At 41.9% G+C, this 72,089-nt stretch overlaps 1 protein-coding gene across 1 annotated transcript; it reads left to right on the top strand.

Moving 5' to 3' along the window:
• Nucleotides 1-41,252: 41,252 nt before the first annotated feature.
• LOC105697453 (homeobox protein B-H1-like) lies at nt 41,253-69,378 on the top strand. The gene is made up of 2 exons (XM_023431977.1): nt 41,253-41,637; nt 69,152-69,378. Exons 1-2 carry the CDS (start codon nt 41,253-41,255, stop codon nt 69,376-69,378), a joined length of 612 nt encoding a protein of 203 aa, XP_023287745.1.
• Nucleotides 69,379-72,089: the final 2,711 nt, after the last annotated feature.

Below are 72,089 nucleotides of genomic sequence, written 5' to 3'. Positions count from 1 at the left end.
TAACCCGAGTGCCTATACTAATATCGTGCCAGGTCCAAAGATAGAACGCGCGTGTACGGATCCGCCCGGAAAAAGGACGACTTCGGACCTCGATGGAGAGGTCGAGGAAGAGGTGCAAGTGCATCCCTTCCGTTCCCCTTGGAGCACTGTCTTCGCTTCCCGGGAAAAAAAAAAAAGAAAAAAAAAAGTGCACTTTCGGAGCGACTCCAGCGAAATGGATGTTAACCACTTTCGCCTCGTGTAGTATAGTCTAAGGCTATTTCGAGACTTATGCGACGAGGTTGAAAAGCGAACAGGATGAGTCGTGACAAATCGATGAGTCTTATGCGAACGGTATATCAGACACATGTATATATGTATATTGAAAACTGCCGGTTTTCCTTGCAGGGATTGAAAGAGGGCGAAATTTTGAATCGAAAGTCTCTTGGCCGTTTTTTTATCTGACCGTTCCTTGAGGAGTTATTGGAAATTCGCGTCGACCAATGGCAGCTCGCCGCCATTGCGCACCTCGGCCACGCACTCCCTCACCGGGCGAGGTTATTAATTAATAACTCGGTAACCGATGGTCCGATGAGAAAGTGGAAAAGGAACTTTCGATTCGAAATTTCGAAACGGTCCGATAGAAAAATCGGCAGTTTTGGAATAGGTAAGCTGTATGGAGGTGTAGGGAATAATTTCAAAATAGGGATTTTTGGTCATGGAGGCAAAACGATCAACTCTGGTGTCTTGATGATTAATAGTTAATAACCAATAATTATTTGAAAGTTTTCTTTTTCTAGTTAATGTATTTTTTGTAGTTTCCTTTTTTAGCGTGTCTTCTTTTGAGGAGGAGCCATAAGGTGTCCATTACCTATACCTCCGCAAAACCCATAGAGCTCCTAAATCTCCTCCACGCTTTATCTCCTGATTTACAGACTCCGTTTTATCTTCTTGCTTTATCGATTTACGCCGCGACGCGGCGGATGGAGCACGAGCTCACCCGACTCTGCGAAACGCTACAAAAAGACATAAATCCCAGGAACAAAAGCGCATTTAGATTTACGAGCCGCTTTTAGTCGCGATCATTCCGACGAAATTACTTTCGATTATGTGGCGCCGTTTACGCCGTCACCTCTCTGCATTTAGTAACTCTTCGTTATAAACAAATCCATCAACGACAGTCACTTCCGGTGGAATTAAAATCCACCTCCAATATATTGAAAAGTAAAAATAACCGGAAAATACGAAACACTATTTCTAATTTCGTGAGTGTAAAATATAGTGACGATTTAACAAGTTATTACATCTTCTAGGACATATGTAAACACGAAAATATTTCTAAAAAATGTGTTTAAAATTCTTTAGAATTTCATGTTTTCAAAATGGCGGATGCACCATATATGTATTCGCTAGGTTATAATCGTCTTTCGGCACACGTGTAAACACGTAAAAACTTTTGAAGAATAATTAGTTTGGTGCTTTTATCCAAAATTCTGTCGATTTAAGAGATTAATGTAAAATTTCTACATGGATTTATTATTTTCTACATTACATAACGCATTGTACTTACCAAATCCCCCTGCAGACGCCATTTTGAAATCGTTAATTTCCTCTTGCGAGATAACTCGGAGCGTCGAAAATAAAATTGGGGAAAAGAAATTTAGGTTTTAGGAGAAATTTGTAGGGTGGTAAAAATGCAACTGGTGGGATATTATTGCACCAGTTGCATTTCGAAAAGACAGGCCCCATATGCGTGAGTGGACACGCTGACAGAGACATTTCATTTGTGAACAGCTGCTCGTATCGCATTAACGCGTATAAATTAGCTACAAGGCCCAATGGAGATAAAGCCCCGTGTCGGACTTTAAAGTATCCACGAGTGCTTTTTGGGGGACACCGTTGCCAGAGGAATGTTTTCGAAATTGAGATATCCGCTCTGGAGTACTAAACGAAATCGTTTCCATTTATAAAGGTCCCGTTGCACTCTCTTGTCGCTCCGAGAAATTATGGCCGCGCCTTTAGACGTTACACTATGTGCTAGACCGTAATATATGGAATGATTCTCCGTTGACACGGCGCAGAAATGATTACACGCATCGGTTTAAGCTATCGTTCAAAAGGCCGAGTCGTAATGGTTTCTCGTGAGAATAATGGTACTAACGCGACATACCGGATGGCCGCCATTTTGTTTCTTAGGAGATAGTAATTCAATTTATCGATACTCCGTTTCCCTAATGGCACGCTGAGAGAAAAAATTCATTGTACCATGTTTAGATATAGATATTTATAGCGATTCATTCAACAGTAAAGTTTAATTTGTGGGAGACTCTGTAAACATGTGACTTATCCTTTTACATGTTCTCGTATGAATCCGATGGAACTACTAAAAAGGAAATCAGGGATGTTAAATTCAAATGCACCTGTATCTTAAGATAACCTACATTTGCAATATGTATAATGATATTTTTATCTACCCATTTGCATTCCGCACTTCCCTAAACATCGAAAATCTTGGCGATAATTCGCCATGCGAGTGGATCTCCATTTTTTAATAACAATTTTCACCGCTGGTGTAATTATGTCGCCAAACGAGAAAAAGGTTTCTAACAAATTTTCACCCTCGTCCAACTTGGCGACAATTCACCATGCGAGTGGATCTCCATTTTTTAATAACAATTTTCACCGCTGATGTAATTATGTCACCAAACGAGAAAAAGGTTTCTCAAAAATTTTCACCCGCGTCCCACGTGGCGACAACTCGCCATGCGAGTGGATCTTCATTTTTTAATAACAATTTTCACCGCCGATGAAATTATGTCGCCAAACGAGAAAAAGGTTTCTCAAAAATTTTCACCCTCGTCCCACTTGGCGGCAACTCGCCATGCGAGTGGACCTTCATTTTTTAATAACAATTTCCACCGCCAATGTAATTATATCGCGAAATAAGAAAAATGTTTCTCAAGAATGTATAAAATTGAAAGTTTGCAATCTGAAGGCGCGTTTCCACCCTCGTCCGACTTGGCGACAACTCGCCATGCGAGTGGACCTTAATTTTTTAATAACAATTTTCACCGCCTATGTAATTATATCGTGAAACAAGAAAAATGTTTCTCAACAATTTTCACCCTCGTCCCACTTGGCGACAACTCGCCATGCGAGTGGACCTTAATTTTTTAATAACAATTTTCACCGCCTATGTAATTATATCGCGAAACAAGAAAAAAGTTTCTCAAGAATGTATAAAATTGAAAGTTTGCAATCTGAAGGCGCGTTTTCACCCTCGTCCAACTTGGCGACAACTCGCCATGCGAGTGGATCTTGAACGGGTTACGAAGCGCGAGCGGTGTTTAATAAAAATAATGATAATATGAGCATTTCTTATCGCGGTAATGAGAGTCGGGACTGGGCTATCTACCCGGCGCATGTCCGTGATAACCAGGATGCATCAATCATTCCCCCCCCTCGCCGTCCCGCCACGGCCGGACTCTCTTCTCCGGTAATAAAGACGAAACTTTACGGTACCGTCCTTCGGAGTTGTCGCCGGTCCGGCAGGGCACAGGTTCCACTTCTCGCCGAACTTTCGAGGAGCGCTGTATGCGATAAGTGACACATTGTCCACGTCAAGAAATATCTATAAGAATGCAAATCCCCGCAAAGAAAATGAATTCATTCAGCGAGTATTTCTTCGAATAATTTCGAAGAAATATTTCGTTAATTCAAAGGATTTCACTCAAATCAATTGTCATAATTGCGAAGAAACGTTGCATTAAGTTTATTCGAGTTCATTTGCGTACTTGATAATTTCAATAGAATCAAAGAAACATTTTGTTAATTCAAAGAATACTGATTTGACTGGGGAAAAAAAAAACTGGAATAAATTGGATGCAACGTTTCTTTGGAATTATGACAATTTATTTCAACTTATTTGAGTGAAATTATTCTTCGAATTAACGATATGATCCTTCGTCACCGTTAAAAGTAATATTTCTATGGTTGCAGGAATTTGAATTCTCAGGGCGGCTTTTGGAAAATTGTTCGGTTATTCTCGTATCCCGGTTTCATGCTCGAATCCAAGGCTTCGGTTAATTTCCCGGCGTTATCACAGCCGTGGAATAATGCCCTGCAAAACCAGGATGTTAAAGGAGATTACGACGGTCACGCTCCTGCCGGGGAATATTTAAAGTATCGCGCCCCTCGGCGCGTCGGAATCATTACCGCAACAATGAAGTCGCCACTTAGGAGAGATGATCTTTCCTTCGCAAAGCGGTCGACACGGTGCCGAGAGTAGCTTCCAGAAAATCGGAAAAGGATCGCCGCATATCCGGTGCGAAAAAGCGAGCGGAAATAATGATTTTGCCGAGTGGCAAGCTCGCGCGAGTGCGCGCGCAGACGTCCCTTTCCCTCTTTCCCTCTTTTAACCTCACTTTCAGCGCGAACTCTCGCGCGTGTCCACCGGCCGTGGACGGCCGCGATAATTGAGTCGGCAATGCGTATAAACCACAACATGGCGGCCGGACAGATAATTAAATAACAATTACGCTCAGGTGGGCCGCGCGACGCGACGCGCGTTCCACTCTAGTCGAGGTTTCGGCCGCGCCCGTCGAAGGGCGCCACCAGCGGCGCCAATGTGGAAATAAATATATTCTTGTATATGAGAAAATAAATATATGTGGAAATAGATAAATTTTCGCCATAACATACTATTATATTACCTTAAGGTGAAGTGAAACATCCTTCAAATCAGTCGATTCGAATACAACTCTTCTTTTTAAGGGTATTAGACCAAACTGTCCAAAACTTTGACACATCATTCCTGATCATCTAAGAATTGTCCTGACACATTCAAAATTTGGATTTTTCAAAAAAATTGTTTAACTCAGTCCAGACCAGAACCAAAATAGCGTCGAGCTCTCATATTTCGATCAATATACAATTATCGAAGGCTCTGATATGAGAATCGAAAGGGTCAGGACAATTTTACGACAATTTAGAACACTCTGGTAATCGATAAACTCGCATTTGAACGTGATAAAGGCAAAAAAGTGTTGTATGCGCTTCTTTGCTAAAACGATGGTAATACGAGGTCTCGAAGTGAAAATTTAATTCACCTGGAAATCACAGGTGGCGCAGGGGGTTCCTCCGCAGTCAATTAGGGCCCCAGAAGGCACGAATCCAGAGGATTTCTGGAGTTTTACATCGATTTCTTTATAATTATTGTACGAAAACGACAGGTGGAGTATGCCATTTGGTACAATACCCAATATAATTCGACCCAGCTGTTAATATAAAAACGAACGTCAGCAACGTAGGCATTTAGAAAAATCTTCTTTATCAACGTGGATCAAGTTCCTCGTCCTTCACCTTAAGGTGAAGTGAAATAAACGTGGAGTATGCCATTGTACCAAATGGCATACTCCACCTGTCGTTTTCGTACAATAATTATAAAAAAATCGAAGTAAAACTCCAGAAATCCTCTGGATTCATGCTTTCTGGGGCCCTAATTGACTGCGGAGGGACCCCCTGCGCCATCTGTGATTTCCAGGTCAATTAAATTCTCACTTCGAGACCTCGTATTACCATCGTTTTAGCAAAGAAGCGCATACAACGCTTTTTTGCCTTTATCCCGTTCAAATGCGAGTTTATTGATTACCAGAGTTCTCTAAATTGTCGGAAAATTGTCCCGACCCTTTCGATTCTCATATCAGAGCCTTCGATGATTGTATATTGATCGAAATATCAGAGCTCGACGCCATTTTGGTTCTGGTCTGGACTGAGTTTAACAATTTTTTTGAAAAATCCAAATTTTGAATGTGTCAGGACAATTCTTAGATGATCAGGAGTGATGTGTCAAAGTTTCGGACAGTTTGGTCTAATACCCTTAAAAAAAAGTGTTGTATTCGAATCGACTGATTTGAAGGGGGTTTCACTTCACCTTAATAGTGTACTGGAAGACCTCGGTAGCCAAGCAGGGCTTCTCCATACCTTTATTGACGAGTTCGAGAGGGAATGAAATGATTTTAAAAATTTCTAGAGCAAGTGAAGGGTAATAATAATTTTTCCTGGTAATCGTTGCTTCGTCAACCACGCGTTTACACGGTTTCTTTGCTCTGCGAGTCTCGCTTGAGAAAACCGCAATCGGCCGGCATATGGCGGACATGACCGAAACGGCGATTCATCCCGGATCTTTCATTTCTGACGACGCCCCTGCATTTTTCCTCCACTCGCATACTACTTCCGCAGCCGGTCGTCCGCGAAAACGCACCCCTTGGTTTTTTTCTCTTTACACTTTGCGCCCGTTTCCACGGTAAAACGGAAGTAAGGGCGACGCGTGGCGTCGCTCGAGTTACTTTTATAGCGGAGGACTGCGCCGCGCTTGAGAAATGTTTCGCGTTGGAATTGTTGCCGTTGTCAGTTTTCCACCCCAAACCTCGACTTACTTCCGCCGTCAATGCGAAAAGAAAGAAGGGCGGAATGCGAGAAGAAAGAGCTGCGAAATTGTAAAAACCGCGTTGTGCTGTAAAATATATAACGTGATATTAAGGCTAGGTGAAATAATTTGGCCTCGAATTATATATGAAACTTTTCTAGTACCAGTACGTCGCATCGTTTGGAGCTTTACCACGTGAATGGAGGTCCTAACACCCATGATATTTCAATATCTCTTATTGTTTATAGATATTTTCCAAACTTTTTTATAAAAAATAACAATTCATGGTGGTCGAGACCTTTCTTCTCGTCTCCATATATTCACGTGCTGAAGTTCCAAACGATTCGGTGCACCGAGGGTGGAGAAAAGTTTTAGAAAAGCTTTCTCATAACGAGAGATTAAAAATATAATTTTCTCAATTAAAAAAAGTTAAGGGGTGAGCCTTCGGGGGTAGTTGCCCCGGCCAATATTTTTTTTCGGGAAAATCCAAGGACACGTCGTATTTCCTTCGTGTTCATACACAACATAAATTTTTCTCAAATTTTTAGACTTGAATTTGACCCTTGAGTCCTGACCCTCGTGAAATTTAATTTTCTATAAAAAGTGTTGAGAATGTCTATAAACGAATTAAAAAAAAACATTGAAATTTCATGAGCGTCAGAACTTTTCTTATAGCCTCTATATTCACAGTGTCGAGTTTAAAATGATTCGGTACACCCAGTTTGGAGGAAAGTTTCATAAAGGAGACCTCTTTGACGTCACTTTCACGTCACCTTAATTTAGTCAGAAATTAACTTACGATTGTGTTAGTTTTTTTATGTATTAATAGTATTCGTTGTCTCTCTGTGGTTGCGAGTCCGTGAAAATAGGAAAATGGGATATCTAGTCGATGATCGGGTCGTATCGGCAATCGCCGAAATACCTGCGATTAGTATACGAGAAAAGTCTATTTCCGTCAGACTCACCTGACCATCTGTCGGCCCATCTTTCTTCGTGACGGGTCGTTGTCGACGAGATCGCTCGGGCCATTTTGTGGAAGCCGACGTATCGTTTCCGCCCTGCAGGGGCGCCGCTCTTCGAGGCACCACATTGAGATCGTAATTGTGAACGAATTCACTCTCTCCCTTTAGTCACTACCGAAAATGGGCTACCGAAATGCCCGCCCGAATCCCACGATCCACATTCCGGGGCGCCAAATTAGACTTTTCCGTGGATAGCTTTTTTTCCGCCATTGCGGGTCCCACTGGCCTCCCGGAAAGGACGGGTGGTCATGAAACTGCGAAAGTGACCGATAATTGAGCCGCTCAGTGCACACATCGACTAACTCCACTTTTTGAAAAATCTTAAATTTAGGTGTCAAAGCACTTGGTATAGTCATAACTTTTTATATTTATAATATCTTTCCTGATTAATAGAGATTAACACCATTAAACGGCAACATTTTTTTTGGCATTGAATAATAAGTAATTTATTTCAGAAGCCATTTTGATTAACTCCGTACTCTAATGTAAATCGTAGACGAATACCTGGCAGTATAGTATTATTGGATTATCTGTTGCGGCCGTACATCGACGCTTTTTTTTTTTAAACAGCCGAAGATGCTTTCCCCCTTTCAACAATATGAGTAATAAAATCGCATCAGCAAGCAGATAGAAAGAAGCGCAATGCAGACGGTAGTTAGTATAACGGTGATCTCTCACGCTGAATGTTACCGTATACTTCACCAATATTACACGGACTACATATTTTTTGCTCTTTTCAACATTACTCCCTGATTGTTTTTAAAGAACTAAATATTATACCGTTATAATCAAGATGAGTGAAACTAATAACAATGTGGATGTGGAAAGCAGTGATGATTCTTCAATACGATTTATCAGCAGAAAGTCTGGGGCAAGAAGACGTTTATCGTGTTTCTCGGATTCATCCGATTGCAACGGTACAAATTCCCCAACCAACACATCGATTGGGAGGAAAAGAAGTCGTAATCCTGATAAATGGGCACGAAATTTACAAAAGCATAACGGAACAAAAGGTTTGGCATACAGGAATAGGGGAGTTCATGAGCAGTGCGTTATTCTTTAGGGTCTCCACTCTTTTTTGGCTATTCTTTCTTATTAATTTTATATACCGTTAGATGAAAACTATAACTGTATTTATGTATTCTACATTATATATTTGAAGTTATATTGTAATAGGAATTTTAAAAAAGAATCTACATTACTTCATCGCATTTCTTAACTTTTTGTTTTATGGAGTTAATCAATATGTGCACTGAGCGGCTCAATTGTTCCACCGAGTGTCGTAAATCCACCCCCGGACATATAAATACTTAAAAGTTATATACACCAAGAGAAAAAAATTCCTGGAACCAAAGAGATATTTTTTGCACCGTGCCAAAGAAATTGTATGTTAACTCAGAAGAGTAATTATGGAAAGAAACTGGGATTAATTGGATGCAACGTAATTTTGACAATTGGTTAGAATTTATTTCAGTCAAATTATTGGTTCATTGGAATGTTTTTTATTTTTTTTTTCTGGAAGAAGGAAAAGCGAAGATTCTTTGGATTTTCTCTCGCCTCAAGAGAACCGTGAGAAACCATTTTGGGTGCGAAAATCAATTACGAGTATAATGGGATAAGATGTTGAAGGAACAATTGGCAAGGAATCGTTACCGCGGCCATTGTGTTCTTTCACCGAGGTCGTAATAGGGCCCACCAGGGCAGAGAAAGGAGGAGAAGAGAGGGAACTGGGCTGAAGAGAGACGGAGAGAAAAACAATGTCTCTGAAAATTGGAGAGAGAGAAAATCCTCGACAGGTTAGGTTCGTCAGAGCCAATTATTTGGGGGCCCATTCATCGGGTATCCGAAAGTCGGGAGAAGTCCCAGTGCCTCGGGGCCTTACCACGAAATCTCTTTTTAATGATCACGATCGCGGGTAGGCCCTTCCCGAAATCTCCACATCCGGTGGCCGACTCGAAATTGGATGACAGCTCGAGAAAATCGGCATCCGGCGGCATCAAGGGCAATTTTCGATCCGGAAAACTCAAAAAGTCCCCATCCGACGCCATTTTTTAAGTACGATAAAGCGCGCGATAAGACATCTCGTATTTATTCCTGAAATCATGGACATTACTGAAAATCACTCTCACAGTTTTAAGGCCGAACGTCATTTTTCTTACCGAGTTGCATTGTTGTTTTTTCATATCAAACGAGAGGCTATATCACTTTGAAATCAGTGAAAACGATTTCCTTCTTTGAAAGCCAACTGCCTTTGATTCCACATGGATTTCATATGGGAATGACACTTTCACTAACACCTTAAAGTGATGTGAAAGTGGCGTCGAAGAGGATTTGTTCATAAAACTTTTCTCTCAACTCGGTTTACCGAATAGTTTTAAATTTTACAACGTGTATAAGGAAGGTCCTGAAACTCATGAAATTTCAATTCTTTTCAAATTTGTCTATAGGTATTTTAAAAATAGTTTGTAAAAAATGAAATTTCCCGAGTTTTTGGACCTACCTTAGTGTCTCTATATTCACGTTTGAAAGTATGAAACGATTTGAGACACCCAGTTCGTAGAAAAGTTTTATGAACGATTGAGCTTTCGGATGCCACTTTCACATCCCCTTAAGGACGAAAACATTGCAAATGATAATAGAAACTATGAAATGGACATTGTTTTTATATGTTTAGAAGATCCGAGGAAATTAAAGATGGCCGCCACTTTCACATCCCCTTAAGGATGAAAACATTGCAAATGATAAGAGAAACTATGAAATGGTCATTGTTTTTGTGTGTTTAGAAGATCCGAGGAAATCAAAGATGCCACTTCACATCCCCTTAAGTACGAAAACATTGCAAATGATAATAGAAACTATGAAATGGTCATTGTTTTTATGTGTTTAGAAGATCCAAGGAAATCAAAGATGCCACTTCACATCCCCTAAAGTACGAAAACATTGCAAATGATAATAGAAACTATGAAATGGTCATTGTTTTTATGTGTTTAGAAGATCCAAGGAAATCAAAGATGCCACTTCACATCCCCTAAAGTACGAAAACATTGCAAATGATAATAGAAACTATGAAATGGTCATTGTTTTTATGTGTTTAGAAGATCCAAGGAAATCAAAGATGCCACTTCACATCCCTTTAAGGACGAAAACATTGCAAATGATAAGAGAAACTATGAAATGGACATTGTTTCTATATGTTCAGAAGATCCAAGGAAATCAAAGATGGCCGCCACTTTCACATCCCCTTAAGGACGAAAACATTGCAAATGATAGTAGAAACTATGAAATGGACATTGTTTTTATGTGTTTAGAGGATCCGAGGAAATCAAAGATGCCACTTCACATCCCCTTAAGGACGAAAACATTGCAAATGATAGTAGAAACTATGAAATGAACATTGTTTTTATGTGTTTAGAGGATCCGAGGAAATCAAAGATGCCACTTCACATCCCCTTCAGGACGAAAATATTGCAAATGATAAAAGAAACTATGAAATGGTCATTGTTTTTGTGTGTTTAGAAGTTCCGAAGAAATCAAAGATGGCCGCCGCAGGTCCCTTCCTTTTCAGCTTCACCCTGCTCTACGTCTCTTTCTTTGCACATTCACGGGAATCTAGACTTTCTTTGTGGACATCTCTCGGAACTTTGGGGATCCTTTCAGGCAACATCGCTGGGGCGATTCTCGCCCACGTCGTTCTGCTTTTCCGGGCAGATATTGTGGTTAACCTGTGCTTTCGACCAATAAATTAACACCGTCTGTCGGCTCGGCCATTACGGCCGAGTTTCGCTCTTACCAGTTTCCTACGATTGACGCCGAGTCGGAGCCATTAGCCGCGAGTGAGGTCCAAATTTCTAAATGGGCCCCCTAAATTTCTGTTTTCTAGCAATAAAGCTTAATCACGGAGATGATGAACATGAAAAATAGTGGATATCCAAAATATTCCCTACTGCACTCATTAAGGTGATATGAAAGGGTCTTCCACACCTATTTCAAACCGTCAAAATGTTCATAAGACTTTTCTCCAAACGTATTATGGAGGCCTTAAGGAAGAACGCGATACTCATGAAATTTCATTTTTCAAAAATAAATACGTGTGCTCGGTGCTAGTCAGGAATAAATAAAAAAGAATTCTTTTTAAAAGAAATTTCACGACCAACGCGTTCTTCCTTAAGGCGATGCGAAAGTGGCGTCAAGGAGGTCTCGTTTATGAAACTTTTCTCCGAACTAGGGATATCGAATCGTTTCAAACTTTACAATGTGAATATGGAGGCTGTAAAGAAGATCCTGACGCCCATAAATTTTCAATTTTTTAAAAATTACTTTATAGATATTTTTAAACATTTTTGTAAAAAATAAAATTTCATGAGCAGTGCGTTATTCTTTAGGGTCTCCATAATCACGTGTTAAAGTTTCAGATAATTCGGTGCACCCAGTTTGGAATTAAATTTTATAAATATTTTGACGTTTCTATATGTATGGAATGTCTCTTTAACAACCCCTTAACCCTTTAATTCGAAACCACTCCAGCGGAACAGGTACTATTTCTGTGAAAAGTTCCCAAACATGAAGAAAAACATATCCGTATGTATTTTAGGAATTTGTCACTCACGTGCCATCCATTCGTACACGAGTCGAAATGCTTCAACGCTAATGAGATTTTTCTCTAAATTTAGCCGGCTGGCTCGAGAGGAAGGAAACTGAAACGCCGTTTCTCCTGCATTCTGATAACCGTAACAATATAGATGTTACGGTGAAACACCGAAATCTGGAGAATGTCGACTTTCACCGGTGAATGTCAACATTCACATAGTCGCTTAGTGTATGTCCGAAATACTTGCTAAATACCCTTATTTCTGACTTACACCGGTAAATGTTGACATTCACCGGTGTGTGATTGTCGACACACACTGGAGAGGGTCCGAATGTACAACAATGTAATGAAATATTCGATCTTTCACCGACGTACTTGGTATCTGTTGACATTCACCGGTGAATGTCGACATTCTCCAATTTCGGTCATTCACCGTAACATAGATACGCAGTGACGTCTTCGCGCGTTCCTAACCTCAAAAAAGCGGAGGGCGGATTCGCAGCATGCCGATTCCTGGAGGAGGGAAAAGGAGGAAGTGGAGGAGAGAAGGAGAGGGAGAACACAGGGGGTGTCAAATCGAATTACCAGGGCACGATCGCGTTAACAAATCCTTGCGGAGTCGGCGTTAATGAACGTCGCCGGAAGTGGCGGGTCGCAGCTTCCGGTCCGCTTGGGGGCTGGCAACTCCGGTTACGAAGGGGACAGAATGCGTGTCCGCGATAAAATCACCTAATTGTTACGCTAAGCGTATGTGAATGGCCACCGTATGTAGCGGTTTTCATATTACGCCGGCGAGATCGAGTCCGGGTAGTTAAGGTGGAAACCTACGCGCCCGGGAACACGCACCGGCTTAAACGCTACCGAGAACAGTCACTTCCGGTCATGTGTGGGAATCGGACCGTTGGTAACGCGGATCCGACCGTGAAGCGTCCGGCCGGTCTCGTGATTCTGAAATCCCCGCGAGAGATGGAACGGCCATTCCATGGTTCCCTGGTTCCATGATTCCCTGGTTCCGTGATTCCATGATTCCATAATTCCATGATTCCGTGATTCCATGACTTCCCCTTAATGGCGACACCTGCCTTACGCGACCATTGGTTAACCTCAAACTGAACTGACAATTCTTTTTACTATTTTTCGCTCTTTTATATGTAACCGATTTCATTTTATCGCAGAATTATTTTGGCGCATGCATATTTTTTTATCAACCAATTATTTTTTCTCACTGCGTAATTCCATGACTTCCCCTTAACGGCGACACCTGCCCTACACGACCATTGGTTAACCTCAAACTGAACTGACAATTCTTTTTACTATTTCTCGTTCTTTTATATGTATCCGATTTCATTTCATCGCAGAATTATTTTGGTGCATGCATATTTTTTTTATCAACCAATTATTTTGGCGCATGCATATTTTTTTTATCAACCAATTATTTTGGCGCATGCATATTTTTTTTATCAACCAATTATTTGGCGCATGCATATTTTTTTTATGAATCAATTATTTTTTCTCACTGCATGATTCCATGACTTCCCCTTAACGGCGACACCTGCCCTACACGACCATTGGTTAACCTCAAACTGAACTGACACTTCTTTTTACTATTTATCGCTCTTATATATGCATCCTATTTCATTTCATCGCAGAATTATTTTGGTGCATGCATATCTTTTTTTTATCAATCAATTATTTTTTCTCACTGCATGATTGCATGACTTCCCCCTAACGGCGATAACACGTGCCCTGGATGACCATTGGTTAACCTCAAACTGAACTGACAATTCTTTTTACTATTTTTCGCTCTTTTATATGTAACCAATTTAATTTCATCGCAGAATTATTTTGGCGCATGCATATTTTTGTTTTTATCAATCAACTATTTTTTTCTCACTGCGTAATTCCATGACTTCCCCTTAACGGCGACACCTGCCCTACGCGACCATTGGTTAACCTCAAACTGAACTAACAATTCTTTTTACTATTTTTCGTTCTTTTATATGCAATCGATTTAATTTCATCGCAGAATTATTTGGCGCATGCATATTTTTTTTTATCAACCAATTATTTTTTTTCACTGCATAATACCATGACTTCCCCCTAACGGCGATAACACGTGCCCTGGATGACCATCGGTTAACGTCAAACTGAACTGACAATTCTTTTTACTATTTTTCGCTCTTTTATATGTAATCGATTTAATTTCATCGCGGAATTATTTTGGCGCATGCATATTTTTTTATCAGCCAATTATTTTTTCTCACTGCGTAATTCCATGACTTTCCCCTAACGGCGATAACACATGTCCTGGATGACCACCGATTAACCTCAAACTGAACTGACAATTCTTTGTACTATTTCTGGCTCTTTTGTATGTATTCGATTTCAACGAATTTCGTTTACCCGATTTGACATTTCTTTGTACGCATTTCATCGCAGAATTATTTTGGCGCATGCATATTTTTTTTATCAACCAACAATTTTTTCTCACTGCATGCTTCCATGACTTCCCCCAAACGGCGACACCATGAAGCATCGGTTAACCCCAAACAAAACTAATCATTCTTTTTATTATTTCTGGCTATTTTATATGTATCGGTCCGATTTGAAAGATATATAACCTTAAACAGTGAACCGATCATGACCATGACCGAAAGTAAAATATTATCTAATATTGGGCCGAAGTCTGAGATATCATTGTAGGTCATCGTGGCCAAGATGGAGCAGTCAACGCCCGACTACCGTGCATCGCCGGCCTCTCGAGGAAGTCGTTTCCACATCGAGACCAGTTGTGCCAACCGATCCGACTTGGACCACGAGTGGACACCAATGACCGCTAACCGGTCGCGGAGATGGCGAAATAAATCACTCGGCGGCGGGGGTTGGCAAGAAGGGACAAAGAGATGGGAGGAAAAGCAGGACGTCGTTCTCTGGGGAACATAATTAGAAGTTGTACCTCCTTCAGGGGACCGATAAGGCGTCGGGCTCTTCGCGGTCATTATTTCCGTGTTTAGATAACCGAGAGTCGACTCGGGCCCGCGGAATGCCACGAAAATATTTTGGCCGTCGAAGACGAGCACTGGGAAAGCATAGCCACGGCCAAGACCTCCCTGCAATCCAAGAATCGAACGGCGGGCGTCAGCCGCACAATTCCTGGAAATATCACATTTATTGACTACATTGCCGGGGTTTTATCACTGCCAGATTAATTTCTATCCTTCTTCGGGGTAGTTTCAGAGCGAATAGAGAGAGGTGAAGGATGAAATTGGGCCTTATTTCTCGGAAAGGAGATTTTTCAAGTTACGGGGCATCGAAGGCAGAGATGGACTGGTTCTATCCGATCTCGTCGCGTCGTAATCGGACCGGGCCCGGTCGATTCCTTCCGTCTGACCCAATGGTTGGGCCTCGTGTCCGAATGCCTCGACCCGACATACCGATGCACTCCGCCAATAAATGAAGCTCGTAATTTATAGATAATGGCAGTTCGATCGTGATTCCGTGCCTCCTTTTCCCGGGAGCGGGGGGAGCATGGGCCCCTCCTGCACCCACAAGGGGGGCCCTAGGGCCCAAGGGTTCCCACGAGGCCGCGGTCGTTATAAAAATTAAACGGCGTTCATACGATTGATTATTGCAATTACGTATCATTGGTCGGGGCCCCTTCGCTCTGGGATCTATGGCCCCGAACGCGGGCCCAAACGCGCATTAGAAGGCCTAATAAGTCGGTTTTCGGAGATAATCCGACGGGTGTGTCATTTCTCGTAATTTCATGGGCGACCGCCACGAAATGCCGCGCAGGAGTCGGGCCCCGAAGATTACACTCATTCAGAGATCTCTACTCTCTCCTTTCGCCTCTATCCAACTTTTTTCTCTCCATTCAGGCCCCGCGTTTCTTTTCCGAGGCCGGGGCCCAAGGCTTTTTCGAGTTTCTTCCCGTTCATTCAGTACTCGAGATAGAGAGGAAGATAGAGGTTAGGAAAAAGGAGAAGTGGGCCCCTTAAGACCGGCCCGATTCGAGGGGCCCACTGTGTCCAACATCGGGCCCGACGTTTGTCGAATTTGACTAATCCAGTATCCGTATCGGTCCAAACTACTTATACCCTAAAGAAAGCTATAAAAATCTCTGAGTGACGTTTGAGCCGCTCAGTGCACACATCGACTAACTCCACTTTTTGAAAAATCTTAAATTTAGGTGTCAAAGCACTTGGTATAGTCATAACTTTTTATATTTATAATATCTTTCCTGATTAATAGAGATTAACAGCATTAAACGACAACATTTTTTTGGGCATTGAATAATAAGTAATTTATTTCAGAAGCCATTTTGATTAACTCCATTCTCTAATGTAAATCGTAGACGAATACCTGGCAGTATAGTATTATTGGATTATCTGTTGCGGCCGTACATCGACGCTTTTTTTTTTTAAACAGCCGAAGATGCTTTCCCCCTTTCAACAATATGAGTAATACAATCGCATCAGCAAACAGATAGAAAGAAGCGCAATGCAGACGGTAGTTAGTATAACGGTGATCTCTCACCCTGAATGTTACCGTATACTTCACCAATATTACACGGACTACATATTTTTTGGTCTTTTCAACATTACTCCCTGATTGTTTTTAAAGAACTAAATATTATATCGTTATAATCATGATGAGTGAAACTAATAACAATGTGGATGTGGAAAGCAGTGATGATTGTTCAATACGATTTATCAGCAGAAAGTCTGGTGCAAGAAGACGTTTATCGTGTTTCTCGGATTCATCCGATTGCAACGGTACAAAATCCTCAACAAACACATCGATTGGGAGGAAAAGAAGTCGTAATCCTGATAAATGGGCACGAAATTTACAAAAGCATAACGGAACAAAAGGTTTGGCATACAGGAATAGGGGAGGAAATTTAATACTTGCAAAAACATTTGTCGATATAAAATGCTGACGATTATTTTTTGTCTATTCTTTCTTATTAACTTTATATACCGTTAGATGAAAACTATAATTGTATTTATGTATTCTACATTATATATTTGAAGTTATATTATAATAGGAATTTTAAAAAAGAATCTACATTACTTCATCGCATTTCTCAACTTTTTGTTTTATGGAGTTAATCAATGTGTGCACTGAGCGGCTCATTTATCGCAGCAAAGAACGAGTTATCATTAACGATCATTAATTCTCCACGGTAGGTATTAAAAATCGTTATACAAATCTCAATAAATATTAAATTAATTTGGATATATGCTATTTCAGTAATGAAAAGAAACATTAAAAGACTGAATGACATTTAACACAGCGGAAAACGAGTTATCATTAAGGGGATCTGAAAGTGGCATCCGAAAGGTCAATCGTCCACGAAACTTTTTTACAAACTGGGTGTACGGAATCGTTTCAAACTTTATAACGTGGATGTGAAGGCCCTAAGGTATGTCCCGAGACCAATGAAATCGCATTTTGTACCAAAAATGTAGAAAACATCTGTAAACAAATTTAAAAAAAATTGAACTTTTATGGACGTCAAAACCTTCTTTGCAGCTTTCATATTCACATTGTCAAGTTTGAAACGATACGGCACACTCAGTTCGGAGAAAAGTTTCATAAACGAGATCTCCACGGCACTTTCATATCACCTTAATGATAATTAATTCCCCGCAGTAGATATCAAAAATAATCGAAGAAATCTCGATAAGTAAGTTTTAAATTAACGTGGATATATACTATATTAGCAAAATACGTTTAGGTACGTGGGAGCAATTTAAGAAAGGGGGAAATAATTTTTTATTTCGTCTTCTCGATGGAGGGACGCCAACGAGGAAGACGTTGAATTCCAAGATGGCGGCGCCCCTCGCCGGCGCCAGGCGAAGTTAACCGGCGATCGACCAGAGATCGGGTTAACAAATTGGTCCTCGTTCCGTTTAAAGGCCCGTAAACCGTTGCCTACACCCACGTTTGGGGTCTCGGGGCCTGATCGACGAGCAGGGAGACCGTAAGAGAGAGAAAGAGAGAAACTCCGACGTGGACCACGTGCGGTAGATAAATCGAAACCGTACGCAAACTACGGCGCATCCCATGTGCGTCGAACAAGTTTCGAGAACCGAAACGAGTGCCGACGCGATAACGATCGGCCGTATCGCCTCGAAACTGCCACATTATTGTCGAGACTTTTTTAACATATTTTAATAATTACCGCAACTCGTACCCGCTCAATTTTTTATATTTACTGGCGTAAACCCTTCATACACATCGGTAGTAGGTAGTAAGTTCCCATGTTATGATAGAACCCATTTTTGCTTTCTTTTTATTTCTTTTTCATGTGGTTGATTACTAAGAATTAAATATTTATCAAATCGAAGTGCCGAGTTTTAGCGTTAAGGCGAAATGAAACACGGCGAGGAACTTGATCAACGTCGATAAAGAAGATTTTTCTAAATGCCTACGTTGCCGACGTTCGTTTTTATATTGACAGCTGGGTCGAACTATATTGTGTATCGTACCAAATGGCATACTCCACCTGTCATTTTCGTACAATAATTATAAAGAAATCGATGTAAAACTCCAGAAATCCTCTGGATTCATGCCTTCTGGAGCCCTAATTGACTGCGGAGGGACCCCCTGCGCCATCTGTAATTTCCAGGTCAATTAAATTTGCACTCCGAGACCTCGTATTCCCATCGTTTTAGCAAAGAAGCGCATACAACACTTTTTTTGCCTTTATCCCATTCAAATGCGAGTTTATTGATTACCAGAGTGTTCTAAATTGTCGTAAAATTGTCCTGACCCTTTCGATTCTCATATCAGAGCCTTCGATAATTGTATATTGATCGAAATATGAGAGCTCGACGCCATTTTGGTTCTGGTCTGGGCAGAGTTCACAAATTTTGTTAAAAAATCCAAATTTTGAATGTGTCAGGACAATTCTTAGATGATCAGAAGTGATGTGTCAAAGTTTCGGACAGTTTGGTCTAATACCCTTAAAAAAAAGTGTTGTATTCGAATCGACTGATTTGAAGGGGGTTTCACTTCACCTTAAGGTGGTGTGAAAGTGGCGTCAAAGAGGTATCGTTTACGAAACTTTTCTCTGAACTGGGTGTACCGAATCGTTTCAAACTTGACAATGTGAATATGGAGGCTATATCAATTTTAGGATAATTTGTTTATTGCTATTTTCAACAATTTGAACGACAAACGAGATTCCGCGAGTTTCAGGACCTAGCTTAGGGTCTTCTTATTCATGTGGTAAAATTTGAAAGAAATTCCCACACCCCTTAATGCCGATCTCAATTAATTTTAATATTAATTAATTAATTTAATATTATTAAGTTTAATATGATATTCTTGAAGCCGGAAGGCTTTTCTCTATCTTTTCTCCTCGTTTCAGTTTCGTCTCGTTAAACTTCGGGAAATTGTTCGATCGTGTTGCAACCGTTATCTCGTTGGCACGATATCTCGACCGATCGGATCCGATGTCCGATTATTGGCCAATCGAGGAGGGCCCGTTTGGTCGAGCCTTCGATACCGCTCTCGGTCGATCCACGTTAAAGCTTCGATCACTTCTCGATCTCTCGAGACGGACGTGGAAGCGAGGAGAAAGGAATGTTCCTATACACCTCGTAACTTTACACGGGCTACGAATTTCTGCCCGTGGTGATGGTAATAACAGAGCGAGAAAGCAACGAACCGAGTCAACCGATCGACGCCATTAAAAAAATTGCGCAGCGAGCAAAAAATAAGCGGTATTCTACGTAATCGAGGTCAAAACGATAATCAGAGTCGACAAGTCGGAGGAAATCATTTCATTTAATTATTAAACGAGGAATTTCCTCTTACTATTTTTTTTTCGCCTCGTTCATTCCACCGTGGGTCCGCTGACGTGAATTCACGTCTTTTCAAATTCTATTCCTGACTGCCACTGACGTAAATTCACGTCATTTTAAATTCTATTCCTGATTGCCACTGACGTGAATCACGTCCATGACGATACACGATACAAGTTTGCGGCAACCAGTTTCAGAATTTCATTATTTTCCCCGGTACTCAGTATTTGAAGCGGAAAAAATTTGCCGGTCGCGAATGTGTTAAGGTGACGTGAAAGTGACGTCAAAGAGGTATGAAACTTTTCGTTTATGACGTTTATGAAACTTTTCTCCGAACTGCTTGTACCGAATCGTCTCAAACCTGACAATGTGAACATGGAGACTATAAAGAAGGTCCTTTAACCCATGAAATATCAATTTCAAGTTAATTTGTTCATAACTATTTTGAATAATTTTAATAACAAATGAAATTTCGGGAATTTCAGGACCTAGCTTAGGGTTTTCTTATTCATGTGGTAAAATGTGAAAGATATCGGTACACTCAATTCGGGGAAAAGTTTCATGAACGATTGACTCCTAAGGTGCCACTTTCACATCCCCTTAAGGCGGTACGAGAGGGTCATTCTGTATATTAAAACGTTAAAATATATATATATTTTCACGTTTCTCCAAACTGGATGCTTGTACTCTCCATATACACGTAGTAAAGTTTGAAACGATACCGTCCCCCCATTTCGTATAAAAGTATGACGAACGACCAGCCCTGGAATTCCGCTTTCGCGTCCCCTTAAGGGTGGTTCCGCAGTTCCCGGTATTTTCTCTGGACGTTACCTACCCCTCCTAGTCTCGTTAAGCCGCGGAAAATTGGCAGGTTGCGCGTTACAACGTGTTACAACCCCGGCACGATAACTCGAACGATCGAGCTTGATTTCCGTTTATTAGCCAATCGAGGGCCCTGGTCCGGTCGGCCTCTCGCTCTCCATCATTCTCCATTAAAGCTCGAATCTCTTCTCGATCTCGACTCGTCTCGAGGGGGGGCGGCAGGGGGAGGGCCGATACGCCTCGTAACGCGAAACGGGCTACGAATTTGCCGGCCGGTAATAACGGAGCGAGTTCGTGCGCTCGACCGACGCGCCGGTTGGCCGTCGAGTCCGCCGCCGGGGAGGAGAGCGATTCGAATTAAATGCCGCGGAAGGAAAAAACGATAGCGTAATGACAGCCGAGGCTCCTCGGCGGAGGTACCTCCGCGGGCCGCCAGAGGGGGGGCGCCGCGTGATCGCCGCCCGACCAATGGCGGCGCTCAGCGGCCATCATGGTCCAGCCCGAGACGTGCAATCACGCCATCTCCCGGGGGACGAGCCCCCGTCTTCGCGACTCCCCCTGACCGATTTATGCACCGACCGCCGGTGGAGACGGTCGCGGGCTACCGGCGAGATAGGTTAGGTCACTTCGAGAGGACTGGGGGTCATTCGGCGCATATTTTAACCTGATGGGTCTTTCTGGACGTTGATTTAACTTTTGGATTTTTTTTTTACAGGAAAGGAGGGTTGGGTAGGTATGACACGTCGTGTAATATACGTGGTTTTCTATGCGTATATTATAACGAATAATACCGGAGGGGACGGTCGCAGGATATCGGCGAGATAGGTTAGGTCACTTCGAGAGGACTCGGGGTCATTCGGCGCATATTTTAACCTGACGTCTGGACGTTGATTTAACTTTTGGATTTTTTTGACAGTAAAGGAGGGTTGGGTAGGTATAATACGTCATGTAATATACGTGGTTTTCTTTGCGTATGTTACAACGAATAATATCGGTGGAGACGGTCGCGGGATATCGGCGAGATAGGTTAGGTCACTTCGAGAGGACTCGGGGTCATCGGCATATATTTTGACCTGACGGGTCTTTCTGGACGTTGATTTAATTTAAAAATTTTTTTGATAGTGAAGGCATCTTTTTAGGACACTAAGTTAGGATAAGGTTCTTTTGCGCATTCACACTGAGTGCATTCAGAGGAGACAACCGTTGAGTGATCGGTTAGCGCTCATCTGCTGAATGGGTACGTTTACTCAACATGTTTACTGATCAGATCATTCTGATCGCCGCTTCAGCAGAAAATCGCAACATGTTCCCACCTCATCGGAAACTGCTTTTCTCTTCTGAATGCACTCATTAGCTCCATGGCTTATCCATCACTTACAAGTTCCTTATTAGTACCGAGATTTGCCATCAGTGGCGCTGGCATGCCCTCTATTAGGCGTGTTAACGGTAAAGATTTATAGGTTAGAAGAATTCTTCACAATCGGCCTCTTCATTTCTTCCAGGGCATAAAATTGTAAATGTTATTAAAGTACCACCATTCCCTGAAGTTACTGGCTTTTTATTGATGTAACGCGTTTACGTAACGCACTGGTGTTTACACGGTGGGATAAGTAATTTAAACCGTTTCTAAATATCTGGCCGATCGCTATCGGCGGCTTCTTCGCGGGGCCTTAATTTTCGTTTAATGAGAAAAAGGAATCGTTAACGGGATGAGTTTGCTCGCGTTCGAGCGCACCGTAACATTGTTGCGCAAAGGGAACCCGGATAATGGTCGCTTTCACGTACTGTAGCTCCGCACCGAGTCGGCCGAACGTGTGTAATGTAACAACGAGTGCGCGTCTTATCCGAGAGTCATCGTCGGTAAGCAGCGGACTTCATAACGCTAATTACTAACGGCAGGGATTGTCAGCCTCGATAACCGAACGGCGATACCGTTACGAGGAAAACGCGAGTTTCAGCCCCGGCGGAATTGATTATCGTAATCGCACTTGATTAATGGATAATGGGAAAATAAATGGCCGCGAGTACAAAAAGGATTTATCGGATAATCGGGAAAACCTCGCACGTTCTCCCTTTCAGATCCCACGGTTGATCGGCGACCTTGTTGATCTTTTCCCGAAAAAAAAGTTCATACAAGTGAACAATTCACTTCCTGTTTTCACTTCCCTCTTAAGGTGATGTCAAAGTGGCACAGAAGAATCTTATGAAATTTCTCCGAACTGGATGTACCGAATCGCTTCAAACTTTACAACGTGAGCATGAAGGTTGTAAGGAAGGTCCTGACACCCATAAAATTTCAATTATTCAAAAATTTGTTTATAAATATTGTCACTTTTTTTTTAATAAAAAAAAATTAGTGTCAGGACCTTCCTTACAACCTTCATATTCACATTGTAAAGTTTGAAAGGATTCGATGCACCCAGTTCGGAGAAATATTTCATAAACTATCTGATACCACTTTGACGTCCCCTTAAGGTGAAGTGAAACATCCTTCAAATCCGTCGATTCGAATACAACACTTTTTTTTAAGGGTATTAGGCCATACTGTCCGAAACTTTGACACATCACTCCTGATCATCTAAGAATTGTCCTGGCACATTCAAAATTTGGATTTTTCAAAAAAATTGTTTAACTCAGTCCAGACCAGAACCAAAATGGCGTCGAGCTCTCATATTTAGATCAATATACAATTATCGAAGGCTCTGATATGAGAATTGAAAGGGTCAGGACAATTTTACGACAATTTAGAACACTCTGGTAATCGATAAACTCGCATTTGAACGGGATAAAGACAAAAAAAGTGTTGTATGCGCTTCTTTGCTAAAACGATGGTAATACGAGGTGTCGGAATGAAAATTTAATTGACCTGGAAATCACAGATGGCGCAGGGGGTCCCTCTGCAGTCAATTAGGGCCCCAGAAAGCATGAATCCAGAGGATTTCTGGAGTTTTACTTCGATTTCTTTATAATTATTGTACGAAAACGACAGGTGGAGTATGCCATTTGGTACAATACACAATATAATTCGACCCAGCTGTTAATATAAAAACGAACGTCGGCAACGTAGGCATTTAGAAAAATCTTCTTTATCGACGTTGATCAAGTTCCTCGACGTGTTTCACTTCACCTTAAAGCCACGTGAAAGAGACGCCAGTTGTAACGAAAAACAAAAACAAAAAAAAATGAAAACTATTTAAAAACAAATTTCTAGGAAGAGACATTTTTCATGGGCGTCGTAAGCTCCCACGGGGCCTCGATATTCACGTGGAAAATTTTCAAACAATTCGGTGCACCCAGTGATGGGAAAGGTTTGAAAAACAATCGATTATTATGCCGCCACTTAACCACCTTAAAGGTCGATCAATGGGGGCCCAATCGAGGCGGATTGAGATTGAGAACCTCTAATTATGAGGCGGTATAAGTTTTTGTTTTAACGATAACACTTAAGTCTATGTAATTGCATCCTGTCCTTAAGCTTCCCGCGCGGTCTTGCGCTCACCTCGCCCCCTCCCTTAATGCATCCACGTGCACTAAGCGCATCGCGTACCCACACGGCGTTTCCCTATCGTCGGTGCATCTCTAGGGGATTTCACTAGACGCTCGTGTGAAACCGCGAGTCCGAGCGCGGATAATGGCGGCCTCTGGGCGGAGGCGGGGGTTTTAAGCCGGCGCTTAATAACTCGTTAATTATCGTTTTAGGAAATCCGTGAGCGCGCCGCGTCCAATTACGCGTTTACGTAAGACCGCGTTCATTTCTCCGGCGGTCGCGGTAATTGGTTTAATTGCCGGCGGCTTCTCGAGATCGGCCGAGAAATCGACGGCGACGCTGCCGACCTCTCGCGGTGGCGTCGTGTAACTACTCGACAGATTTCAATTCCGATTCCCGCGAACTTCGCTCGGCGACAATCACAAGCCTCGTGGGGAATAATGACAATAAAGGGATAATAAAGGAACGGTTTCCTGTCGTGATGACAAAAGAAGGGGATACACCGTTAACAAAGAGATACCGTCATTTTATCCGAACCAAAAAAACAAACGGTTACTTTTATTCTTTCGATTACGAATAACAATTGTTCCGTAAAATTTTATTCGTATATATACATGACACTTTTATAACACCTTCATGCTCGCCGTGTATACTTTTGATAAGTCATAGCTGTGGGAGGTTATGCGAAGTGGCGTGGAGAGAAACTCGAAGTTTAATTTAAAATCGATACCAGTGCTTGCCGAAGTTCACGGGAAACGTTTTTGCCTGTTTAGAGAGATCGATCCTCGATTCACGCGATCCTCGTTGTCGTATCAACGGAGAAAGAAGCACGCGACCACGAAGAGCTGTTTATCGGCCAAGGAGAATGGCCGCCTAATTGTCCTCGTAATTTTCGCGAATTCGTGCTCCTTGCTCTGTGGCACGAGATTTAACGTTAAATATCTCTACATCGAGGGGCTACAAAAGTCACATACATACCAAATAGTGAAAATATTTATGACACTTTTCTCCAAACTAGGGGCACCGAATTGTTTGAAACTGTAATACGTGATTATGAAATTCCTAATTACGGTCTTAGCACATTCGCGACCGCTGACGTGAATTCACGTCATTTTAAAGTCTACTCCTGACTGCCACTGACGTGAATTCACGTCATTTTAAATTCTATTCCTTATTACCACTGACGTGAATTCACGTCATTTTAAATTCTATTCTTGACTGCCACTGACGTGAATCACGTCATTTTAAATTCTACTTCTGATTGCCACTGACGTGAATTCACGTTATTTTAAATTCTTTTCCTGATTGCCACTGACGTGAATTCACGTCATTTTAAATTCTATTCCTGACTGCCACTGACGTAAATTCACGTCATTTTAAATTCTACTTCTGATTGCCACTGACGTGAATTCACGTTATTTTAAATTCTATTCCTGATTGCCACCGACGTGAATTCACGTCATTTTAAAATTCTATTCCTGACTGCCACTGACGTGAATTCACGTCATTTTAAATTCTACTTCTGACTGCCACTGACGTGAATCACGTCATTTTAAATTCTAGTCCTGATTGCCGCTAACGTGAATCACGTCCATAACGATACACGATACAAGTTTGCGGCAACCAGTTTCAGAATTTCATTATTTTCGCCCGTACTCAGTATTTGAGACGGAAAAAATTTGCCGGCCGCGAATGTATTAACACTCAGGAAATTTCACTTTTCGACGAAAATTTATTTTCTGGATCCTTGTCCGGAAATAAATACAATTCTTTTCGAAATATGAAATCTCACGAGGGTCAAGATCTTTATCAGGGCCACGTATTAAGGATTCGAATTATTCGGTGCACCCAGTTTGGAGAAAAGTTATATAAATATTTTAACTTTCCAATATACATATGTGACACTTTTATAACACCTTAAGTGAACAAATGGCACTCCACTTTGAAACGATACGAGTTCCCTGCCAAAGCTTGATGACACTCGTGGCTGCACGGTTGACCGAATCAACCTTGGAAGCGAAACACGCGATAGTCTTGTTAAAAAAATAATTATCCATTGAGTAATTTCCCAGGTAATGAGTTTCACGTAGAAAAAAAAAAAATGAAAAAAAGGAAACGAAACGATTATCCGCCAAACTTGACGCCGAAATAGTCCCTTTTATTTGCGCCATTGACAACAGTCAACGTATTTAATTTTCAATGATCTCTGACTCACTGAAACCTGAACGAGATATCTCGCGATCCGCTACTACCGGGTCGCGAGATATCTCGTCAAAAGCGTTAATCGGCCAGTATTGGGTCGCGAGATATCTCGTCAAAAGCGTTGATCGGCTACTACCGGGTCGCGAGATATCTCGTCAAAAGCGTTAATCGGCCAGTATTGGGTCGCGAGATATCTCGTCAAAAGCGTTGATCGGCCAATATCGAATCGCGAGATATCTCGTCAAAAGCGTTGATCAGCCAGTATCGGGTTGCGAGATATCTCGTCAAAAGCGTTAATCGGCCAGTATCGGGTCGCGAGATATCTCGTTAAAAGCGTTGATCGGCCAGTATCGGGTCGCGAGATATCTCGTCAAAAGCGTTGATCGGCCAGTATCGGGTCGCGAGGTATCTCGTCCAAGGTAACGAAAGGGTTAAACGGCGGCGAGGTCGCTCGGAAGGAAACTCACGAGTCTGTATTAGTCCGGCCATTTTTTATCCGGTTCGGATTTCGAAAAATTTTACTTTGAGTATAAGTACCCCACCAAATCGGGCTCCGATAATTCAAAGCCAAAGAACCCGAGCCTTGTCGAATTTCGTTTCCATTCGGGAAAATCCCGAACAGCTTTGAGTGAGACATTGAACAAAGAAGAAGTCGTCGAAAAATAAGCCGTAGTTTCGAGCCTCACCCCAAAGGACCCCCAAGAATGCTGTTAACTAAACGGCGGCGAGGTCGCTCGGAAGGAAACTCACCAGCCGTATTAGTCCGGCCATTTTTTATCCCCTAGATAGAAATCTCTCTCGTTAATGCCCGTTGCGCTTACAAGGGGACCTTGTGCGCACATTTGACGGGACAGAAGGCATTCGAGGAACGTGATAACGAAAGTTGGAGTCTTTGGACGATGGCACTTGGGCCGAGTTCGACCCTGGAGGAGCGTACACGCGATCTTCTTGTTAGTGGCGTTACATGCCGTTAAAATCGACGTAATGCCACGTCGCCGACGGCGGAGGGTGTGTTCTGGAAAATGAAGCGAGCGGCGGGGTGCGTGCCCCGATATATCTCAATACATTAATCTAGGGTACTCGTGAAACGAGATCGGGATCGGACAGGGATCGCCGCCGCTGCGGAGGCTCGCGTTTCAAAAGTAAAGCCGAGGAAATCATTCCGAAACTGGGCTGAGGTAATTTCTTCATGAAAATTAATCCCCGTGTCCGTTAAGGCGGGACGGTAATTGTCCCCGGTTTTTCGGGAGGACGCGATATCGCCATCTGCATCTCTCGTGGTGGAGCTTGGCGGCGGCCATGACAGTTTCTGAGTATATCGATAATTTCACTGCTATGTCAGCCGAATATCGGCAACATGTTAACATATTCGCGAGCGGTAAATTTTTTCCCTTTCAAATACCGTGTACCGGCGAAAATAATGAAATTCTGAAACTGGTTGCCGCAAACTTGTATCGTGTATCGTTATGGACGTGATTCACGTCAGTGGCAATCAGGAATAGAATTTAAAATGACGTGAATTCACGTCGGTGGCAATCAGGAATAGAATTTAAAATGACGTGAATTCACGTCGGTGGCAGTCAGGAGTAGAATTTAAAATGACGTGAATTCACGTCAGTGGCAATCAGGAATAGAATTTACAATGACGTAAATTCACGTCAGTGGCAGTCAGGAAATAGAATTTAAAATGACCTGAATTCACGTCAGTGGCAGTTAGGAGTAGAATTTAAAATGACGTGAAGTAACGTCAGTGGCAATCAGGAATAGAATTTAAAATTACGTGAATTCACGTCAGTGGCAATCAGGAATAGAATGTAAAATTACGTGAATTCACGTCAGTGGTCGCGAATGTGTTAAAGATGGTTTAACGTCTTATCAAAATATTAAAATCTTTGTAATAGATTTCTTCAACCTGGATGCATCGAAGCATTTGTAACTTCAACGCGTGATTATGGAGTCCCTTCGTTTAAAAAACAACACGTGTTTTTGGTTCTAGATTGAGGTAAATAAAAAAAAACGTTGCATCCAGTTTATTCGAGTTTATTTAAGTGAAATAATTATTCTTTGAATTAACAAAATATTTCTTCGGTTCAATGTTGTACTTGATACATAAAATGGCCGGAAATACATATGTAGCTTATAGGTTTTTAGTAATCTTTGCAACGAGGCAAGTTGCACCATGATAAGGACGCGATCGCGTAATCGCGTAATCGCGTTAAGGTTCCACTTTCCGGGAGGTTCTTGGAGTTTAGGCGTTCCTCGGTTCCCGTTCCAAGTTCGCATCTTCCCTCAAGTTTGTCCATAATTCGCCATTTGAAACGCACACACTGGCTCGTTTCCCCGTTCCTCCTCGTCTCTCTCTCTTCGCCTTCGCGACGTCGTCGCTCTCCACGGCGGACTCATTAGCATAGAAACAGCGGTAAACTCGAGTCTAGCTTACCGAGCTAACAGCGTGTAAAATAACCGCTAAGTTGTCAAGACAATGCTTGCTAACGTTGCGACACTAAAGTCCAAAGTAGCGCCAGAGGCTAAGTCCCTCCGCGAACTACTTCCTCTTGGCCGCCATTGTTTTCCTCAGCGAATGAAACGCCAAGGACTTCCGGTCCACACGCACACCCCGATGACGTCGTCAACCCGATTCGATACTCAAATAAACTCTAATAAATTCTCACAATTCCGAGAATACTTTGCATCCAATTTATTCGAGTTTGTTCGGATTAAATAATTATCCTTTGAATGAACAACATATTTCTTTGGGGCGGTTCAAATAAATAGCTCTTTGATTCGACACATTTTTTTTTTTCTAGGCGCATCCTCGAGTGATTTCAGTATCTCCTTTTCAAAATGGCGGCCCCAGAAACAGAGGTAGATGTAAAAGGCAACATCTGAAATTATAATTGGCATGAAATCCCTCGCTGATCTGCAACGAATTTGCAGGAACTTTCGAGTTCTTTTCTCGAATGTCTGAAATTTTCTTCGGTAGGAACTTTTGTAACACTATCAAAAATTAAGATTGGCATAAAATATAGAAATTCCTCGCCGATTCGCAACGAATTCTCGGGAATTTCGATTTCATTTTCGAAACTCCGAAATTTTCATCCGTAGGAATTTTTGTAAGACTATCTAAAATTAAAATCGGCATAAAATATAGAAATTCCTCGTCGATTCGCAACGACTTTGCCGGAACATTCGGTTTCATTTTTTCTAAACTCCGAAATTTTCTTCGGCAAGAACTTTTGTAAGACTGTCTAAAATTAAAATCGGCATAAAATATAGAAATTCCTCGCCGATTCGCAACGAATTCGCGGGAATTTCGATGTCATTTTCGAAACCCCGAAATTTTCATCAGCAGGAACTTTTGTAACACTATCTAAAATTAAGATCGGCATGAAATCTCGAAATCCCTCGCCGATTCGCAACGAATTTGCAGGAGCATTCGATTTGCAAAGGCCCGAAGGCGTCGTTTCGGCTACAAGATTCCGGAGCCTAATGGCGGATTCCGTCGAGTAAGACCAAGTACCGGGATGCAGATTCGGTCCGTGGAAAGCTTAGAGTCGTGACATTGATTCGAGGAGCCCGAGGCCGTGCACTTCACAATTTAGATGGCGTGTAACTCTCGTATAACCGGTGCCGCAAGGAGAGAGCACGCCGGGCGCCATTGCCAGATATACATGCAAATTGCCGGCTTCCCAGAGGAGGGAATCGACGGGGAGGGGAATCCGTGGATTCTCCGGCGTCGTTTCGAATAACCGTTTCGCATAAGCGTGGCCCCGCGATAGGAGGGTTCGGCGGATCGAAGGAAATTGTATAATGCACCGGGAAGCGCTCCGAGAACGTGGAGGCGCGGTGCCAAACGTCGCCACTCGAGACTCTCCCGAGGGACGTCGAACTTGCCAGAAATCCTACATTTTTTCATACCGAGGGATCGCAAATTACCCGACAGGGAGGCTGGATACCCTTGAAAGTAAGACGTGACAAAATTTAAAAGAGGGACGCGAAAAAAAATATTCCATTTTGTATTTCTCACTTTTTTATTGGCTTTTTCTCGAGGAAGAATTCAATAATTGTTTAAGGTGAAGTGAAACACGTCGAGGAACTTGATCAACGTCGATAAAGAAGATTTTTCTAAATGCCTACGTTGCCGACGTTCGTTTTTATATTGACGGCTGGGTCGAATTATATTGGATATTGTACCAAATGGTGTACACCATATGTCGTTTCCGTACAATAATTATAAAGAAATCAAAGTAAAACTCCAGAAATTCTCTAGATTCATGCTTTCTGGGGCCCTAATTGACTGCAATGGGACCCCCTGCGCCATCTGTGATTTCCAGGTCAATTAAATTTTCACTCCAAGACCTCGTATTACCATCGTTTTGGCATAGAAGCACATACAACACTTTTTTTGCCTTTATCCCGTTCAAATGCGAGTTTATCGATTACCAGAGTGTTCTAAATTCTCGTAAAATTGTCCTGACCCTTTCCATTCTCATATCGGAGCCTTCGATAATTGTATGTCGATCGAAATATGAGAGCTCGACGCCATTTTCGTTCTGGTCTGGGCTGAGTATAAAAATGTTGTTAAAAAATCCAAATTTTGAATGTGTCAGAACAATTCTTAGATGATCAGGAGTGATGTGCCAAAGTTTCGGACAGTTCGGTCTAATACCCGTGAAAAAATGTGTTGTATTCGAATCGACTGATTTCACTTTACCTTAAGGTGGCTGAGCGTATCCAAGCTGTATCAAAATATCGGTTTCATATTCAGTTGAGAAAATTTGGGATTTCTTCTCGAGCAACGAAATGCAAATTATGCGACGGGGAGGCTGAATGCACCTGAAAGTACAACGTAGATTTGGAAGAGGGGCGGGAGATAAAATAATTCCTGAGAACCTGGAAAAAAAAAGACTACTCGCCTCGTCGTCCTTCGACTATTTTTTAATCCACAAACTCCCTTGATTTCCCCTCAAGAGAAGAATTTCAAATTGCTGAAGAGGAAGCCGGATGCACTCGAGGGTGCAAACGTAAGAAAGAACGCAGACGCAGGGGTAGGGGGACACTCCAAGAGATCGGGTTACATCTAAGAGCCTCCATTACGAACAATTTGCATTGATAGCGAGCAAGAGGCTTAAGGTCGATCTAAAAGCCACCTTAAGATCTTGGCTTACGCCCCGCGAAATGCTCCAGTAGGAATCCGATTTAGATAAGTGGAAGCACGTTTTAATGCGAAGTGGCCGCCGCCATCTTGACGCGTCTTTCGGCGATTCAAATTTTTACTCACGTGTCGAAACTTTAAATGATTCGGTGCACCCAGTTTGGTGAAAAGCTTTATAAATATTTTTTACGTCTTATACATATATTTATAAAGCTTTTCACCAAACTGGGTGCACCGAATCATTAGAAATTTCGGCACGTGAGTGAAAATTTGAATCGCCGAAAGACGCGTCAAGATGGCGGCGGCCGCTTTGCATTGAAACGCGCTTCCACTTATCTAAATCGAGTGTATATACATATATATAGAATAATTCTTTCGTAACACCTTAATTATTCGGTACTCCGCGTTTACCGTGACTGTCAGGACTCGAGAGAGGTTATGTTAATTCCCACCGCGAGTTTTGTCGACCTAATTCCTGGGTTATTGTAGCAGCGCTCGATTATCTTGGCCGGCGGCTCTCTTCGGGGCAATTAAGATAATATTTGCATTCGAGTTGTGATTTCCTGCAGGTGTTTTAACATAACACGCCAGAGGGCAGGGATGCAGGGGTGGGTTCGTTAGGTGTACGGCGTTACACGAGTGGCGTGTATGACACATCGAGCACAAGGGGCCGAACGAGGGGCGAGAATTAGCGCGGAGGGGTTGGTGGCCCGCCATTAGATCTTTCTCATGCTGATAACACTGTATAATGGACTTAATCGCTTTGCGCCCCGGCCCTTGGCTAAATTTTCGTTATTTTTCATGGGTCCCTGCCCCGCCCTATCTTCACTCTACGATCGCTCTTTCCTTTCGAAATCGCCGTTTCTCTCGTCCACTCGTTTTGTCCACTTCCTCGTCAAAATGGAGGGCGACGCGTTAAGGTGTTACGAAAGGGTCATTCTGTGCGGATCGAAATGTCGAAATAAGAAATTTCCTCCAAACGGGGTGCACCGATCATTTGAAACCTTAATACGCGATTATGGAGGCCCCAAGGAAGAACGCGATGGTCATGACGTTTCAATTTTTTGTTTAAATTTGTTAGAGACGCTTTCAAAATTTGTGTAAAAAATAAAATTTCATGGGGGCCGGGACATTTTTTATGGTCTCCATATTCGCGTTGTGAAGCTTGAAATGATTCGGTACCCTCAGTTCGGGGAAAAGTTTGAAAAAGGGAACACTTTCGTATCACCTTAAGGGGATGTGAAAGTGGTATCCGAAAGCTCAATCGTTCATGAAACTTTTTTGCGAACTGGAAGTACCGAGTAGTTTCAACCTTTACAACGTGAACATGGAGACTATGAGGAAGGTCTTGACGCGCATGGAATTTAATTTTTTAAATAAAATTTTGAAAATATCAATAAAGAAATTATTAAAAAATTGAAATTTCATGGGTGTCGGGACCTTTCTTATAGCCTCCATGTTCACATTGTCGAGTTTGAAACTATTCGGTACACTCAATTCGGAGAAATGTTTCATAAACGAGACTCCTTTGACGGCACTTTCACATCCCCTTAAGGTGACGCGTTAAGGCTGGACTAAACGATACAATTCCTAAACTTGACGTTTCGCTCTCCATAGGTGGCTTGAGCCATGAATCGAGGTTATTATTAATTTACTACCATTTGCAACTTGCATTTAATTTAATTATTCCTTGTAATGTAAACGAAGATTGTCATTACGTTTGATCGGGGAAGGATTAATAACTCGGATTTAGTCTTAAGGGGTGAAGGGTATTTGTATTTAATTACAAAGTTAATGTCCGAGTATGCTTTGTAAGTTGTCTCAACACTCTTTATGTCCCGCTTCCTGCGGGAAGAGACCGTGAATCCTAGACAGGAATTACGTCCAGTGTTTTCTGTATCTCGTCTTTTCTTGGTCTCTGCCTCCTCCCAGCTAATGTTTCCAGTGAACGCACTGTCGACCCTGAGTAACTTCGGCTGTAAGCATTCGTTTTATAATTGCTCTCTCTCCCTCTCCGGATCTCCTCTCTTTCTCCTTCATTTCCATATTAATACGCTTCCGTGATATATGTATCTATTGTCTTCGAGGGATTATGCCCTGGAAACGTAACGAGCCCCGGACCCGTCCACGCGTTTACCCATCCGTATTCTCGTTCCCTTCCTTTTCAGAATTAACATCGATTTTAAACAATTTCGAACGCAAACGCGACGCTCCCTTTACTCGGATAAAAATCCAGCGTCTCTAATCTCTGTATATAGACATGTATATGCCCGCAGAAAAACATTTTATTGAATAAATAAAATTTTTTTCGTTTCACGCATTTACCCATCCGTATTCTCGTTCCCTTCCTTTCCAGAATTAACATCGATTTTAAACAATTTCGAACGCAAACGCGACGCTCCCTTTACTCGGATAAAAATCCAGCGTCTCTAATCTCTGCATATAGACATGTATATGCCCGCAGAAAAACATTTTACTGAATAAATAACATTTTTTTCGTTTCACGCGTTTACCCATCCGTATTCTCGTTCCCTTTCTTTCCAGAATTAACATCGATTTTAAACAATTTTGAGGCTTCCTTTCCTCAGATAAAAATCCAGCGTCTCTAATCTCTGCATATAGATATGTATATGCCCGCAGAAAAACATTTTACTGAATAAATAACATTTTTTTCGTTACACGCGTTTACCCATCCGTATTCTCGTTCCCTTCCTTTCCAGAATTAACATCGATTTTAAACAATTTCGAACGCAAACGCGACGCTCCCTTTACTCGGATAAAAATCCAGCGTCTCTAATCTCTGCATATAGATATGTATATGCCCGCAGAAAAACATTTTACTGAATAAATAACATTTTTTTCGTTTCACGCGTTTACCAATCCGTATTCTCGTTCCCTTCCTTTCCAGAATTAACATTGATTTTAAACAATTTCGAACGAAATCGCGACGTTCCCTTTCCTCGGATAAAAATTCAGCGTCTCTAATCTCTGCATATAGACGTGTATATACATGTAAAAAATATTCGATTGAGTAAAAAAATTTTGTTTCGGTTGAACCATAGAATATGGTAATTTTATATACAACCAGATATTTAGGGCACAATATGTGCATCGAATAATTTGAAACTTTACCACGTAATTACTTAGGTCCTAATAAAGATTTCGAAACTCAGGAAATTTCATTTTTCGAAAAAAAATGCCTTTTCTGGTACTTGTCCGAGATAAATGCCAATCTTTTTTCTTCCTAAAAATGAAATTTCACGAGCATCGCGCTCTTCCTTAGAGCCTCCATAATCTTGTGATAAAGTTCCAAATAATTCGGTATGCCCAATTTGAAGAAAAGTTTTACAAATATCTTGACTTTTTAGTATGTATAGGTATACCACACTTTCATAACACCTTAACGAGGTCGAGAACGAACCTTGGCTTTTTTCCATGGCGCGCCCAATTCCCGCAACGCGCCCATGAAAATGCATTATGAACTTAACGAGCACTTAGCATAACAAACGGAAGATCGGATCGGGTTGCCGAGGCCGTCGGTTCACCCTTAGTTCGGATCGCGAGCATTACGGGCATTACGAGAATTACGCGCGTTACGGGTGCTCGCGCGCTCGACAATGCTCGACCGCGCTCGGCCGTGCTCGCCCATGCTCGGCTAGACTCGGCCCTACTCGGCTCGACTTCGTTGATGCGCATGCGAGTCCGCTCTCGACTTATGGAGTTTAGCCGTTAACTTAACCGGCGTTTACCTTAATCTAAGATCGGCGCAGCCTACCCGTACGCCACGGTAATGTATGGCCGTATGAATATGCATCGCGGGTGCAGGGTGCGCGCGCACCTCGCTCGCTTCTGCGCAGAAGTACAACATAGGTGCCGCGATTCGAACGAGGGATCGAGCATGGGAGAAAAAAAATGGGATTAAATGGTGAAACGTTCCCGTACGATCTGCGAATGTCATATTCGAGGACTATCGATTTTTGCAAATATGCCCTGAGAAGAGAAAAAATTCTTGACTTAAACAAATATGCATTGCGACATTAAAATTCTGCGATCTAATATGTCCTTAGAAATGTCAGATTGAGTAAGCCCAAGAATTTTTCGCGATGAAGGATCCACGCGATTGGGAGAAGCGATATCGTTATCGGTATCAGGAGCGACATGTGTGCCAGACTTGGCCGAAAAACCAACCGGAAGTGGACAACACCGCACCGGTTGCTTCCTTGGAAGCTCGTTAAAACACTCGGGACCTTAAGGTGATATGAAAGGGACATTCCATACATATCAGAAAATGAAAATGTTAATAATAGTTTTCTCCAAGTTCAGTGCACCGAATAATTTCAAACTTTAACATCTGATTATCTAAGTCTAAACAAAGGTCTTGAAGCTTACGAAATTTTATTTTCAGAAGAAGAATTTTTTTTATCCCTCGTCCGGAATAAAGAATTTTTCTCTATTAACGAAATTTCCCGAGTTTAAAGACCTTCGTTAGGACTTTCATAATCACTGTGTTAACGTTTCACGTTATTCGGTTCACTTAGTTTGGAGAAAAATTTCATAAACATTTTGACTGTATATAGAATGACCCTTTCATATCACCTTAAATACTATTTAAACGTACTTGATAGCTCTACCTGGGCATCTGTTTCGAGTAGAAGTTTGAGCAATTCTTTTGCCTCGCCTTTGAACATTTTGCGCGTTCTCCGACATGCACGCGCGAAAACACGAGTCGACGCGCATGCGCGCGGCGCGTATAATGCCGCTTGGTACTTGTCGGCGATCGCGTCACGCTTCGAGAAGTGCGCATTACAGGCTCTGTTAGTCTCTTCTTCCTTTTTTCCATCATGCGCCTAACTACTGCGTAGCCATATCTGTGCTTTGTCGGAATGCTCGTCGCTCCCTCTTGCGACTTTACAGAAAATCCACGAGTCTCCGGTTTCACGAAGCTTTAAACTGTATTAATAATTCCGCCCAATATAATAAATATTGGTAAATATAATCGCAAGAAAGACACTTTCCCAGTTTCTATTTGTAACGCATACGGTAATTAAAAGGCTACTTATTTCTTCATTTTCGTCGACATCAATATGGCCGCCATTACGTGTCGTTTCAGATAAACTTTGTTATTAAAGCCGGCACTATTAAAAATTAAAATCAGTTTACGTGTAACGCGTGAAACAGGGTACCATCATTTATTTACCTTTTCCTCCCAGTTAAACTGTGTTATAATTAAAAGATTACCTTCGTTTCATTTTTTGGAGCTCAGCGAGGAACGAATACTCCTTATCGCACCCTTGCAATCGCGCATCGACACTGCGCAACGTATGTGGCGCATGCGCAGCATATGGGCCGCGATTTACGTACGTGCGTGTGTACACGTAATCGCGTTTAGTGAGTACACGCCAACTGCAAGTCCCCCAAAATAAAATGACGCCAACAGTAATTTCCGTAATTCTTTCGTTCTTCTGAATCAATGAGGGTTGCGACGTATGATTCAATTGTTCCATTAGAAATGTATTTAACCTCGAAATATGTATTCCGTCACAAATTTGTTAACGGCATTCTAACCTCAAATTACGTAATTTCGTATTAAATTCCTACATTGATACACATGCTTCGTCTGAATTCGTATTAAATTCGTATTGTATAATTTTTATTTTCACGTACAATTCATATACACATGCTTTGTCTGAATTCGTATTAAATTCGTATTGTATAATTTTATTTTCACGTACAATTGATATACACATGCTTCGTCCGAATTCGTATTAAATTCGTATTGTATAATTTTTATTTTCACGTACAATTGATATACACATGCTTCGTCTGAATTCGTATTAAACTCGTATTGTATAATTTTTTACAATTGATATACACATGCTTCGTCCGAATTCGTATTAAATTCGTATTGTATAATTTTTATTTTCACGTACAATTGATATACACATGCTTCGTCTGAATTCGTATTAAACTCGTATTGTATAATTTTTATTTTCACATACAATTGATATAGACATGCTTCGCCTGAATTCGTATTAAATGCGTATTGTATAATTTTATTTTCACGTACAATTGATATACACATGCTTCGCCCGAATTCCTATTAAATTCGTATTGTATAATTATTATTTTCATGTACAATTGATATTCACATGCTTCGTCTGAATTCGTATTAAATTTGTATTGTATAATTTTTATTTTCACGTACAATTGATATACACATGCTTCGTCTGAATTCGTATTAAATTCGTATTGTATAATTTTTATTTTCACGTACAATTCATATACACATGCTTCGTCTGAATTCTTATTAAATTCGTATTTTATAATTTTTATTTTCACGTATAATTGATATACACATGCTTCGTATGAATTTGTATTAAATGCGTATTGTATCATTTTTATTTTCACGTACAATTGATATACACATGCTTCGTCTGAATTCATATTAAATTCGTATTGTTTAATTTTTATTTTCACGTATAATTGATATACACATGTTGATGGAGTATTTCTTTTCCAGATGGTTCCAACATGGCTGAACAGTTTTTAACAATGGGTCAACCTAATGAAGTATCCCGTTAGAAGAGGCCACTGATGCGACCGGTAACAAGATTAATGTACGCGATCGGTCACATGTGTTAATAGCAAGTATGTTCGACTGTTAATCGAGAGAGTCATTAAATTGTTAAATGTCAGTTTAATCGTTTACACCATGTTACAGGATTGACACGGTAATACGGTTCAACGAAGGTAGGTGGAGAAATAATCAAAAATAGGCGCTGCCGGGCATTTAATTACCCTATTTAAGTTTTGTAACCGGGAGATTATAAAACGAGTCATTATGAAATCCAAAACGGAAAGCGGCGGAACGGCCGCAGGTGTCGCGTGTTTACCTGCGGTTTTCTTTTTTCTTTTCTTTTTTATATTCGCGACGCGGATGATAAATGACTCCAAGCCTCTGAATATTACGATCTAAATTGCAGTCGAAGCGAAAGGATAACTGATTTGCTTTCTTCTCAGCCGGGCCATTGTTCATTTTTTAAAGTCTATCTTTACTGGGAATTAGAAATCGCTCTTACAATGTCTGGCGACGTGAGTTATGTTTCACACGAGAAATAATCTAACGGCGACGAAGCATGGTTAGTAATAAAACTTACGATCTTAAACATGATACCCAGTTGTTGCTTTGCTACTTTTTCAATTGAAATTTAACATTATATCGTATGCGATGGACTTTAAGAATGGCCGATTTACGAACGGTCGCCAAGGATTAATTAATTCCTAGGTACGGGACCTATAAAGGAGGGTAACCAAACGAATATTTACTTATTGCTAATTTCATTACCATTATCAAATTTGACGTTTCGAATCAAAGAAACATTTCATTGAATAGTGCCGCAGAAATGTTGCCTCCAGTTTATCCCAGTTTATTTAAGCCGCATAAATATTCTTTGAACTAACAAAACGTTTTGTTGATACTATTAAAAAAAAAATACTTCTCAGGTTCAATGAAATTTTTTTCACGGAGCACAGATGAAATTTCTCACACAATTAATTACGTACGATTACCATTATCAAACTTTACGTTTCAACTATTAAAAAAAAGAAATAAATAAAAAAGAAAATACTTCTCTGGTTCAATGAAATTTTTTTCACGGAGCACAGATGAAATTTCTCACACATAATTAATTACGTACGATTAACCGGTTTCCTTGGTATAGAGCCACGATAAAAGCATATAAAAAGAGTCGTGGATAGCGAAAGAGGTCGTGCCAGGGGGTGATAAAAGTCGCGCGAAAGCGGCCCAAATGGGACAATGCGGGGTAGCGCAGCAGAGGCGAAATCCGGAGACAGAAAAAGCGCAGCCCGGGCCGCGTAAGTAGAACTGAAACTCCCCCGAAATCAGTTGATTCGAGTAACACACTTTTTTTTTTAAGAGTATTATACCAAACTGTCCGAAACTTTGACACATGACTCGTGATCATCTAAGAATTGTCCTGACATTAAAAATTTGGATTTTTGGAAAAGGTTTTTTAACTTAGCCCAGACCAGAACCAAAATGGCGTCGAGGCAATTATTGAAGGAACTAAATGAGAAACGAAAGTATCAGGACAATAGTACGATGATTTATAACATGCTGATAATCGAGAAACTCGTATTTGAACGGAATAAAGGCAAAAAAGTGTCTTATACGGTTCTATGCTAAAACGATGGCAATACAAGGTCTCGGAGTGAAAATTAAGTCGACAGGAAAATCACAGATGGCGCAGGGGGTCCCTCTGCAGTCAATTAGGGCCTCGGAAACCACGAATCCAAGGGATTTCTGGAGTTTCGCTTCGATTTCTTTACAATTATTGTACGAAACGACAGATGGAGTATGGCATTTAGTACAATACTGAATATAATTCGACCCAGCTGTCGATATTAAAATGAACGTCGGGAATGTAGGTATTTAGAAAAACCATTTTTACCGACGTCGATCAAGTTCCTCGACGCGTTTCGGCTCACTTTAAGTCCGCGGACGCGTCGGGTCGGGGTAGAGTCGGCGTCACGGAGCAGCGCCGCCGATTCGTTAATTCCGAGGGTGGCGCCCCCACCAGGTCGGATCTTCGGTTCCCCCCCTGAACCTCGCGGCGGAGCGCCGAAGGCGCCCCCACCCCGGCCGGTCACTATACGAAAGATATTAACTACAATTTTATATCGAATTACCGCTGGAAACACATTTCAAATTACTTGGGCGTGGAGGGGCGAGGGGAAGGGGGCGAGCGCGCGGCGATGGGTCGAGATTGGTCGACCCCTTATCGAGGCGCGCGCCGACTGGTCGGCCGGCGCGCCGAGAGGGGAGCGCGGTGGGCGTGGCCTCGCGCGGAGATGGCCGCCCAGGGACCCCGCTCGGGAGCCTGCCTCCAGTGTGGATCGGGCGAGGGAACTCGGTGCACCACGAGCCCGCATGCCCCGCTCGGAGACCGGCCAGAACGGGCGACGCCACGAGGCACCCGACGCAGCGAGCAGGTAGTCGAGGGAACTGGACCAGGATTTCGGAGGACGTCGAGGATTCCGGGTGGACCTGTCGGGTGGACTCGGGGTTCCGATCGGTCACCGGAGTTCCTAGCGACGGTCCGCGCGGCGGTCGGAGTGGGACAGTGGAAGAGTGGACGGAGTGACGTGGACGGAATATCGAGGATCGTACCGCGGAACCTGTTTTCGTCCGCCGAAAGTTCGGGATCGTCGTGATCGTCGACTACCCAGGAGGAAGAACCATTTCCGGAGGGATTCCAAAGAACATGGATTTTAAATCACCGTGGGAGACGACTCGTCTCGAGTAAGGTCGAAATTCGCGGATCATCGGGTCGAACGCGCGGACAGTGCGGACCAGAGGGGGCTCTCGTCAGGGCGCTGGAAATTGATAACTAGGAAGGACGAAAGGCGAAGCAGTCGCCGTGGTAATTACGGGGGAGAGTCGACGAGGACCCGGAGCCGTAATTGCGCTCCGAGCGGCCTCGGAGGCTCGGGCTCCCGAGGGATTTGGTTTGAATGTCGTTGACCCAGGGGTCGAGAAATCGCTCCGGTGGTCTTGGGCGACCCGGGTCACGAGGTGCTCTAGCTTGTCGCCCTACGTAGGGGTCGCTCCCGTCGGTGGGACCGGACGGGGCCGTCGCCCTGGTCGGCAAGATTCTGTCCCCCAGGTACCGCGTCAGTCCTGGGGTGGCGACAGAGGCCCCTGCAGGCGCTAGAAGCCCGGAACCACCAGCCGTGATGACGGTCCACCACCAGAACCACCACGTGGCCGCACTGAGCGGCGTCACCGTGCCGGGGAACGGGCTCAACCTTAGCAGGATGTCCGGCCTGGAGGCCCAGAGGGCCCTCGAGACCCTCGACCGCAACGGCCTGGACTCCAGGAACAACAACCTGGACCGCGTGGCCGACGCCTCCACCACCGTGCCCCAGAGGTCCCGATTCATGATCACCGACATCCTCGCCGGCGCCTCCAGCCCTGCCGGGCTGCAGACCCAGGAACCCCCCGGGAGCCCGCCCTCCGCCCCCAGGGATCTCAGCGTCAGGAACCAGGCCAGGTCCTCCCTCGGGAACGGCAACCTCGACGAGGACAGCCACCACGACGCCGTCTCCGTGCCTTCGAACGGTGAGCGCCCTTTCCTTGAAACGCGTTTTCCCGACTCATCACCTTAACGCTTAACTCTTACATATCACCTTTTAATCCTTTCGCAGTTGGAAAGAATGACGCAAAAATCATTTGGACCCCGAAGTGCGATCGGGATTAAAACGGGTGTAATGAGATAATGTGGACGCCAACAGCAGCGAAAGGGTTAAGGCGATACAAAAGTGGCGTCAAAGAGGTCTCGTTGGGGAAACTTTTTTCCGAACTGAGTGCACCGAATCGTTTCAAACTTTACAACGAGAATATGGAGGCTATAAGGAAGGTCCTGACCCTCATGAAATTTCGACTTTTTATTTTTAGAAAATTGTTTACAGACTGTTTAGAAATTTTTTCAGAAGAAATGAAATTTCGTGGGGGTCAGGACCTTCCTTATGGTCTAAATTCTCACGTGATGATGTTTGAAAGGATTCGGTACGTCTAGTTCGAGGAAATGTTTCACGATTGACCCTTCGGATGGCACTTTTGTATCACCTTAAGTTTGGAGGGATCTCGATGATTGGGTTGCATCGGAGTCTCGATGGGATAAGGGGAAGGGCGAGACAGGAATAGGTGGGCAAGAGGTTGAGTTCGAGGGCAATCTCCTTCATTTATTTTCCAAACCTTTCTCGATCGAGTCTCCGTGGAAAGACCTGATACCCTAACCTGTAAACGCGTTCTTGTAGACTTATGGTATTTCTCCGGGGCTTTCGACCCCGATTTTACCTGCCCACTAATCAAGATGTCCAGGTCGAACGCCCGCGGGTCCGGCCGTACTTGTTCTCCGGTAGCCGATTTAGTCACCTACGAGTTTATCCGTCGAAGAGTAGTCGGATCTATTCGTTCTTTATCTGGATTTCCTCGTTCCACCTCCTCGATTCGTCATCCTCTCGGCGCCGTCAGGTGTTCGACCTTGATTTGTTGCTGATCAATTTAAGGTGATAAGAAAGTGGCTTATGACTTTCAGGACCACCCATTCGATTCATCGTCTTGTTTAGGCGGTCGACCCCGACTCGTTGCTGATCAATTTATGATCGGATCTGGTACGTCCTGATATACTCGTCGATCAACAAAATATTTTTTTTCATCTCAGTAGAGTTTCACTTTTATAATTTTGCGCAATTTAGGTTCTTTCGATCACCTACTCGATTCATCGCCTTGTTTAAGCGATCGGCCCCGACTCGTTGCTGATCAATTTATGAACGGATCTGGTACACCCTGATATACTCGTCGATCAACAAAATATTTTTTTGGGTTCAATATTTTTTTTCATCTCAGTAGAATTTCACTTTTATAATTTTGCGTAATTTAGGTTCTTTCGATCACCTACTCGATTCATCGCCTTGTTTAGGTGATCGACCCCGACTCGTTGCTGATCAATTTATGAACGGATCTGGTACACCCTGATATACTCGTCGATCAACAAAATATTTTTTTGGGTTCAATATTTTTTTTCATCTCAGTAGAGTTTCACTTTTAAAATTTTCGGTAGTTTGGGTCCTTTCGATCATCTACTCGATTCATCGCCTTGTTTAGGTGATCAACCTCGACTCGTTACTGATCAATTTATGAACTGATCTGGTACATCCTGATATACTCGTCGATCAACAAAATATTTCTTCGGTTCAATGATTTCTTGTTCTCGGTAGAATTTAACTTTTACAGTTTTGGGTAGTTTGGGTCCTTTCGATTACCTACTCGATTCATCGACTTGTTTAGGCGATCGACCCCGACTCGTTGCTGATCAATTTATGAATGGACCTGGTACATCCTGATATACTAGTCGATCAACAATATATATTTTTGGGTTCAATGATTTTTTTCACCTCGGTAGAATTTAACTATTACAGTTTTGGACAGTTTGGGTCGTTTCGATCACTTAATTTGCGATTCATCGTCTTGTTTAGGCGATCGACCCCGACTAGTTGCTGATCTATTTATGAACTGATCTGGTGAATCCACAGATACTCGTCGACCCAGGCGAACTTAAAGGTATAGAGGATGTTTATCACCAGACTAGGACCGGATGTTCGGGTTGGTCCGAGCTCGGACCCGGTCCCTGATCCTTTCCGGATAAACGCCCGAAGGTTCCTGTTCGACAACGTTTAGGGTTTTTAATGGCGCCAAATTGGGAGCCCGCCGCTCCGGGACGCTTTAATTATGTCCCCTTCCAAGCCTCCTCTTATTTGTTTCATTCATCTCTACCTGGGTGTCGCGACTGGCCCAGGGCGTCTGCGTTTCGTAAGAGGGCACCCTGCCTTCTTCGTTTCCGTTAATTAAGCGGGACCTCGGGCAGTCGGACCTTTACCTTTGATGTCCCGCCAAGAAGTGTCCCACTTTTGCTGGGCCTCCGATCGCTCCCCGTGATCGGAACAGGAAGTCCAGAGGGGAAGGACTCGCAGGTGCCCAAAATATTTATCAAACTTTTCTCCAAACTGGGTGCACCAGATCAGTCTGAATACTTGAGTCTTTATTTAATTTGTAGAAAATTCGAGTCTTTTGGAATTACTTCGTTTGTTATTCGTTGATATTTAGCGTAGTTAATATTCGACTTTTGTCATTCACGTATTGTGCCGATCAGAGACTATTTTATTGCGCTTTTCTCGATTATCACGCGCGTCAGTCTGAAAACTTGAGTCTTTAGTCAATTTGTTGAAATTTTGGGTCTTTACTTAATTTATGGAAAATTTGAGTCTTTACTTAATTTGTGGAAAATTTGAGTCTGTACATAATTTGTGGAAAATTTCATTCTTGACTTAATTTGTAGAAAATTTGAGTCTTTACTTAATTTATGGAAAATTTGAGTCCACTTAATTTGTAGAAAATTTGAGTCTTTACGTAATTTGTAGAAAATTTCATTCTTTACGTAATTTGTAGAAAATTTCATTCTTTACTTAATTTGTAGAAAATTTGAGTCTTTACTTAATTTGTTGAAATTTTGTGCCTTCTTAATTTGTGAAAAAATTGAGTATTTCGGAATGACCTCGTTTGTTCTTCGTTGATATTTAGCGTAGTCAATATTCAATTTTCGTCATTCACCTATCGTGCCGCCCAGATACCATTTTATTGCGTTTTTCTCGATTATCACGCACGTCGGTCTGAAAACTTGTCTTTAATCAATTTGTTAAAATTTTGGGTCTTTACTTAATTTATGGAAAATTTGAGTCTACTTAATTTGTAAAAAATTTGAGTCTTTACATAATTTGTAGAAAATTTCATTCTTTACTTAATTTGTTGAAATTTTGAGTCTACTTAATTTGTGGAAAATTTGAGTCTCGGAATGACCTCGTTTGTTCTTCGTTAATATTAAGCGTAATTAATATTCAACTTTCGTCATTCATCTATAGTGCAGCCCACGGATAGTTTCCTTTGCGTTTCTCTCGTTCATCTCGCGGTATCTCCGTGGGTACCGAGTCAATGCCTCGGATTGCGTAGGTAAGGCACGTTGGTGTAAATTGGACAAAAGGCTTAGCGGCAGTGGATTCTCGTAAATCCTCCTCGGCCGGCTAAACGGTATCCCATGTCTCGATGTATGCGGCAGAACCGCTCGTTGAAATTAACCACGGCCATTACTAATCTTAAAGGCTCGGTGCGCGGCATGGCAGTTCCCGCGGTGGGCGAGCGTAGGAAGACAAACGGCCGTTAAGACCCCTCATTGCAACTTGAACCTGGAACCAAATTCCCGCTTGAGTTACACTTTGGCATTATCGACTCCTCCCGCGGGAACGATTCAAATTCGGAACCAAACTCCCCGAGTCAAAACTATCGATCTCGGTTGGACCTCTAAATTTTCTACCGCAAGAAAAAAAAAAGAAAATTCATTGAATTCAAGAGTTATTCCAAGAAATATTTCTAAAAATTGATCGAACTCGAGACACGTTCAAAAGAATATATATAACAAAAAAAAATAACCTGAGAAAAAAAAGCATTGAATCCACGAGATATTCCAAGACTGACATTATCGACTCCTCCCGAGGGAACGATTCAAATTCGAAACCAAACTCCCCGAGTCAAAACCATCGATCTCGGTTGGACCTCTAAATTTTCTACCCTGAGAAAAAAAAAAAGTTCATTGAATCCAAGAGATATTCCAAGAAATATTTCTAAAAATTGATCGAACCCGAGAAACGTTCAAAGAAATATATATATAAAAAAAAATTCATTAAACCCAAGAAACGTTAAAAAAAATATTCCGTTAATTCTAAGAATTGACTCAAATATATTACCATAATTTCGAATAAACGTTGCATCCAATTTATTCGAGTCAGGCAATTATTCAATATCTCTTTGGGTCAATGGAATTTTTTTTTCTTAATATACGTATATGTATATTTGCAATGACCCTTTCATAACACCTTAATGGAATCCCAAGGAGGTCGCTCGCACACTTCTTGGGGACAAAAAATGAGACACGTTACGTTGCGGGTACGAAAAAGGAAAAATGTCGCGGTATGTCATGTCACCTATCTTGATTCAGTATCTTGCGCTTGCAAAACCGAGAACATTAAGAAACGGCGTGTCGCCCGGTGTGCACCTTTTTGCCCTGCTTTGCCAGGACAAAACTCTTACATTATTGGTAGCCTGCAGATTAGCCGACAATTATTACGAAGGTTTCGCCACATCCGCGTTTCCTTAGAGCAAGTGGACGTTTTAAGGTGAAGTGAAACACGTCGAGGAACTTGATCGACGTCGATAAAGAAGATTTTTCTAAATGCCTACGTTGCCGACGTTCGTTTTTATATTAACAGCTGAGTCGAATTATATTGTGTATTGTACCAAATGGCATACTCCACCTGTCGTTTTCGTACAATAATTATAAAGAAATCGATGTAAAACTCCAGAAATCCTCTGGATTCATGCCTTCTGGGGCCCTAATTGACTGCGGAGGGACCCCCTGCGCCATCTGTGATTTCCAGGTCAATTAAATTTTCACTCCGAGACCTCGTATTACCATAATTTTAGCACAGAAGCGTATACAACACTTTTTTTGCCCTTATCCCTTTCAAATGCGAGTTTATCGATTATCAGAATGTTCTAAATTGTCGTAAAATTGTCCTGACCCTTTCGATTCTCATATCAGAGCCTTCGATAATTGTATATTGATCGAAATATGAGAGCTCGACGCCATTTTGGTTCTGGTCTGGACTGAGTTCAAAAGTTTTTTTGAAAAATCCAAATTTTGAACGTGTCAGGACAATTCTTAGATGATCAGGAGTGATGTGTCAAAGTTTCGGACAGTTTGGTCTAATACCCTTAAAAAAAAGTGTTGTTTCGAATTGACTGATTTGAAGGATGTTTCACTTCACCTTAAACGCTGCGGATTTTTACTTCCACCTGGTTTGAACTTGTGACTCGGTCTGGGGCCTGCGATTACCCTCTTTGCGAGATTTGCGCGAGTTAGAGACTCCGAATTACAGTAATGTGTTTAACATTCAATCTATAAATATGGTTGAGTAAAGTGAGCATCTTTGTATTGATTACTTGTAAAATCGAGACTTTCCGTATCCCTTTAAACTCTTTCTTAAGTTATAAGATTTAAAATTTTTATCCAAACTGGGTGTATCGAATCGTTTCAAAGTCTACAAACTGTGAAGACTGTAAGGGTGGTGCTACATCCATGAAATTTCAATTTTTTTTAAATTTGTTTTTAGACGTTTAAACAATTTTCGTATAAAAGATGAAATTTCATGGGTGTCGGGACCTTCTTTACACCCTTCGTGTTCACGTTGTAAAGTTTAAAGCAATTCGGTACACCCAGTTCGGAGAAAAGTTTCACGGAGTGACCTCTCAGAGGCCATTTTCATCCTACCTTAAGGGGATGTGAAAGTGACATCCGAAAGCTCAATCGCTTATGAAACTTTTCTATGAACTGGGTGTACCGAGTAGTTTCAAATTTTACAACCTGAACATGAAGGCTATAATTAAAGTCCTGATACTCATGAAATTTAATTTTTTATAACAAATGAAACAAAAAAATTAAAATTTTATAGGTGTCAGGACCTTTCTTACAGCCTCAGCATTCACATTGCCAAGTTTGAAATGATTCGATAGACCCAGTTTGACGAAAAGTTTCATAAATGAAACCTCTTTGACGGCGTTATCACATCACCTTAAGTAAACGATAAATGATGCGCCTCATTAAAGTTGCAGAAAGGGTTGGCTAAAGTGTGAGTTATTGTATTAGTACCTAGTTCGTTGGGTAGGGGGTCCTAACCAAGAGTTCTAGAATTTTCTAACCTCAAAGTCGTCTTCCGCTCGTAACCTCATACGTGACTCGAAGCGTTTACTCGTAACGCCCGTTTGCGCGCTCCGTGACTCGTCGCTGGTCATGGGATTAGCTCGTTACGTAACCGATACTTAGCGAAGTTTCCCGGAAAAAAACAAAGAAAAAAGAGAAGCCCAACTTACACGATAGGGCTATCACTATTTTTTCCCGCCTAATTACACGCCACGAACCTCCGCCTCGACGTTATCACCGGTAGCCTAAGCGCGCCTCTAATCGTCGGCTCGTACTTCGCTGTCCGCTAGAGAATTAACGAGTCGCGATTAGGCCGAGTAATGAGAAAATAATTACCCTCGTCGGCGGTCCGATCGTCCAGAAAAATCACCGCCGTTTTCGGCCATGGCGTAACTTCAACCGCGCCGAACGACTCCGTGACCCTAGCCATCGGATCCATCCAAATAACCGACATCCATCTTCTACGGACCCGATGAGGTCAATCCTACGATTAATCTATCCACTGCAGACTCGACAACACCAATATTTTTGTGTATCGGTCTCTCGTTAACGCATTGTGCTCCGTCGAAGTAATAACCCTCTTTTCATGTCCCGACGCTACCCCGAGAAAGACAAAAAAATTGTAATTGAACCAAAGAAACATTTCATCGAAAGGTATCAAAGAATGGCTGGGTAAACCTTGTTTTTCTCTTTGAACAGTTGGTTTTTGTAAAAAAAACCGAACGACTCCGTGACCCTAGCCATCGGATCCATCCAAATAACCGACATCCATCTTCTACGGACCCGATGAGGTCAATCCTACGATTAATCTATCCACTGCAGACTCGACAACACCAATATTTTTGTGTATCGGTCTCTCGTTAACTCATTGTGCTCCGTCGAAGTAATAACCCTCTTTTCATGTCCCGACGCTACCCCGAGAAAGAAAAAAAAAATTGTAATTGAACCAAAGAAACATTTCATCGAAAGGTATCAAAGAATGGCCGTGTAAACCTTGTTTTTCTCTTTGAACAGTTTTGGTTTTCGTAATAAAAAAAAAATGCCACATATAAAACTCAACTTGGCACACACGTCTACATTATGGAAACATTCCAATAAGCCTGTTAATTTTGTTAGTGCCTCAAACTGGATTCCAGGTTAACACGCCTAAAAGAATATATCTTGCGTTTCCTATTGTTAAATAGATATCGAGAACCATTTTATCCAGCTCTGTTGTGACTTTGGCATATAATATTCATAGCAAGATTTTTATTTTTTATTTTTTTTTCGTATCGAATTCGGCGTAAATGGACCACTCGGCATTATTGATTCGCCGTTTCCAAGTCTTCCGGATTTTTGTTCCCCTTTTCGCTACCTCGATCGGACGGTTCTCGATACCCTCGTTACTGTAAGAAAAGGTGATCGCTTTGCGATGGCTCCTTCTCACCCTCGTCCCGGCAACGGGTCAAAAAGCGTGAAAAACCCTGCTCGAACCGTGAATGCCGTGTCGCAGCGAGCGCGTGTTCGAATCGAACGATGAAGCGTAATCCGCTTAGCGGAGCGGCCGCCATTGTTGCAGTCCGGGCGAGAGGCCTTCTTTCTGGCTTGCGAACCTTCGCCGATATCTCTCTCTCTCCCTTCGCCTGCCCAACTGACTTCGGGACTAATCCGAGAACCGGAAATGATTGGCAACCGTTTAGACGTCCTAGGGATTAGAGGTATACCCCTTATGGGGGGCCATGGGGAACGACTACCGCCGTCGTCGTTGACGAGACGATCCGAAGGATGCGGATTTGTCGATTTTCGGGAGCTGTCGATGGATCCGATTTTAAAGTTAGTCCCAATGTCGAGGATTTCCCGTGTTCGACGAAGAATTGTCCCCGGGGACGCTGGGAAATATCACTCGACTGGTGGTCCCATTTATACCGAGGTCAAGTTCTCTCTTGTTACTTTAATCCCAAATATATTCATCCATAAGTTCCTCTTATTCGAGAAATAAATATTTCTGGAATTAAAGCGCCGAACTTTGGGGTTAAGTATTCCCTGCCGTTCGCGCATGCTTTTAAATGTATTTGGCGCGAAACTCTGCCGAGTTTCCTGCTGTGGTAGGGTTTTCCCTCTTTTTTTTTTCTTAACGCACGGGTGAAAATTTCCTGGGTGACATGATGCAATTTTTCTGACACTTGCGTGGGATATCTTGTCGATCGGATGGTCATTTTTCTTCACTTTCTTCACTCTTCACTCCATAAGTTCTTCTTATTCGAGAAATAAATATTTCTGGAATTGAAGCGCCGAACTTTGGGGTTAAGTATTCCCTGCCGTTCGCGCATGCTTTTAAATGTATTTGGCGCGAAACTCTGCCGAGTTTCCTGCTGTGGTAGGGTTTTCCCTCTTTTTTTTTTCTTAACGCACGGGTGAAAATTTCCTAGGTGACATGATGCAATTTTTCTGCCACTTGCGTGGGATATCTTGTCGATCGGATGGGCATTTTTCTTCACTTTTTCAATTTGATATATGCCTCGACAAATCTTCCTCAAGGTGGATTCACCTTCCTTTGATGACAGTTCTTGTTTGAACGGATCTCGTCGGGCCGGATAACGATAACGAGGACTTGCGGGATCGTGGGTGTACATATCGCGTGTCTAAAGTTTCGCTTACACCACATACGTTGACCAATGTTTCCTTTTCTTTTTTCTTCCTTCTTTCTTCTTTTTCTGAACGTCGAGTCAGGGCTCGAGCGAACGCACCGTCATTATTGCTCAACGGTGTTTGCCGACATTTATTAGCCATTACTACCGTTTACATTTACACTTTGTCCGCCGTCAAGTCGGTACACGTGGAGGTGTTATACCGCAGAAAAAAAAATTCCCCAAGATGTTCCGCTTACTTTTTTTCTATTGCAAAAGTCAAAGAGTTTAAAAGAGTTCCCGTGAGAGTGCGAAACGTTAAGTGAGTTCAATTATTCGTGAATCCTCCCGTAATCGGGAAAGCCGATGGCAGATATTCCCTGAAAAGATAATTTTGTTGGCCGCGTCCCACGCTGAATGTTTAATCGATAACCCGGAATATATGCACGTTCATTTGTGTATTCTATTTGAAATCGCTATTAAACGCCTCAATCGAAGTCATTAACGGACTACGTCGACCCGTCAAAAATGATCCTTTCTGTGGTCTGCCACTTTACACGGCCAGTAAATGAATTTCAAGCTCGAGCAACTCTTGTTTAATGGGAATTTTACATCCTCGGTTCATTTCATACACCGCCGAAAGCAACAACAATTTTACATTCGCATTAACTTACCTCTTCCGCCGTACTATTAATACCAGAAACAACGATAACCACTTTATTAAAAAAATTCTTCCCAACTGTACTAATTAATTGGCCCCTACAAATTAATTCACCCTTTGGCCAACCGGGATAAATAAATATCCAATTGTGTTTATTCTAATCACCATATATTTCCAGCCTATAAATAAATCTCTCGTTGCTATCGGCGCGAGATAACACCTCGCTTCGTATCTCCAAGAATTACAATTATCTTGAATAAAGACAGCATTTCCTCCCGCGCAATTAATCCTTACCTCGTTAATAACAATCTCGACAATTTCACTCGGAAGCGAGGCAATCACCTGAAAAATGTTAATCGCGAGTCCCTGATAGCATCGCAGGAGCGAAACCGTGACCAACGGAGGATGCTTGAAAAATCCATGAAAATCTGCTCACGCATGTAGATAAAGAAAAATTTGATTCATTTAAAGTAATATCAAAGGATCATTCTATACATATATAACGTTAAAATAATTATGAAGCTTCTCTCTAAACTGGGCGTACAGAATCATTTGAAACTTTCAGCACGTGATTATGGAGGCCCTAAGGAAGAACGCGGCGCTCGTGAAATTTCATTTTTCACAAAAAAAAAAATGTGCTTTTTCCGAATGTACAACAATATAATGAAATATTCGACCTTTCACCGACGTATTTCGTATCTGTTGACATTCACCGATGAAAGTCGACATTCTCCAATTTCGGTCATTCACGGTAACATATATACAATGACCCTTTCACATCACCTCAACATTTGAAGCGATCAACCACGCGTTATCAACCAAAGAATATAGTCATCTCGACGAAATATTTGGTGGTCCACGATCATACTCCATGGCTGAACCAAAAAAAAAAAAAGATTCTATTTATTCAACCAGATAGTTTTCTGCGTTCGCGGACAATGGGTGCGTTCTCCCTTTTACGCGAAAAAAAAATGTGATTTTAGTACTAGTCTAGGGTAAATAAAAAAAATTTTTTTTTTAAATGAAGTTTTGTGAGCACCACTTTCTTTCTTAGAGCCTCGATAATTAGATGCCGACATTTCCATCCGTTCGTTGCATCCCATTGTGAGAAAAGTTATATAAATATTTTTGTGCTCTATGTATATAGAATGATCCTTTCACATTATCTTAACATTTGACGCGATCAACTACGCGTTATCAACCAAAGAATATAGTCATCTCGACGAAATATTTGGTGGTCCACGATCATACTCCATGACTGAACCAAAAAAAAAAAAGATTCTATTTATTCAACCAGATAGTTTTCTGCGTTCGCGGACAATGGGTCCGTTCTCCCTTTTACGAGAAATTAGCGGTCTTCTCCTGGGAAATGTCAGAAGCGCGCACGTGTATTACTCCAAGCGGGCCTCGTCGGGTTTCATACGGTTGGTTTTTCAACACCCGCGGGTGTAACGAGATTCTAGATGGCAAAGCCGCTTAACCTCCCAGGCTCGCCGTTGAACAGTGCTGACCTCTCTCGACAACGCGCTTAACTGCACCGCTCGGTATTAAACTCGCGTTGATGCCAATTCGCGGTTGACGGCTAAATCGAACCATCTGGTACATCGATATATGTAAGCATGCCGACTATAATCACGTTTTCGATCATCGATCACTGACTACGTACGTCGGTTACGACAACCTTATTACATACCTATATAAGGATTTACCCTGAGAAAAAATGATTTCATTTAACCAACGAAATGTTTCGTTAATTCCGAGAATAATTATATTACTGAAATAAGTTAGATGCAACATTTATTCGTAATTGTAACAATTTATTTTGAGTATTCGACGTAGGGATCAGTTCTATTTCATGGCGTAAAATGTATTAAGGTGAAGTGAAACACGGCGAGGAACTTGATCAACGTCAATAAAGAAGATTTTTCTAAATGCCTACGTTGTCGACGTTCGTTTTTATATTGACAGCTGGATCGAATTATATTGGGTATTGTACCAAATGGCATACTCCACCTGTCGTTTTCGTACAATAATTATAAAGAAATCGAAGTAAAACTCCAGAAATCCTCTGGATTCATGCTTTCTGGGGCCCTAATTGACTGCAGAGGCACCCCCTGCGCCATCTGTGATTTCCAGGTCAATTAAATTTCCACTCCGAGACCTCGAATTACCATCCTTTTAGCATAGAAGCGTATACAACACTTTTTTTTGCCTTTATCTCGTTCAAATGCCAGTTTATCGACTACCAGAGTGTTCTAAATTGTCGTAAAATTGTCCTGACCCTTTCGATTCTCATATCAGAGCCTTCGATAATTGTATATCGATCGAAATATGAGAGCTCGACGCCATTTTGGTTCTGGTCTGAGCAGAGTTCAAAAATTTTGTTAAAAAATCCAAATGATGAATGTGTCAGGACAATTCTTAGATGATCAGAAGTGATGTGTCAAAGTTTCGGACAGTTTGGTCTAATACCCTTAAAAAAAAGTGTTGTATTCGAATCGACTGATTTGAAGGGGGTTTCACTTCACCTTAATGCCAGTCCACTTTCAAAGTTTCGGACAGTTTGGTCTAATACCCTTAAAAAAAAGTGTTGTATTCGAATCGACTGATTTGAAGGGGGTTTCACTTCACCTTAATCTCTGGGAGACACGTCGTCGAAGCTATTAGCTCGACACATTGGATAACTTACCGGTGCACGGTTAATTAGCAGATATTTAATTAGTGTTGAATGGAAATGCGTTACGCGGTCGAAGAAACGCTGATTATGTATCTTGGAATCGCTACAGATGAGGAATATTCCTCGAGAGTATATTTAAAAGCAGCTTGTCAAGTCGCTTGTCCACCAGCTGATGCCAGGAACATTAGTACTCGGATCAGCCTGCACGACACAAGCTAAGTTGAATCGATTTCAATCGTCTTATTAAAATTATCGATATTAATCAACTGATTTTTAACAGTCCAGGTCCTACCGTGATTCCATTCTAACAAGGAAGGTACCTGAGGTGTCCCCCTCCGATTTTGTTCATTTTTAAATATGTTATAGAGGACTAAAATCTAAAGGACCCATGTTTTTTTTTATCGGCGGATAAACACTTTTAGGGGGTGAAATCAAGCTTCAAAGTTGGCCGTGCAAGGAGGTGAGTTGGCTGTTTCATATAGAAGTACTCAACCGATTTTCATGAAACAACCGTCAAAATGTAGGAAATGAAGAATTATGAAACATGCATTTGGAATTTTTCGAAAAAATTCATTTTTAAGGGGTGAGCCACCCCTTTGAATACTTCTTTTACCCCTTATGCGAGCAGTAATAGTTTTATTCTAATGAAACTTTTTTTGTATTGTTCTGGTCTGGAAATTAACCAACTTTCATTTGGATAGAGGAATCACTGCTCGCGTAAGGGGTAAAAGAAGTATTCAAAGGGGTGGCTCACCCCTTAAAAATGAATTTTTTCGAAAAATTCCAAATGCATGTTTCATAATTCTTCATTTCCTACATTTTAACGGTTGTTTCATGAAAATCGGTTGAGTACTTCTATATGAAACAGCCAACTCACCCCCTTGCACGGCCAACTTTGAAGCCTGATTTCACCCCCTAAAAGTGTTTATCCGCCGATAAAAAAAAACACGGGTCCCTTACATTTTAGTCGTCTGTAACATATTTAAAAATGAACAAAATCGGAGGGGGACACCTCAGGTACCTTCCTTGTAAGCATTGTCAACACAAAGTGCAACTGACGAGCCCTCTACTGAATGAATGATTTGTGATTTTTTTTTTTTTCAAAAGAAATAACGGTTTTCGTAAACCCTGTTACCGATGTAACCTAACCTTTTAAATGACGCGCTTATTTGAACAATTAGAATAATTCTAAAAACCTTGATTTCTTTAAAATCGAAGATTTTTAAGTTTTCAAAAGAAATGGGGTTTATCGACCCTGGATATAAATGACGTTACCGATGATCATGTTTAAAAACCACTCGCACGTATAAAATCACTTGGCGGGCGGCGGTGGTCGCCATTAGCGGCCGGACAGGCTAAAGGCCGTTTTAAGGTCGTCGGAAGGAAAAAGGGGCCCTCGGGCGGAAATTGCGCGACCCTCGACGCGTAGATGGCACTGAGGAGCCCGGGGCTACTCGGCCAGTCTCTAACACGAGTTTCGCGTGACCGAGTCGCCGCCTTAATGTCCGGCCGATCCGCGCGAGTCTCCGCGACTCCGCGCGCTGCGCGCCTTCGTGTCGGGATCGTTTCGATTAATCGCCGCCCGTTTCGGCGGCGGAGCCTCGATCGCCCGGCGGCCGCGTGACCGATAGGCAAATTTCCTTTTGTACCCTCCACACCCGCCTGCCAGATCGGATCTCACCTCGCCTTAATCTCCACGCCCACGCGACCGGCCCGGTAAATTGGCCGTGCGACATTGGGCGTGCACGCGCCCCGGGACCGACCGAGATGACGCCTAACCTCAAAATAGGATAATTGCGACCTTCCGAAAAATTCGAAATGCTGGAAAAATTCTCTCGACCATGAATTTTTATAATCTCCTACATTGGACAATTTGGCGAATCGAAGTACTGGACGAGATGACGCCTAACCTCAAAATAGGAAAATTGCGACCTTCCGAAAAATTCGAAATCCTGGAAAAATTCTCGACTATGAATTTTTATAATCTCCTACATTAGACAATTTGGCGAATCGAAGTACTGGACGAGGTGACGCCTAACCTCAAAATAGGATAATTGCGACCTTCTAAAAAATTCTAAATCCTGGAAAAATTCTCCCGACTATGAATTTTTATAATCTCTTACATTAGACAATTTGGCGAATCGAAGTACTGGACGAGATGACGCCTAACCTCAAAATAGAAAAATTGCGACCTTCCGAAAATTCTAAATCCTGGAAAAATTCTCTCGACTATGAATTTTTATAATCTCCTACATTGGACAATTTGGCGAATCGAAGTACTGGACGAGGTGATGCCTAACCTCAAAATAGGATAATTGCGACCTTCCGAAAAATTCGAAATCCTGGAAAAATTTTCTCGACTATGAACTTTTATAATCTCCTACATTAGACAATTTGGCGAATCGAAGTACTGGACGAGATGACGCCTAACCTCAAATAGGATAACTACAACCTTCTGAAAAATTGGAAATCCTGGAAAAATAGTCGATTATGAATTTGTATAATCTTTTCTATCAAATATTCTGTTGAACGACGCTTTTTCAATTGCATGGACAAGAAAGAATAAAATTAATACGATTTAGACAATTGAGGGGTACTTTTTCCATCGTTCCGTTGATGTTGCTTTTGTCTAGGTACCTCGGAATGGCTTAAAATTATTTCGAGATAGAGATAGGATATAAATTATTCGGGGAGGGTGGAATTTTTAGGTTAGAACCTGTAAAACCGAGGCCGCGTAAACGCGCGTACCTTTCCAGGTCCGCGACAAATTGGATCCGATCTGCCCTCGAATTAAGCTTCTTGCTATCGAGCACTTAGCCCGTCTCGTCCCTTTCATTATTTTTCGACTTCTTTCCCTTGCCCACCCCCGACATCGACTTCTTGGCACCCGCCGGAGGGGCATTTCTTGCCCCAATCGAATTAGACTCTCGTTTCCGTTCTTACTGGCCGATTCTCTCGAGACCAAAGCTGGGGGAACCCAAGGAAACTCAGTTATTACTACAAAAGACATGTTTCGAATAATCCGATATCCACTTAGACAACTGCCTGAGCTTAAAAATCAGCCGGAAAACGATTTCACCCATTATATACAATCCTTTATAGGAATTAAATTCGCGATATCCTTGAAACTTCCCACACGCAGAAGAAAGAATTTCACAGTCGTAACGAAATATTTGACTTGTGGCAAAAAACGTAAACCCTTACCAATGGACCAGCAACATTTTTGTCGTTGCGATTATCTCTGTAGCAAGTGCAATACTTTTTCGGCAATGCTTTTTCAATTTTCGGAAATCTGGGCAAAATCCAAGATGGCGGCGCGCGTACCATACGAAGAACAGATATCTGGGGGGAAACGCTAAAATATCAGTAATTTAATAATAATTCTAACGATAGGTGCATTCACCATGAATTAAAGTACTATTCCCAATATTCATCCCTACGAGATAACCATTACTATCCGCGAAAGTCAGTGAAAATGAGTCGTAAGACATGATAAATCATCGCTATGAAACGAAGTGGGGTATGTCAAAACAAGAATTCATTCGGAGTCTGTGTCGCAAAAAAACGTAAACCCTTAAAAATGGACCAGCAACATTTTTGTCGTTGTTGCGATTATCCCTGTAGCAAGTGCGATACTTTTTCGGCAATGCTGTCCTTTGCTAAAAATTCAAATATATTCGTTTGCGTGTAGTATCGAAAATGGGGGCAAAATCCAAGATGGCGGCGCGCGTACCATACGAAGAACAGATATCTGGGGGAAACGCTAAAATATCAGTAATTTAATGAAAATTCTAACGATAGGTGCATTCACCTTGAATTAAAGTACTATTCCTAATATTCATCCCTACGATAGCCATTACTATCCGCGAAAGTTAGTGAAAATGAGTCGTAAGACATGATAAATCATCGCTATGAAACGAAGTGGGGTATGTCAAGACAGGAATTCACTCGGAGTCTGTGTCGCAAAAAACCTAAACCCTTAAAAATGGACCAGCAACATTTTTGTCGTTGTTGCGATTATCCCTGTAGCAAATGCAGTACTTTTTCGGCAATGCCCTCCTTTGCTAAAAATTCAAATATATTCGTTTGCGTGTAGTATCGAAAATGGGGGCAAAATCCAAGATGGCGGCGCGCATACCATACGAAGAATAGATATCTGGGGGAAACGCTAAAATATCAGTAATTTAATGAAAATTCTAACGATAGGTGCATTTACCATGAATTAAAGTACTATTTCCAATATTCATCCCTACGAGATAACCATTACTATCCGCGAAAGTCAGTGAAAATGAGTCGTAAGACATGATAAATCATCGCTATGAAACGAAGTGGGGTATGTCAAGACAGGAATTCACTCGGAGTCTTTAGAATATTCCCACTGGAGTTGTACGACCTAAAAATCCGATTCTCGGTATCCATTTCACTCCAGTACTTGTCCTTTTGCCCCGCATTAGTACATATATCCAAGTAACCGCATCGCGATCTTTAAGGCCGACGACAAATTTCCCCGCGTCTCGATTGCCGGTTAGTTTTAACTTTTTTTTCCCCTTTCTTTTTTACCGCGTCTAAGACACGTTTCCATATACGTGTTCGTGGCCTTTTTTTCTCTGCCACTTGGACAGGTAATTGGATAAGGAATAAGCGTATTATTTCTTCCTCTCTTTAGCGAAACGACTTTCGAGGTTAAGTCCCCTCGTATGCCTCCCTAGGTAATACCTATCGTCGTTCTCTGACGGAAAGGAATGCACAAGTGAAATCCAAGAAACGCAACTGTGCACCTTCTCCATACGGACACCTTGAGCAGAGTATAATCCGATATGACAGTCACTAGCGATTGAATGTTTCCCTATAAAGTTTCCTCGCGACGCGTAGCTCGTCATCCGTGATTAAAACAGATCGTTATATCGTCGACACCCGATATGCCTTGTCGATTTTTTTTTTTCTTCTAACTACGCGTTTTTTAACTCTACCTCGTACTCAATAGTTCTTGATCGCCGAGAAGACGGAATTATCTCATTAGATATTATAATTTCCTACTCCACATAAATCGGCAACACAGAAATTATATACTTGTTTTATAATTAATCGAGCCCCCGTCAATTTGACGCACGAACGAAACCATACATTTTCTTAATTAAACAATTTAAAATTTCAATATTACAAACACTTTTTGAAGATCAACCTCGATGTATATTTCCCTCATTAAGTGGATAAAAGTCAGTACACGTGGATAAAGAACAATGCGAACGGTATTTGTCATTTTTCTCGTGAAATTCGCAAAAAAATGTGTCAAAACGACGCGTCCCCTAAATCTAGGGTTAGCCCTTATCACTCGAAGAATATTAGAAGAGTACAAGAAGTTGGCAGCATTACTGCCGGTTGGAGTGATAAGGGTTAACATCAAAAGGAAAATAGATTATACGTAAAATTTGAGAATTATGAACCACCATGTTTTACTCTACATCAACCGACAACCCAGAAATTATATGCCTGTTATATAATTATTCAAACCCAAAGAATTCTTAATACCTAACCTAAAATATATAAAGAGCGAACTTCAATGGCGTAGTGGAGTAAATTTTAACTAGTATGAATTTGCGACTTTGTGCTTTGAAAAAAAATCCCTCTTTAGAAACAAGTAATTCTTGGGTCGATTAGATCTTTTGTCCTTGCCACTGTTAACAGTTTTGGATATTATTTATATTTTATTTATACATGAGATATGGGTGACGCGTTCAATTCAATGATGGCTCTAGAGTATATAACTTTATTTGATTAATATTTCTGTAAATTAAATACGATCCATCTAACTCTAATTCGAGTTTGCTTTCGAGATCGTCTCGATTGGCTCCCCGGGTGGCTGTAAATGGAGTGGGTTGGTAATAAAACGTTGGCCCATAACATTATCCCCGGTGTTTTCTCCCCCAAAGGTGGCGACGCGGTAACACAATACCCCGGGGTCAGATTCTACCCCACGGGGCAACCGCCCCTGTATATACAACACAAGAGGGTGAGAACGAACACGGCCAAACGAGAGGGTGTGACAGGAATTTTTTTCCTCCCCCCCGAAACACTCCAGAAATAATCGAAATGTCATTTCGTCGTCCACGTCGGTGCGAATTGGACCTAACGAGTCCCTAACACGTGGACATATATTTTAAGGTGATAAGAAAGGCGTTGAGAAATTCACTCGACGTCGATAAAATAAAATTCATCTACGATAATCGTATCAAGTTGCCTTAATGTTTGATAAGATCTGCTACAGGGGTTAGTTGCGGTCAAAAATGCTTAACGAAAGGATTTACTCGTGTCAACTAAATATATTTTATTGTCCATGTAATAACCACGTTAAATGGTTGAATTAATGGACAGTCTGTTGATCGAAGCGAATATTTTTCTGTGTATTTGCGACTTAAGGTGAAGTGAAACCCCCGTTCAAATCAGTTGATTCTAATACCGCGTTTTTTATGCAACATTAATTACCGAAATTTAGGGCAAAATACGTATCTTTCCTTTCAAATCGATCCCATTTTGTGAAAAATGCATATTTTTGAAAACGGTTACGTATTTTGCTAGCTTTTGAGCTACAGAAACTAATTCCTTTTCGTTCATTGATCTAGCTTAAACCTGGACTAAGTTATCGTGCCCACCGCACGATCATCGATTTTCGCAGCGCTCCGGTAAATCGCTTTTCAAGCCGCCATTTTTGTAAATAAAAAAAATACAAAAAAAATATTTTGTTGTTTAATAGTTGTGTAATGCCGTACTGTACTTTAATTTGGATAAAAACGTTTTAATTCTTAAAAAAAAATTCTTGAAAAACCGTAATTTTTGGGTGGGTCAAAGTGGTGTAACCCCTTAAGGTGAAGTGAAACCCCCGCTCAAATCAGTCGATTCTAATACAACACTTTCTTTTAAGGGTATTGGACCAAACTGTCCGAAACTTTGACACGTCACTCCTGATCATCTAAGAATTGTCCTGACATTGAAAATTTGGATTTTTGGAAAAGATTTTTTAACTTAGCTCAGACCAGAACCAAAATGCCGTCAAGCTTTCATATTTCGATCGATATACAATTTTCGAAGGCTCTGATATGAGAAACGAAAGGGTCAGGACAATTTGACGACGATTTAGAACACTCTGGTAATCGATAAACTCGCATTTGAACGGGACAAAGGCAAAAAAAGTGTTTTATGCGCTTCTATGCCAAAACGATGGGAATACGAGGTCTCGGAATGAAAATTTAATTGCCCTTGAAATCACAGGTGGCGCAGGGGGTCCCTCAGTCAATTAGGGCCCCAGAAAGCATGAATCCAGAGGATTTCTGGAGTTTTACTTCGATTTCTTTGTCATTATTGTACGAAAACGACAGGTGGAGTATGCCATTTGGTACAATACCCAATATAATTCGACCCAGCTGTCACTATAAAAACGAACGTCGGCAATGTAGGTATTTGGAAAAATCTTTTTTATCGACGTCGATCAAGTTCCTCGAGGTGTTTCACTTTATCTTAACACTATTTCTACCACGATTTTGTGTATACCCATTTCGACGAAAAGGTTTTAATGAGCTGTAGGAAAATGATACCGGTAAATAAATTTAAAAATTATCATACGAAAACTCAAAACAGTAATTGAGAAAAAATTATTAAACTTTGAAAATAATTTCAAGTTAAAATTTTAAAAGGTGTCGAAGAACACCTTTGGTAGAAATAGTGTTAATTCTGTGATGGGTATTGCGCCGCAGTTTGTTCGGATAAACCGAAGCAAACCTAACCTCACTTTCCTCGACCGCCGCTGCAGCGTATAAAGTCGAAGCTTCCCTTCGCACTTAATCGGGACCGGAGTTAACCAGTTAGCTGTGGCGCCCCGTTTTGCGAGCGCGCACCTATAGGGTAAGTCCGGGATAGTTGGACCATGTTTTTTTAAAGTCATTTTTTCTGAAACTTCGCAATGTCTAGGATTTGGTATATTTTTTTATAATATGTATATATGACCTTGAACAATTGTAAGCACTTCTCCAGCTGTTACACTAATCACACTTGAAGTTATGATTTTTTCTTTTTTTTACTCGGTAGTTCATCTATCCCGGGGGTACTCGGGTTAGAGGGACCACTTCCTAGGGATTGATGGACCTCTGGTATACGTTACTAAATCAGGGTGTAACGCAAGAAATACATGTTATCAAAGGTATAAACATTATTTAATTCAAAGTATAAAGTTATAAACTGCTTGAAAAGTGATTAGTATAGAGTTATAAACTATTTGAAAAAGGATAAGTAAATTTGATACTTAATATACTTAGAAAATATAGATAGTCTGATTTATATTCACATCCATCCATCCATTCATCCATATATCCATTTATATAGAAAGTAAAGCCCTAATAGGAGATATGGTCCGCCTATCCCAGGTTTTTTCAAGTAGTCCATCTATCCCAATTATCGGGGATAGATGGACCAGTTTCCCGTCCAGACAAACAACGCTACCGGCATGCCATTTTAGGTCAAGATTGTACTCAAGTATACACTTGAGTTATAGGATTGATCTTACGTCGAAATCATTTAAACTAACTTAACCACATATCAAATAAATCCAGTATAAAAGATTTGTCAACTCACCAAAAGAAATAAACAAAGTTTTCTTCTAAAATACGCATGAAACTCATGAGCAAAACTAAGCGTGGTTCCGTCTACTCAAAAAGAACAACTTCAGATAACGACTGCAGCGCTGCTGTGACACACCAGCCAAATATTCGACTAGTCCGTCTATACCGGTGGTCCATATATCCCGGACTTACCCTACGTGTTGCCGAAATCGAGCGATGACGAGTATACTCGTCAATCACAGAGTAAGTGTCGCTGTTAAGATACTGGATCAAAAAGATGGGTTTATTTTATAAAATTGACACTTTTATTACCAATGTATATTTATCTGGTTAACTTAAACATATATTACAAACTTATTAGACGAAAAACGCAAGAGAAATTAAATGCATACGATAGCAAGAATTTAAATTCCTGCCGTGGCGTGGTATTCGGCAAAACAGGGTATTACACATAATGGGACTTTGCAAATGGAACACCAGTAACGGGATTCTTTCCTGATCTTGCGTTTATAACAACGTGCACACCTTCGGGTAGGATTTTTTGTGTTCGAAGTTCTGGGTATATGATCCAGAACATGATTCCCGAGTAATTGTGTTACATTAGGCCTAGATGGCCGAGTTTGTGTCAATTTTTCCCGGGTTATTGGATATGATGCAATAGTGTCCTCAACAAATTCCAGCAAAAAATTCATTCGCGATAACGTTCCATTATTTTTTTTTTGTATAATATATATGAATTCAAACAAATAATATCTAATAGATGGCAAGCTGTTTCAGCCGGTGCATACGGGGCGCATGAGTTTATCTCAAATTATATATATTTTTTATTCGTTTCTTTTATTCCGGCCTGGCCTCAAAGATCTTGAAATTTGAGAATATGTTTTGCTTTTCTCAAAAATTAAAATTTAAATAGCCATTGGTCCCTACTTTATACGCATGACGAGTATACTATATATGAATTCAAACAAATAATATCTAATAGATGGCAAGCTGTTTCAGCCGGTGCATACGGGGCGCATGAGTTTATCTCAAATTATATATATTTTTTATTCGTTTCTTTTATTCCGGCCTGGCCTCAAAATATTCGAAAGATCTTGAAATTTGAGAATATGTTTTGCTTTTCTCAAAAATTAAAATTTAAATAGCCATTGGTCCCTACTTTATACGCATGACGAGTATACTCGTCGATACACAAAATCGTGCCACTTCTCCATGACGAGTATACTCGTCAATCACAGTTAACTGGTTAAGACATTGACGTGAAATATGTATATCGATGTATATACTAGTGCATTAAACCGACGTTCTCTCGGGAGCTAAACCCGCAACGCGGTTTATGCAAGCGAGTGCATCTTCGTGCAGTCGCGTTCGGATGCGTGGCCACTTACGGGCCGTGTACTCGGGGCGGAATAAAGTAATAAGCAAATAAAATCGCGAGGCCACAATGGAGACTCCACGGCCCCATCTCCGCACGCCGTAAAACCAAAGCAACGCTTTGCGAAAGTTTTATATTCTCATTTTTACGATCCGCCGGCATTATCGTCCCCCAGGAGGGGCTCCGCCGCGGAACGTCCGCGTCACCGCCGCCATCTTGCCACTAATTACGCCGGGCATAATTGCTGGATAAACATCCCGTCGAAAACATCGCGACATCGTTAATACCGAGACGTGTTTATATCTGAAAAAAGAATCTAGAAATAAGATCTATCAAATGTACGGACTTTATACGTTGAAATAAGGACAGCGGATTATTTCCGTTAGCGTTACGATCCAAAGCTTTCGTTCCTCAAAGCTGGGAAAATTACGGATAAATATCTATAACAATGATATATAACTATTTGGAAGGGTTTGCAACGCTTAAAAATATTTGTAATCCTTCTTAAAAAGTAAATACGAACCGAACGGACTGAATCCGTAACGTCTACGGATATTTTTCGTTGCACCTATAATTTTGTAACGCCTTAAATTTACCAGTTTCTAAGTTAATATTAATGGACATTTTCAGCTAAGATGGCGGTCGACTCTTGCGGAAATGTTTCCGCAAATTGTACACGTAAGGAAGTAGAATCAACTGGATTAATTCGTTAGTGGAATAGTTTTTAACGGTATTGGGAACAATTTCCAATAGATAGACCGGTAACTTTAAGGTGAAGTGAAACACGTCGAGGAACTTGATCGACGTCGATAAAGAAGATTTTTCTAAATGCCTACGTTGCCGACGTTCGTTTTTATATTGACAGCTGGGTCGAATTATATTGGATATTGTACCAAATGGCATACTCCACCTGTCGTTTTCGTACAATAAATGTCAAGAAATCGAAATAAAACTCCAGAAATCCTCTGGATTCATGCGTTCCGGGGCCCTAACTGACTGCAGAGGGACCCCCTGCGCCATCTGTGATTTCCAGGTCAATTAAATATTCACTCCGAGACCTCCTATTCCCATCGTTTCAGCATAGAAGCGCATACAACACTTTTTTTTGCCTTTATCCCGTTCAAATGCGAGTTTATCGATTACCAGAGTGTTCTAAATTGTCGTAAAATTGTCCTGATCCTTTCGATTCTCATATCAGAGCCTTCGATAATTGTATATCGATCGAAATATGAGAGCTCGACGCCATTTTGGTTCTGGTCTGGACTGAGTTAAAAAATTTGTTTGAAAAATCCAAATTTTAAATGTGTCAGGACAATTCTTAGATGATCAGGAGTGATGTGTCAAAGTTTCGGACGTTTTGGTTTTTTACCCTTAAAAAAAAAGTGTTGTATTCGAATCGACTGATTTGAAGGATGTTTCACTTCACCTTAAGGCTCTTATTTTTCTCCGCGTAAGTACTGTAAAGGGTCGGTTTGCGTCGATCTCCGACAGAGGCGCCACCGGAGCGAGGAGCGCCGCTCGACGTTTCCGATTTGGGGTACGAAACGTCGAGGCGGGTCCCGGGGGACGCAAGAGGAGGAAGAGGGACGAAAGAAGAGTGGATCCTCTCCGGTCGTACATGGGCCGCTACATGGCCGACGTACATGCTCAGGGGTAGGGGGCGGTACTCGAGTTACTCAAAAGCCGGTCGCAGACGGAAACTCGGGGAAAAAGTTTCGCCTAACGTCTTGGAAGTGTCCGAAAAAGAGGACTGCGCCGGCGGCGGGACTCCTCTAAGTGTATCACATAGTAAATTTAGTTTGCCGACCTGCGCGCCGCTTCCCGAGCTTCCGCCGCCCCGCCCGGCCCGGCCCGGCGGCCATTTTGCAAGATGGCGCCGGCGCGGGACCGTTCGAGCGAATCTGGCCGATCAAACGGGGGCTAAAAGCCGCGCTTTCGCCCGGGTTAACTCGATCCTGGGGCTTTCTGCCACCCACCGACCGACCGACCGTTCCAATCGATGAGCCCGCGACAACGGGCGCTCTTTCCGCCTCCCGGGGGAGTCGGCTTCCTTCCAGTTAACCTCCAAATTCGGAGACCTGGCCGAGATACGGAACTGCAGACATGCAGATACGTATTTCATTGAATAGATTAAGTTTTTCTCGGTTCAACCTTAGAATATGGTGAATATATGGGCGACGTGACTACATTCTTCGATTAATTTTCAATTTTTTCTATGCCTTAAAAATAAAGTTTGAAATTTTGCAGTGGTTACGTTCTTTAAGTGGCAATGTCCTAGTCGCGAAATAGGGTGTACGCGTTCGACTCTGCAGCAAGAAACAAACTGTAACTATTTTTTATTTCGCAGACATCACGCACGGTAAACTCTCTTTCCGTGATCCCGCTCGACCGCGAAACCTAGGTATTTCTGAGAGTTCGTTTTTCCATTTGCCCTATCGATGGCAATCTAATGATGCGAATGCATCGCGACGAAGTCACGCATCCCGGAAGACAAGGGGAGGCTCCGATCAGCTCGAGTACACGATAAACCGCAAATCGCGGGCGAGAAAAAAGAAGGGAAAATGCACATTCTATGTACGAACGCGTCTCCGAGGACTTTGGGAGTATTCACTTTGGAATACGGTTCGAGTAGCAATTATGCTCTTCTCAAAGTAGAAAGACGCCTACCGATATAATACATATTTTGCACACAAGGGGATTAGCTAAGGAAAAGAAGTTCCTAACGGACAACCATGACACAATCGTGAGAAAATCGTGTTGAACGTGTACAGTATCCATGACAATCATAATTAATAATATACAAATACAAAAATAGGGTATTCTTAAATACAAGACTACAAGTTCTTCGACCATAACCTCAAGTCCATCTTCACTTTTGAGAATGCCAACTGGTCAGGACCAATTTGAACCTGAAATCAGTGCGAGTAATTAGTACGAAGAAAAAATAAACCGCGCCTTGTATGCTGAAAAAATGTATTGAACCTGAGAAATATTTTGTTAATTCAAAGAATAATTATTTGATTGACATAAAAGCGAATAAATCGGATGCAATATTTCTTTGGAATTGTGACAATTTATTTAAGTCAAATAATTATTCTCCGAATCAAAAATACATTTCTTAGGTACCATTCAAAGAAATATTTCTTTGGTTCAATGAATTTTTTCTGCTCAGAGTAGACATGGGAAGTGGATTCCGCTTAAGGTGCTATGATAGGGTCCATTCTATACCTATAAAACGTCAAAATATTGATGAAAAATGTCTCCAAACTGTGTGTAATAATTTAAACTTCAACACGTAATCGTGTTAAAACTCACTACATTTCATGTTTGAAAAAAAGAAAAGAAGAAATTATTCTTTCGAAATTTATAATTCCGCGAGTTTCCAGACCTTCACTAGGACCTCGATAATCACGCGTCGAAGTTACTAATAATTTGATTGTCATGTTCACCCAGTCTTAATAAAAGTTTTAAATATATATATATATATAATAACCCTTTCGCATCACCTTAACCGCGCGCGTTTCCCGGTCTTTCTCCCCGGATTCTCCGCCTCGCATCTCGAGGTCCGATCGATAGGCAGCCATCGATGTCTCTCGGCGGTGGCGGGGAGGGAGCGCTCGGTCTGGCTGGCGGAGCGCGACTACGGCAGCCGCGGCGCGCGCGCGGCCACCCCGGGCGATGCGCGAGTGTGGGTGCGCGGCGCGCACTCGGCGTCGGCTCGCCGGCAACTCCTGCGCGAGCGGCCTCCTCGGGCGTCCCACCCCCCGCGGGGTAATTCGCGGCGGCTGCGCGGCCCAATCGCGGCCGGCCAATCGCACCTCGGCTGCGCGGGACCGAGCGAGAACAAAAGACTCGCGGAGGGGGCCGCGCGAGCGCTGCGATCGCCGCGGCCCGCAAAAACCGTCCGCGCGGCATCGATTCGCCCCGGCCCGGACAAAAGGACCGCGAGGACCCGCCGACGGCTCCCGGTCGCGTGGATCGGACTCCTTTTTATTTATAACCCACTTTTCTCGGACTTTTCTCCCGTTCCTGTTATTTTTTTTTTCCTTTCTTTCCCCGCGCTTCTTCCCTTCGAAAAACCGTCCGATTGTCTCCGGTTACGTTGCGGTCCACCAAGTCTGCCTGGAACCGGGTGTCGGGGCCCCCGAACTCCGACTCGAGTACTTTGAGCCGTTTTTATTCCGATGAAATTTTATACTGAACGTTAAGGTGAAGTGAAACACGTCGAGGAACTTGATTGACGTCGATAAAGAAGATTTTTCTAAATGCCTATGTTGCCGATGTTCGTTTTTATATTGACAGCTGTGTCGAATTATATTGGGTATTGTACCAAATGGCATATTCCGCCTGTCGTTTTCGTACAATAATTATCAAGAAATCGAAGTAAAACTCCAGAAATCCTCTGGATTCCTGTTTCCTGGGGCCCTAATTGACTGCAGAGGAACACCCTGCGCCATCTGTGATTTCCAGGTCAATTAAATTTTCACTCCGAGACCCCGTATTACCATCGTTTTAGCATAGAAGCGCATACAACACATTGTTTGCCCTTATCCCGTTCAAATGCTAGTTTATCGATTACCAGAGTGTTCTAAATTGTCGTAAAATTGTCCTGACCCTTTCGATTCTCATATCAGAGCCTTCGATAATTGTATACTGATCGAAATATGAGAGCTCGACGCCATTTTGGTTCTGGTCTGGGCTGAGTTAAAAAATTTTTTTCAAAAATCCAAATTTTGAACGTGTCAGGACAATTCTTAGATGATCAGGAGTAATGTGTCAAAGTTTCGGACATTTTGGTTTTTTACCCTTAAAAAAAAAGTGTTGTATTCGAATCGACTGATTTGAAGGGTGTTTCAGTTCACCTTAACGACTCCGGGGATCGTTCAGCGACTTCTAAGACTGATTTGCACACTCCCTACATTGACATGCGTACATATGTATAATTAAACCTCGTATATATTACCGTGGATGTATTTGATTTTTATTATAATAAAGTCGATTTAAAATAGAAAATGGTGTTTTACATTTTAAATACCTATTACAAATGAATTCAATTGAAATGGTTACTTGGCTCTGTGTATTGAGAGGTTCGATTGAGTTTTGAGGGGACACTCGATAATTGACGAGTCGCCGTTTACGCTCCAAGTGTTAGGTGTATAAATTGTTAAAGAGATCTACGACCCACTTCTGGACTCCCTTTTCTTCTGGCATTTCTTTTGGTCGTGGATAACCGCGGAAAATGTCTTCGGGTTCTACGGTCGATTGTACGATCGATTGTTTTTCGCGGCCAGCGAAGGTGCGCCGGAAGTGAAAGAAACCGTCCGGTTTGCTTGCAGGTGACAAGGGGGACGACCCCAAGGGATCGTCTTCGAACTCCCTGAGCTCGGCTCAGGGCAAGAAGCAGCGGAAAGCCCGCACGGCGTTCACGGACCATCAGCTGCAGACTCTGGAGAAGAGTTTCGAGCGACAAAAGTACCTCAGCGTTCAAGACAGGATGGAATTGGCCGCCAAACTGCAGCTGACCGACACGCAGGTCAAGACGTGGTACCAGAACAGAAGGTAAGACGAGCTACCATTTTTACATTTGCGCTAGGAAAAAAAAAAAATTCAAAAAAAAATTCCAACCAAAGAAATATCTTGTTAATACAAAGATTACATCCCAGGTTGTGATAAGAAGGAACGTCGCGTCCAATTTAATCGAGTTTATTCCAACCAAGTAATTATTCTTTGAATTAACTAAATATTTCATTTTTTCAATGAATTTTGTCTCGGTGCCCCCGTCAGGATTTCCGAATGAAAATCTGGAGACCGATCAAGGCTGCCCTGAGAAAAAAGATTAGTTGCCTGAATCCATCCATAATCGCAAGAATCAATTATTTTATTAAGAAAAATATAAAACGATATCGTTGATTCAAACGAATTTTGTCTACTCTTCCTGACGTTTCTTTGGATATATTTGATCGTAGGATTCCATTCGGTTTTTCAACTGAAAAACTGTTTTTCTCAGGGTGCGAAGCAAACCATCGGCTGCAGATTTCAAAGAAATACCGGCGCAAGGATCTCGGTTAACGAGAAGTTTCGGGATGATTTATAGTCGAAACGTGGTGTACCAGTTTTCAGAAAGCGTCCGAGTAACGACGCCTAATGCTCGAGGGCACGGCGTCACAGTAGCCGACTGGCTACTGCACCGTTAAGAGGGAAAGGCATAGAAAAAGATGACAAGAGGGAGCGCCGGGGAGGGAAGAAAGGAGGAAAAAAGAGATGACTTAACCGATCATCCCGGGGCACCAGGGTATGACTCTGTAAAGTGCGATGAACGAAGGGCCTCATCCCATAAGCATGGCGTCAGCGTCGGATCGGCGGCGGACGTGATCCTTTTAAAGGGCCCGTGTCGAATCCCTATAATGGAAATTGCGCCGACCAACAAAGCCGTTGTTTACGTGGTTAAACGCGACGACCGTTGCCTGACAACGGATTCGATACTAAACGCCCTTAAGGCGCGTCCAGTCCAGCGCCCAGGGTCGGATGCGGTTATTTAAGGCCGTTGTTTGATGGTTCTAAACAATACAATGCCGTCCTATTGTCTTGAGACCTTACGGTATTTTTCTGGTCTTCTCTCTTGACGGAAGAATTTGTGATGCCCTGTTACGTACAGCAATAACATCTTGATGATGGAATAATTGCTCATGCGCATTGTTTAGCTCTTGGTACTTCACCCTAAAATTATAGTAGTCATGAACCTCATATATTTTATCTATCTCATAATGTGTACGATTCCACGTGAGGTATCATGAGATGAAGTATAAATATAAATGATAACTTAAGGTGTTATGAAATATCGCAAGTTTCAAGATCTTCGTAAGGACCTCCATAATCACGGGTTAAAGTTTGAAATTATTCGGTGCCCCCAGTTTCGAAAAAAGTTTTATAAATACCTTACAATGACCCTCTTGTAATACCTTAAATTATCGAAAGTTTAAGAATACTAATACTACATTGTTTGGCTCTTGGTACTTCACCCTAAAATTATCGTAGTCATGAACCTCATATATTTTGTCTATCTCATAATGTGTACGATTCCACGTGAGGTATCATGAGATGAAGTATAAATATAAATGAAACTTAAGGTGTTACGAAATATCGCAAGTTTCAAGATCTTCGTAAGGACCTCCATAATCACGGGTTAAAGTTTGAAATTATTCGGTGCCCCCAGTTTCGAGAAAAGTTTTATAAATACCTTACAATGACCCTCTTGTAATACCTTAAATTATCGTAGTCATGAATCTCATATATTTTGTCTATCTCATAATGTGTACGATTCCATGTGAGATATCATGAGATGAAGTATAAATATAAATGATAACTTAAGGTGTTATGAAATATCGCACGTTTTAAGATCTTCGTAAGGACCTCCATAATCACGGGTTAAAATTTGAAATTATTCGGTGCCCCCAGTTTCGAGAAAAGTTTTATAAATACCTTACAATGACCCTCTTGAAATACCTTAAATTATCGAAAGATTAAGAATACTACCTAGGTCCGTCGTGATCGGCCGTCGGGCGAGGACTGGCAGGCGCCAAGGCGTGACGCGGTGGAATCCTCTGACGACCTCTCGAAAGCCGACCCGTATATCTCGGTTTTCGCCCGAGCGACGGAGACGCATATAGCGCCGCCCCGAATGACCGACGGAGACGGAGATAGGTCCTTTCCAATTAGCTGTCCGTTGAGCTCTCGCTCGTCACCGATCCATCGCCCTCGAAGATCATTTACTGTGAAAAATGGTAAAAACTCTGAAATGGTGAAAATCGCGTTTCGAATCGGAGGCAAACCTTAGCAATCCTCGGAAAGGATAACGAGATACCCTTAACGACGTAAATATTATTTTTTCTCTCTCTCTCTTAGAATTGTCACCAGGTACATATATTTATACGGAGAATCAGGCAGCCCTGTAGTGACATCAATGATTTTGTATCCGCCCTCTCGTTTCTTTTCCTCGTTACCGAAATTCGAAGTTTACGGAGTGGAATCTTTTTCCCCCCTTGAGAGTCGCCCAGCGCCGATATATCGAGCAAGATCGAAGAAAAACCAGATGATCGATCCTGGATCGGTCGAGCCCAAAAAACGACCAATTATCGACGCTTCGAGACTGCCCTCGATCGTCGCCCGTGATTATCTCCTAAAATGGTTACGTCAATTCCACTTTTTATTCGATCCTGCGCCATGGGAAAAATGATTCTTTCAATATTCCTTCCTTTTTTTTTTTGTTATATCTCC

This window comes from Orussus abietinus, unplaced genomic scaffold, assembly GCF_000612105.2.
Source record: "Orussus abietinus isolate OABI.00-Male unplaced genomic scaffold, Oabi_2.0 scaffold159, whole genome shotgun sequence".
Taxonomy (NCBI): domain Eukaryota; kingdom Metazoa; phylum Arthropoda; class Insecta; order Hymenoptera; family Orussidae; genus Orussus; species Orussus abietinus.
The sequence above is the reverse complement of the archived record's forward strand: the minus strand, read 5'-3'. Positions and strand labels throughout refer to the sequence as shown.

Excerpts from the sequence above, each read along its gene's own strand:
- LOC105697453 (XM_023431977.1), top strand. The coding sequence starts at position 41,253 with ATGACGGTCCACCACCAGAACCACCACGTGGCCGCACTGAGCGGCGTC. Across the intron at positions 41,638-69,151 it reads CGTCTCCGTGCCTTCGAACG|GTGACAAGGGGGACGACCCC; the intron begins GTGAGCGCCCTT and ends GTTTGCTTGCAG.